This window comes from Sapajus apella, unplaced genomic scaffold, assembly GCF_009761245.1.
Source record: "Sapajus apella isolate SASKATOON/1434 unplaced genomic scaffold, GSC_monkey_1.0 scaffold52, whole genome shotgun sequence".
Classification (NCBI taxonomy): Eukaryota; Metazoa; Chordata; class Mammalia; order Primates; family Cebidae; genus Sapajus; species Sapajus apella.
Window position 1 is genome coordinate 15,684,426 of NW_022436992.1, and position 71,742 is coordinate 15,756,167.

The 71,742-nt window shown below is 46.7% G+C and overlaps 2 long non-coding RNA genes and 1 pseudogene across 2 annotated transcripts; 2 read left to right on the plus strand and 1 right to left on the minus strand.

Moving 5' to 3' along the window:
* Positions 1 to 7,206: 7,206 nt before the first annotated feature.
* Positions 7,207 to 9,950, minus strand: LOC116526998. Its single transcript, XR_004258337.1, has 3 exons — positions 9,814 to 9,950; positions 9,331 to 9,404; positions 7,207 to 7,519 (listed from the first exon to the last, which is right to left on the minus strand). It is a non-coding gene; the product is annotated as an uncharacterized LOC116526998 (long non-coding RNA).
* A 17,485-nt stretch (positions 9,951 to 27,435) lies between these two features.
* LOC116526968 lies at positions 27,436 to 31,057 on the plus strand (annotated as a pseudogene).
* A 30,839-nt stretch (positions 31,058 to 61,896) lies between these two features.
* On the plus strand, positions 61,897 to 64,112 carry LOC116527002. The gene is made up of 2 exons (XR_004258341.1): positions 61,897 to 62,444; positions 63,689 to 64,112. It is a non-coding gene; the product is annotated as an uncharacterized LOC116527002 (long non-coding RNA).
* Positions 64,113 to 71,742: the final 7,630 nt, after the last annotated feature.

Below are 71,742 nucleotides of genomic sequence, written 5' to 3' on the forward strand. Positions count from 1 at the left end.
AATATCCCAGCACCTGAAACTGTTCCTGTCATGAGGTAGGTGTTCAGTAGCCAACTGATGAATGAATGAATGAGTGAGTGAGCAGATGAATGGACAGGAAAGTTCCTCCTGTCACTCTCCACACTGACATGTGGGAGGTGTTGGAGGGGCACACATTAATGGATGCTGATCACTTAGTCCCAATAAAACAGAGTAGATGATTTTTTTAGTAAGAGTTTTTGAGGGCCATCTGCGAAACCTCCTGTGGAACCAGTGAAGTACCTGAAAGGCAGGAACTGGGCAAATCAATTCCTTCTGGTTGCGGATGAGCAGCTCTTCTAGGGCTGTTGGTAACGCTGCATTTTAATTAAAGTGACTTTTCAGGCTTCTAATTGGATGTCATCTGCTATATTTCTGCTTTTGCTTCTAGGATTTAGTGTGATTATTTTTTAAGAGACTAAGAAGAAAAAGAAGTTTTTAAGAGTCTCATAAGAATACTAGCAGTAATGACAATAGCTAATGTCTCCGTAGCACTTAGAAGGGACTGAGCCCCCTGCCAAGAGCTTTACATGTGCTATCTCATTGAATCCTTACAACTAACAGCCCCTTGTATAGATGAGAAAACTAAGGCCTGAGCCGGCTGGCCACTCTTCCCTCACAGCCTCCTTTCCTTTCCAGTACTGGGGGACAGCTCACAGTGGGCTATAGGATGCCACTGGGCATCTGTTTGGCAATGTGCCAAGTCATCTCATTTTTCTCTTTTCTGGAGGGTGAAGTTCTCCTGCAAAATAGGGGTCATGGAGCCTCCTGTCCTGGAATTTCTGCCTCGTCTCTGACACCTTGGACATTATCCCAGCCTGCTCTGGTCCAGTTCTGGTTTCATTTTCTCAACATATCAGATGCAAGAGAGGCCTGGCCTGCTAGCTCCTGTCTCCATGCTCTGCCGCATTCCCTCCCCATGCAGTTCAGGCACTGACTCATTCCCACATCCGTCAGATGGGCTGTCACCTACCTGGGAGTTATCAAGACATGTCCTGATCCTATGCCAGAGGCTCAGTGCCTGGCAGAGTGGACACTTAGTAAACTATAGTTGTCCTGAAATATTTTCCTGTTGCTGATTCATTTCCTCATCTGTGACACCTTATTCCAAACTTGCTGTGCCACTCTCTGAAGGGGCAATTTCCTTCCTAGAAGTAGACATCATGAGAGAGGAAGCCCGTGTGGTGGGGACCACCACAGAGGCCAGACTCAGGTTTCACTCCCTGCAGAGACAGCTTGCAGGCATCAGGCCTCCCAAGAGCTTACAGGCAGGACAGGATTATTTAGCCTCTTTTCTGAAGTATATGGACAGAACCCCACTGAGAAATGCATGCGTGAGACCCGGATTCTGTTCCTGTCTTGTCCTGAGGTTCCTTCCATTGGATGCCTGTCAGCGGAAATTCTCCTTTCAGTTGCTGATGTGGGGAAAATGGTCAACTAGTTCTAACCTCAAACTCATCCAAAACTTATTTTCTTCCCACTTACAATCAGGAGAGCTGAGTTCTCACCTTCCTTCTGCTCTTCCCTTGTATGTGAGCTCAGACAAATTGGTTAATCCCGCTGAGATTCAGTTTCCTCTCTTGCAGCTGCAGGATGATGGGATGGACTCTATTCTACATCAGTGAGATTCAGCCATGCCCTGTGGCATCAGTCGGGAACAGTTTTGCCGAGCAGGCTCCAATCCAGGCCAATACGTCACAATCTGTGGGAATGGGTCCCAGGTGATTCCCAAGCACTGGGAGAGTTGGAAATTCAGGCAGATGGTTTCTGCCTTAAATTCCATCTCTGAAAGCCGAAGCGCTGTCCCTACGACCACCGCCTCTCCTTCCCATCCTTGTCTTGTTTGCTGCTTTCTCTCTTGACTCAAGAACAAGTGTGTTTAAGCCCCAAGCCCCCGAAAATTGGAAGCTATTTCCCTTCCGTATCAGTTCCCGCATGTGTCTGGACATGGGCTCTGCCAGGGAAGTCCCCTCCCGTGGGGACTGTGGGCCTTCAGAGTTGTGTGGACAGGACTTGAGGCCATCCAAAGCCCCCACAAGAGATGGTGACAACAAAACTGTGTGTTAAAGAGTTTTCAAGACAGAGAACTCCTGCCTGTCAATTATCCTTCTTGGACACTTTTGTTTGTTTTCTGGTTAGAGACGATTATTCACACACAGGAATGACATACGGTCCCTCTGTTCTTCGTCTGCTGGTCCCGGGGGCCTCTTGCGTCAGTGGGAATGGAAAGCATCAACTTACTTATTTCTCCACTTTCCCTCTTGCCTTGCATCTTTCTTCCTGCTTTCATTTCTAATTTCTTAAACCCTTTGTCTTTCTCTTCATCTCCCTGTTCATTCTTCACACAATAATGTTTATTTAATTTTGGATGTTCTCTTCTGGCCAAAAGTTGACTTGGTCCAGACCAAATGGAAATAAATGTGATTAAATCTGTTCTCTGCTGAGAGGGACTGAAACAAAGATCAATGCCAGATAGTGTCGTGATGATGAACTGTCAGGGCAGAGGGCACCAGGAAGGAACAGACCAGATTCACAGAAACGTGACATTCATTCACGGCACGTGCAGCACAGATTAGGCAGAGGCATGGCGTTCCAACCTTCTTCAACCCAGTTTCTCAGTGTGTCCCCTGGATTGGTAGTATCAGCATCACCTGAGACTTGGAAATACAAATTCTCAGGTTCCATCCCAGACCAACTGAATCAGAAATGCTGGGGGTGGGATCCAGAAGTCTGTTTTAGCAAGCCCCAGAAATTCTGATGTATGCTGAAGTTTGCGCATCACTGCTTCTAGTGCATATTGCTTGACATCTTTGGAGAGGGACATGGGGGCCTGTAGATATCCATAAAGGCTGAGCAGGAGGATAAGGTGAGCTGAGGCAAGGGAAGGGAGCAATCGGGTATACACAGCAGGGGAGCCTGAGAGAGCCCCTTAAGGATTTGCATCGGTTAATAGGCAGTCTGGTACAAAAGACACTGAATTGAAGAGTTAGAAAACTGGGGGAATTCAATTCAAAGAATTCTTGTTCACAAGGACATTTTTTATACTATTTAAATAAAACAACTCTAGTATGTTCTATAGCAAATGCTAAGAAAAGTAACCACTGGTTTCTAAATTATTGATAATCTGAGAAAATTATTTCTAAGAGAAAATTATAGGACTTTCAAATATACAAAAACCCCTAGAGAGTGATATAACAATAGCACTTAATAGGGACATATTTAACACCCAATAGAGAACATTTTACTCTATTGGCTTCAGAGCTTGTTTTGGCTGCAGCTTGATTTCCACAGCCCCCATCCTCCCTCATCCCCACCTGTCCTGGGTCCTCAGCCTCATCTCACCACCCTGAGGTGGGTATAGAACTTCCTGTCCAGGTGTTTAGAATTCTATGCATTTATCTCAAAGCAACATACAGTGTTGTGTGCTGGGTTTTATATGCTGACATAAAAGGACTTGTTCTGCAATTTGCTTTCTTCTCTCCGTGTTATTGAGCTTTATCCTGTTGTTACCTGTAGACATGGCTCATTCTCATTGCTGAGTGGTGTCTATCTTACAGACCCTTTCTCTTCATGATGGGCATTTGAGTAAAGATCCTCTTTAGGATTTCCACGTGCTTATGTGGGTGAGTAAATCCTGAAAGTGGGGACATTACCTGTAAATATATTAAAGTACAACGTTTTCCAGTTAAAATGGAAAAATCTCCAGACTCAGCTGAAGCTACATTATCTGTTTCTTTAAGAATTTTTCTGTCCATAAACTCATTGTATTAGTCCATTCTTGCACTGCTGTGAAGAAATACCTGAGACTGGGCCATTTACAAAGAAAAGAGGTTTACTTGGCACATGGTTCTGCAGGCTGTACAGCAAGCATAGTGGTTTCTGCTTCTGAGCCTCAGGTAGCTTCCAGTCATGGCAGAAAGCAAAGGGGAACAGGTGTCTTACATAGCAGAGCAGAAGCAAGAGAGGGTGAGGGGGGAGGTGCTTCCCACTTTTTAACAACCAGATCTTGAGAGAACTCACTATCATGAGAACAACACCAAGAGGGTAGTGCTAAACTTTTCATGAGAAATCCACCCCCGTGATCCAACCACCTCCCACAGGCCCCACCGCCAACACTAGAGACTACAATTTGACAAGGGATTTGGTGGGGACACAAATCCAAACCCTGTAACTTGTCTTTTCTTCCTTCAGTCATTCAACCAACAATCTCTGAGAGGTAGGCATTGTGCTGGGGGCTAGCAACCAGTGGGAGTAAATCCTACAGGTCTCCACCTTTGTGGAGATTCCAGAGTAGGGCTGCCAAGATGTTCTTGCATTGTGCACAGTGCAGAGACAGGGGGCTCTGGGATATTCTGGCCCAGGCAACTCTATCCCTGAAAAATGAACATTCCCATCACATTCTATTCATGTATTTATAGTTTACCTGAAACCTCAGCTGCTCCACAGAATCACAACTCCCTGCAGCTCTCAAAAATGTCCCAGGGGTTAGCACTGACCAGCTTGCTGAGTTTGGAGGAACCACAGTGCACTCGGTATAGAACTCTTCCTGCTAGCTGCTCCGAAGTGAGCTCCTACTGATTCTATTTAGTTGGACTCTCGTATTCAGTGAGTCCAGGGGTTTTTCATGCACTGGGCATTTTTGAGAGTCTCCTATTTGCCCAGCTCTGTGAGGAGCACCCAGGATGTATCAGTGGTTCAGACTGACTTGGTTCCTGCTGAGGGGAATATCCATAAGACCAGTACCCACTGCAGAGATGGCATAGATGGCAGGGGAGGCTGGGAGGCCCTAACCCAGTCTTGAAGGGATGAGAGAAGGCTCCCAGGCTGGGATGGGAAGGATGAAAGGAGCAGACAGGCCAAGGGAGTGAGTCCTGGTTTGAGCAAAGGGCTGGAGCAAGAGAGAGCCTGGTCTCTGCAAGGATTCTGAAAGAACCTCAGGACAGGGGGCCAACGAGTAAGAGTGGGAGGGCAGAGGCTGTGCCCAATGAAGTAAGCCTTATCCTAAACTGTTCTTGATTTGGGGCGAAAGTGTTCCTGGAAAGGCAGATCAACAAGGGAAGGAGCATGGGCCAATTTTCAGCACATCCCTTGTGCTTCAAGTCCTCTCTTGGGTTGGGTGATGCCATGCAGGGACCCACACTTGCCTGGACTCCCCTTTCCACTTTTCAAACCTTTCCTGTCACTGAAGAGGGTACACCATTGGAGCCTGGTAAAGGTAGCCAGTATTCAGGGGATGTGCACAAACCTCATGCCCAAGTTTGTAAGGCTCGTCCAAATGCTGGCCCAGTTGGGGACCAGACACTAATGCTTGTCTTTCCATGGAGCCCACAGTGTGCTAGTTGGCAGGTGCATGGCAGATGCTCAGGGCTGTAGATAATGCAGGCTTTAATCCTATGAGTGGAGTCCGTGCCAACTCAGGAATTCAAGGATGTCTGTTCACCCAACTGACACTCTTACCCAACAAGCCAGTGAGAACAGCTTGAGGTCTGGAGGCCCCGTGCTTGGTATTTGCCCACTCTTGTATTTGAGTAACAGAACGGAGGTCACAGGCCCATGTCATAAACTTTGTACTTTATTTGAAACACTTTTCTGCCTCTGTTGGTGTCTCCAACACCATACTTAAGCTTACTTCAAAATGGCTTCTACATCTCTATTTTCCTTAAATATGCACACAGATAAGAAAAGATGGGGCGATTTATTTATTTATTTTTTTGAGATAGGATCTGGCTCTGTTATCTGGGCTGAAGTACAGTGGTGCGATCTTGGCTCAGTGCAAACTCCGTCTCCTGGGTTCAAGCAATTCTCTCACCTCAGCCTCCCAAGTAGCTGGGATTACAGGGGCACACCACCACACCCAGCTAATCTTTGCATTTTTAGTAGAGAAGGGGGTTTCACCATGTTGGCCAGGCTGGTCTCGAACACCTGACCTCAGGTGTCCACCTGCCTTGGCTTCCCAAAGTGCTGGGATTACAAGCGTGAGCCACTGTGCCTGGCCAAGATGGGGTGATTTTAATGTCCAGACACAAGTTGCCATTTAAGATGAAGCTTCAACTGTAATTTTGTGAAGTCCTGCCGAATATTTAAAGCTTACAGAAAGCATCTTTTCTCCCCAAGGCAAAAAGAGCCCTTTGATCATTGGTGGGACTTTGCAAAAAGCTGAGCTGCCGCTCAAAGAAATAGTTAACTATTAACTGCAAGTTTCTGTCTTGTTTATGGAGGGCCTGTTGAGAAGGCCCTTCAAACCCTTGGCACCAGGGTACGGTGAGGGGAATCTCATCATTCATTGGAAACTCCATCTCCGCCCACTGGGCTGAAGACTCTTCCAGAGATGGAACAAGAACCTCCTCTGGGGTAGCTGTGCTCATGGACACTGACTTGACAATTTCCAACCTCCCTCATTACCAAGTTCCTCTTCCCACCTGTGAAACCCAAATTCCATCTTTTTCTCCTTCCTCCTGTGTGGTAGAGTGAGGAAAGATGGGAACTGAGGGTAGAAACTCAGTCTTTTGAGAAGCGGGAGCTGATGGGAAGGAGGTAGAAACTTGGTCCTTTAGGCAGGAGGCTGCAGGCATTCAGGCCTGATCTGCCACATAAGGTAACTTCTTTCTCTTTTGAAAACTCGCCTTTCATGGGGCAGAGGGGTCCAAGGACTGCTCTGGACCACTTGGTGATCCCCCGGGCTGGAGTGGGGGTGTAGAACCCCAAATTCCATGTGTGGAGAAGACTCTGAAGCAGGTGTGAATGCCAGGAGAGGCGGGAGGAAGGACAAGGGCTCTATGTCAAGACCACAGACACAGGCCTGGCTAGCCTTCCCACACAGTTACTTGAACTGAGCTCTCCATAAGTACACATGGGTACACACCCAAGAATGAAATGGACAAATAGGAGGAGAAAGAGAAAGAATAGAAAAGAGAGCTGATGCATATATCCACAATCAGCACTGGTGCAGCCCTGAGCTTCCTGGTAAGAAAAGCAAAAAAAAAGAAAGCAGTGTGCTGTGCAGCTCTTATTATCTAATAAAAGAAAATATACCAGTTCTTAGGGGAATTTATTTTTTCTGGAAATAAATTATTGGAGGAATTTATACGACAGAACACCCCAGGGGAGCATCCTTGTGTTGGGAAGGAGGCCACCTCATCTGGCAGCCTCGGGCATTCCAGTGATGCAGGGGAGGGGCCCAGGCAGCTGTGCTGGTCCGAGGGGCTCCAGGGAGAAGGAGCTGTAACCTTGGCCAGAGGATGTTGTACAGAATGAGGCTGGTGGGGAGCTGGGGAGATGCCGGCAGGGATTACAAGTGGAGGTCGGGACTACCACCGTCAGTTCATCGTCGGCTATGTCTTGCCTCAGAGACAGGGCACAAGCTTCTCCTTAGGGACACACATGAAGAGGGGAGGCCGGAAGATTCAGGTGTGCTCTCTGGTCTGGACTGGCTGAAGGAGGGAGACTTTAACAGTCAGCATAGGTGGAGCAGTCCACCAAAGGCAGGAACACATCCCTTGGCCTGTGGGAGGAAGAAGCATAAGGACTGCAGCTCTGGCCTCTCTAGGCTCAGGGGCCTAGGGTGGAACAAGACTGGAAAAGTTGTGCTCGGAGGAAAGAAAGACGGGGTGGGAGAAGGACAGGGAGGGAGGAAGGGAAGGAGGGAAGGGGAAGAAGGAAGAAAGGCATGGAAAGCTGGGAGGACAGAGGGCAGGGCAAAAGGGAAAGGAGACACGGCCAAGGCTGTGAGGAGGAGTTCTGCTTTTATTCTGCTGTCTGGCTTCATGCCATTGCATGGGGTCTTGTAAAATAAAAAATGATACCCCGGGGGCTAATGGTTTTTATTTTAGAGGACCCCATGGGGAGATGTGGAAAGCTGTTCAAGTGGCCAGCCTTGGGAGCTGGCTTTCATGACGAAGGTTGTCTAGGGCTGTTCAAAGTTAACATGGCAGACTGGCAGAGTGCAGGAAGGTGAGAGTGTGGGGGAAGTTGTTCTACAGGGGACTGTGTAGGGTTTTGCTGGGAAGATAGACCTGGGTGGAGGTGAGACTGGTGGGAGCTACAAACGCTTCTCACTCCTGCGCCTTCCTTTGTCCTTCCAACAAAGCCACCACACATGTAGCATGGTCTTAAAAGCTTGTGGGGAGGAAAAAAGACAGACATTAACAGACCAAGGGTCTGACAGTTGCTGGAAGACAAAGGGTGGAGGGCCATGCTGTGGACAGGGAGGGGAGGAGGTCCTGAATCATGGCCGCTGCCCACAAGGCTTCTTGAGGCTCCCATGCTGAGGTGCCCTCCTGGCTGAGGGGCTGCTACTTCTCTGTTCCCCAACTTCTCCACCTGCTGGTGCAGCTTACCCTTGCTGTGCTAGGAGGGAACCTGCTAGGAGGGTCTTGGCATCCCTAAGCAGGGACCTCTTGCTCAGACATTGGGTAGCTGTGGAGGGAGCTCAGCCCCCATTCCTCCCCAAGCTCGTATCTCTAGAGCAGCAAGGCTCCCGGCTCCATTGGGGGAGAGCACAGGACAGCCAGGCAGCTGCCTCCACCAAGCCTTCATTCAACCACAGTCCTTCACTCCCAGCAGGACAGGACAACCCAGCCTCCTATGATCCAGGAGGACTCGACATGGCTCAGGACACCCAAGAAGAACGAATGGCCTATCCCTGAAAAGGCAAAGACACTTTAGGGCACAGAAAAGCATCTTAAAAGATATCAACTTTGACTCAGAGATTTCAAGAAGACGCTCTATCCAAAAACCAAAGAAGTGTCAAAGCTGTTGTAAATGTTTAAAAGAATAGCCCCCTTGATCACATTTTGAGTGAATTGTGAATTCCCTCTCCCTGGGTCTTCCTCATTCTTCTGTATCCTCCCCATTTTTGTACTGAATTTACAGCAGACTGAATTTCAAAGCTGATTTGAATGTTTAAATGTATGAGACACTCTTTGTTACTTTAGAATGAGGAAGGCATTAATTTTTTTACATTTTGATTTTTAAAAATTTTATAGAAAATTGCAAGTTTCATCAGGAAAAAACTTGTCTAGTTCTGCTTGAAATAACGTCTTATGGAAACTTTCAGAGTTTCAACAGACAAAATGCCCCAGGCTTTGGTTTTGCAGTTGGCGTCTACAGCTGAGCATAGTCCTTGAAGTAATCATGACTCAGCTTATTCAAAATAAACTCTTCAAGAATTGCAAACTCACCTCTCAGCGCATGACCTGTGACCTCCTGTCTCTCCATTACATCTGCTCAGAGTAAAGCCCAATGCCACTGACTCATGGGGGAACCACAGGCAGCAAATGGCCGGAGTTCACACACAGGAATGGGTGCACTCACCTGCAGTGTGACTCAGCAGACCGACGGAAGCCTTCAGGGCAGAGCACTAAGGGTGGCTCACTGCATCTCAGCATCTGTCCACGAGAAAAATGATGCCATGGTTATTTTGTGATTTTGGTGGTAGGCTGCTGGTCAGGTGTCTCCAAGCAAGATGGTCAAAATGGAAACAGTTGTTTCTTTGGGCAGGCAGGGGTCAAGGCTGGTCTGGAAAAGGCAGAGGCAGCTGCACCCTATTGAGCCATCAGCCAGCTTGAGCTACGTGTGCCCTGTCTGGGGGTTTCCTCTGCCCACAGGAGACCCTTTTCCATGCAGGTGCTAAGTGGCACCAGGCATGAGTCTGTTCCCACCCACTGAAGTTCCTTCTGCCACAAGCACCATGGTTTGTGCAAAAAAAGAAGTCTCTGCCCGAAAAACTAACCGAATGTTAGTGCCTGTTCTCAGGTCTTCCCATAACCCTGCTCTGCTCGGATTCCTTTCACCTACTTTGAAAACAGCCGAAGGGTTAAGTGACGGAGCCAGTCATCCCAGGCCACCTCAAAGCAGGGTTGCGAGCAGCAGGAGTTGGAGCTTTGTTGCAGTTGGAAGCTGAGTGTGAGACGGGACATTCAGGCACATTCAGGCACAGCTTATCTTTGAATACACACACAGGAGTTTCAGGAGCAGTTGGAGATAAACAACTGGCCAATAAGCACATGAAAAGACGCTCAACGTCATTGGTCATTAGAGACAGGCAAATCAAAACCACAGTGAGACTCCACTTGACTCCCACTAGGATGGCGACAATACAAACAAATAAAACGAAAGATCATTAGTGTGGATGAGGATGTGGAAAAACTGGAAACTCCAGACACTGCCGGTGAGAACGGAAAATGCTGCAGCTGTTTTGGAAACAGTTTAATGTTGCCTTAAAGAGCTAAACAGGGAATCGCACTATGACCCAGCAATTCCACTTTTATGTTTATACCCCAAAGAAAGCAAGGACTCCACCAGAGGCTAGTATGCCAATATTAATTGCAGCATTAGTCACAATAGCTAAAAAAAAGTGTAAACAACCCAAGTGTCTGTCGGCAGATAAATAAACAAAATGTGGTATGTACACACAATGGACTACTATTCGGTCATAAAAAGGAATCAGGTTCTTATATATGCTACAATATGGCGCATATAAAACATGCTAAGTGAAATAAGCCACGTACAAAAGGACAAATATTGTATAAAACCACTTATATGAGGTACCTAGATTAGTCAAATTGATTGAGATGGAAACTAGAATCGAGGTTGGCAGGCGGTGGGGAGAGGGGAGAACGGGGAGCTATTGATTACCGGGTACAGAGTTTCAGTTTGAGGTGATGAAAAATGTTTTGGAAATAGTGGCGCTGGTTGTACGACATTGTGAATGTACTCAATGCCACTGCAATGTACACTTAAAATAAATGGTTTAGGGACATTTATGGACTTTCGTCTCATTTGTAGGTCACTAAGAACATGGTGGGGGGGGGCACTGCCTTTGCAGGCCCCGACTGCCCCAGAGCTTCATTCCTCACCAGGATGAATGACAGGATTCTATACTAGAAAGCCCTTGCCTGAGCCACCAGGGCATCTGGGGGATCCCTGTGAGCAGGTCTAGGGTGAGCACCCAGGTTCCACAGGGCTCTGTACTGAGCAGGCCAGCAGATGCAGGGATTGCAGATCCTCCTCATACAAATGGAACAGCCATGCGCATTTGCGGCACACCCAGAGCTGCTGGCCACTAGTGTGCTTTGCAGAATCCATTGTCCCCCAGGCAGGGAAAGTCCCCCAGACTAAATACTCACCCCTTTAGAGGAATGACAACAGCAAAGGAAGCTATATCCTACCAATTTACTGGTAAGAGGGAAAAACTCTTTTATGCATACATAGAGGGAAGTTCTGCCAAAAGAGAGAGGCAGCAGATACAGATATCATCAAATGACTGCCCTCTCCAGAAGCAACACAGCAGCCGGGAACTGTACTCACACCTGTAATCCCAGCACTTTGGGAGGCCAGGCAGTAGGACGGCTTCAGACCAGGAGTTGGAGACCAGCCTGGGCAACATGGCAGACTTCGTCTCTACAAAAAATGAAAAAAAAATTAGCTTGGTGTGGTGGCACATACCTATAGTCCCAGATACCCCAGAGGCTAGGCAGGAGGATCTCTTGAGCCCAGGGGATGGAGGCTGCAGTGAGCTATGATCCCACCACTGCACTCCAGCCTGGGCAACAAAGCAAGATGCCCATCTCTTTTTTAAAAAAGGAAAGAAAAAAGAAACACCATTTCACCGGCTTTGCAAGCCAGTGCTTCTCTTTGTTGTCCCCCATGACACTACACCCAGGCCACTGTCAGGGACCCTGTGGGGCTTACGGTGGCTTCCTGAAGGCTGGACAGTGTCCTCTGGCAGTACCAGCTAGGATTCTATCATCATGTGAAAGAGGCTCCAGCTCCCTTAACGGAGCAAACTGGAAGGTAATGAGGGGCTCTGGGAATTTGTCCTGGGAAAGCAGCAGGCACAACCCTGTCTCGTGTCAGACACCATCTGTCCAGGGGCCCAGCTGTCCCTGCCTCACTCATTGCAGATAGCATCCTTTGGGTGAGGGCCTGTGAGTCAGGGTTAGATCATATACCGTGCCCTGTGTGACCACAGCCAGAGAGAGACAGGATTCCACTTCCTAGACTTCCACAGTGGAGGCCTAAGGCACCTAAGATTATTCTTCCACCCACACCAAACATTTTGGGGGAAGAGTCAACCCCAAAAGGAAACTGGGGGCTAATAAGCATGGGTGAATGTGGGGCAGCCCTAAAACCAACAGATAGCCATCGCATCAGCCATGATTTACATCCATGCCCCTCCTGGACAAACATGCAAATCCCACTGCACTGCGCATCAACAGGCAGGGCCCACACAGGCTTCATAGATGTCTCCTTTCCAGGAAGCAGAGGGTATGTTTGTGCATCTGGAGTAGCTGGTGCCTGGTAGACAATCAGTGCTGTTTTGGCTTTGGCAGAGCAGCCCATGCTCCCCCTGCATTCCCACAAATGGAGGCCGCTCTGCTGTGTTACTCTCACAGTCTTGACCGCAGATCCAACTCCTGAGGCTGGGAGACTGCTGGGGCATGGCCTATCAGTTGCTGGGGGCCATGCTTCCCTGGGGCAGATGCATGGAGGGGCCCTGGGGCACAGTGACAGTGACCGTGGAAGTTCGGTGATGTCACCCCTTCTCTTGCAGCTGATCGCTGGGTCAGAAAATGACTCTCCTGGCATGAGCCTGTTCCTGGTCTCAGCAACCTCACATTGTGCCGGTGCCAGGTCAAAGGCAGGCAGGAAGCCAAGGGACAGGGCAGGCCTGGCGGGCAGAGAAAGGCAGGTGGGTGGGGTGTCGGGGGGCAAGGGCTGGGCCAGGCTCACAACCAGGAGAGGGAGAGAAGAGGCTGACTCCAAGTCAAACCCTTCACCCAGGGAAATGGGCCAACACTCAGAGGGCTCTTGTTGAGCAGATGAGCAAGCGGCCAAGCATTGGCATCCACCAGGGCAGGGGCATAAGGCAGGTTAGCAGCTGAGCCAGGATTTGAACACCTCCCTTGGTGAGGCAGAACTAGATGAGAATATGAATGGGGATGGGTTAGGATGCTAAGGAAGGTTGGGCTTGCTGGCACTGGGGAGAGGCCTTACTGGGAATTAAGAATTGAGGGCTGGGGATTGCTCCCCCAGGTGGGGATGGTTTCAGCAACACAGAGTGGCCCAAGTCCACGCTCACGACACCCTCATTAATCCCTCGACTCAGGGAGCTTCCAGCCCCGCCCACAGCCTTCAATCCCTTCAGTGCATCTGAGTCCTCCACCCCCAAAAGCCACGGTGGTGGTGAGGAGGGGTCTCCGTGCAGGGCCACCTCTCTCCTAATACCCCTGGTCCCAGATGAGGAGGATGGAGATAAAGCCAGTGTGGGAATGAGGCGGCAGGTTTCTCAGGACGTGAGCTGCCTTGCTTTGCCCCCCTGGGCCTCATGGCCCCTGTTCTCCCGGCTGGAGTTGATGTTCTGGCAGACTGGGCTGCCTCTTGGCCCAGTTCCTGGAATACCAAGTAATTAGGTCACCATCGGAGAAGTGGAGGCCAGCCTCTGATGCCCTGTGCCGTCTTACTTGCTCCTGGGACCTCTGTCTAATGGGACCACATGGCCCTTTCTTTGCACAACTGGCTTTGTGCTTGCTACTAACCTTTTCAAAGCTGAACAATCCATTGTTTAGAGATCACACATAAATGGTAAATTATCAAGAAAAACAAGTGGATGGCCACCATAAAAATCAGGAGGGTTGCTAGCTCTGGTGAGGGAGGGAGGAAGACACCATGTGGGAGAGACACAGGAGCCTTTTGTAAGATGCTGTTTGTTTTTTTTATGATTGGATATGGATACTCAAATGTTCATCTTATGACTATTCTTTAAGCCATTCATGTGCATTTTATGCAGTCTTTTGTGTGTGTCATGCATTTCATAATTTAAGTGGAATATTTCACAATCAAAATCACTTTTAAGAAGCTCTTTTGCCATGGCTAACTAGTTTGCCATTTCCCCAGGGCCAGCCAGCCCAGGGGAGCACGGGGAGGGCCTGAATCTGCCCCTGCCACTGTCTCTCCTGCCCTCCACGACACGCTGCAGTCACATCCTATCCTGCTTTCCATTGCCTGTGGCCACTGTCACTTGGCAACATTCTGAACACCCCACTGTCTCCAACCCTCCCCACTTGTTCAGCACAATATGGAAACTGAAAGAAAATGAGTTGCAGAGAGCCCTCCTTCCAGGTTTGGAATCCAGCTCCATCGTGAGTCTGTTTGGAAAGGCACGAATGCTTTCTGATGCAGGGCACTTACTGCTTTAGCACAGAGGGCTGCGTGACGGGCCAGTAAGAGCCTGAGCTTTGGAGTCACAGAGCTTGAGCCTGCCCAGCTCCATCCCTTATGGGGAGCATAGATGCTTCTTCCCCCTCTGCTTCCCTTGTCTAGGCTTAACTTCCCCCAGAGCCCGGGACCCTTATTGCTCTTGTGCCCTAATCCCCGAAGCATCTTTCCACCACCTTCCATCTGCAGCTTTCTCAAGTCATCTGCTCCATGGAGGTCCCCTCCCAGTCTCACCTTGGCCTCACCTTTGCCCCTGCATGTGACCTTGGTGAACTTTTCACAAGAATCTACACAGTCTTCTTGTGAGCAGATTAATGCCAAGGAAAAGCCTTGGTGAATGCACGTCTCACCTACCACCTCCAACCTTGCACAACTGGCTGGGGCAGTGGGTGCCAAGGATACATCATGGCCCTTCAGACCCCGAACCTGCTGTGGGTCCCACCAGCCAGACATGTGCTTTCTCTTTGGAAGTGCTTGTCTTAAAGGTAAACACATTGAACCAAACCAATGTGTGGGCTATTGGAAGGGGTGCACAGACTCATTTGTTGGTTGCAGCAAATTTTTGCTTGGTTTGACAAATGCTTGAGGGCCTGGTGACTGGAATAACTCCCCAGCATGTCTGCAGATCTGTCATGAGGATCTCAGCTCAGGTGGGAGAGGATAGGGACTACTGGTCAAACTTTCCCAGGCCACCCCTTTCCCTTCCTCCACACAAGGCAGCACAGTATGAATGCTTCAGTTGGGCCTGGGTGCAAATCCTGCCCTCGCCGCTTTCTCCCTGTGTGATCTTGGGGAAGTTGCTCAGCCTGTCTCAGCCTCAGTTTCTTCAAGCATCAAATGAGGATGATAATCTCTGTTTCTCAGGGTCAGCAAGGGCTTAAATGAGAAAATTGAGGTAACCCACGGGCACAGCACAGGGCACTTTGTGAGCACCCAGTAGGTGTGGGCTCCTTTCTCCTCTCTGCCTTTTTCCCCTTCCTTACCCTTGTAAAGTAATGTCATCTCTCACAAGGCAGCAAAAATTGTCCAGTGTCTCCTTCATTCCCAAGACCTATACCAGCCCCTCACCCAGTGACCTGTCAGGGGACCCCCATGTCCTCAGAAGCCTCGTCCCAGCAGAGCTGGAAACCACATAGCTTGCCCTTCCTGCCACGCATCCCTGCCAGGACGACCCTTCCCCAGATACTTACAGTTTGTTTCTGGTTGTTTACCATGAGAAGGTCAATGAAGCGACACAGGCTTACTATGTGCTTCTGAATAAGCAAGGTAAATTTTAGAAGTTTGGTTTAAGAAAATGCACTGTGCACAAAAACCCGTGGAGTGGCCCTGCTGCTGAGGAAGCACAGGGACCCTGCTGCAGGGCTGGTGGAGGGCCCTTCTGCAGACCTCTGAGCTTGGAGCACAGACAAGCAGCACACAGGTGAAATGTCATCCTCTATGGGCCCATGTTTCCTTCCCCAGGACGAAAGAAGAGTCATCGGCTTAATTATTTGGTCATGGTTTTCTACAAAGCTTGAGAGGAGGAAAAAGGTTCCCTTTCTTGAATAACAGACAGGCATTACAGCCTGAAGGGAGCCTGTTCAGGGCCAGCAGGGCTGCAACTGTCCCGTCAGCATCAGAGAGGGGGCTGCTGTCCCGAAGGCTCTGCCCTACTCTGACTGGCTGCTGTCCTGGCTTCTGCAGTGCTGTGGCCTTTTGGCTCAGGTGCATCCCTCCTGGAGGCTGGAACTCACCCCCCATCCCCGGCATCACCTCCACAGCCAGGGGGCCACCCAGGCAATGCAAGCTTCCATCTGGGGAGGCCAGCCATCTCCAGGCAAGCTGGAGACCAAAAGAATCGTGACTTCAGACTCTCAGTAGATGCTGCCTGACCCTGGGCTCCTGGGGCACTGCATCCCTGGCACCTGGCACTGTGCCTGGCACATAGGGCTATTGTCTCTGAGTAGCTGGGTGAGTGTAGGTCAGAGCTGGGAGGCACTGTGGGCTTTCATAGTCAAGGTCACATGGCTCATTAGGGACAGTGCTTGAAATATTGCAATAGAGATTTGCCATTCAGTCAACAAATTTTGGTTAAGCTTGTATTATGTGCCAGTCATCATGTTAGGAGCTAAGAGTACAGTCAGGAACAAAAGAGCATTCCCTGTACTCCAGACAGATGTTAAACAAATACGTAGAAGTCTAATTATGTGCAGTGCTAAGAGGAATAGCCCCCAGGCCAGGGCAGGATTCTCTCAGGCAGTGGCATTCAGGATGACTAGCACTGGTCAAATGGAGAAGTGAGAGGAGGGTTTCAGGCGAGGGAGCAGCCTGTGCAAAGGTCCTGGGGAGGCCCTCACTGTAGGAGCTGAGGGAAGGGAAATGTGGGAAGAGGTGAAGAGGAGAAGGACCTGATGGTGGGGATAATACAGACTGATTTCCATTTTTTAAAGGACACTCTGGCCCCTGCAAAGGTGGGAGGGGAGGAGCGGGACATTGGTGGGTCCATGGGTGATGATTGCAGGGCGTGGTGGTGTGTGGTGCCTGCTCACTCACCAGATAAGTGACTGTGGGAAGCAACTCGCCTCCCCAGCCTCAGCTTCCTCCATGTGACTTGGGGACACGTGCTTCATAGCACTGCTGTGGGGAGTATGTTCTTTCAAGGGGCTAGGGCTGGAAGGGAGTCAGCACTGCCAGTCTTCCCATGCACACCATTCTATGCTTCTGGTGGGAATGGTGAACACCCCGCGAAACCCAGACTTACAGACTGGCTCTTCTTCTTGTTTTAAGATGGAGATAAATTCTTAATTGCAATGTCACATGTGTCAGCCTTTTGTCCCTTGGTTTGTGCTCTTTGAGTCTTCTTCAAGAAGTCCCTCCTTCTCACCTTGAGGTCATAAAGGTGTTCTCTCATGACTGGAAAGTTTCACTTTTCCATTAGGTCCTTGAGCCATCTGGAATGTGTGTCTGATTCTGTGAAGTCCAGCTCTCCTCCTGCCTGGCTGGGAGACTTGGAGAAAATCAGGCTCTCTGTGTCCCCAGCTAACAGATGAGAAGATTAATTAGGCCATCTCCGAGGCATCTTCCTCATCTACAGTTGCAAACATTCAGTCTTCCTTGCTTCAGCCTGTGACCAGGGTGATAGTCCAGTCATCGTGATAATAAAATAATCCTACCGACTTCCATGCTGCAAAAATGCAGCCATGCTGACACAGTATTGGCCCTCCTCCCCGGCTCTCTTCCAGAGACAAAACAAAGCACCTCAAAGCAGGTTTCCTAAGCCCCACTCATGGCCAGAACTTTGCTTTAAATCATTACCCTTGGACAGTTGAGTTTTAACTGTACTCCATGTACCCAGGCCAAGGACAGGAGGAGAAGCCTCAGTAACTAGAATTGTTATTAAAACCATATATTCTACTCCACTGGCATTTCTGGAAACCTCTACCTAAAGGATGTTTAACTCGTCTGTTAAAATGTTTCAGACTTGCCCTGAAGGAGGCTCCAAGAAGTACCACAACTTTGCAGGTTAGTGACCACACAGATAGAAATGTATCTCTGTAAGCAAGTGTCTGGTGTTAGAAACACACACACACACACACACACACACACACACACACACAGAGAGAGAGAGAGGGAGAGAGAGACACTCACACAAATAAAAATCCAGTCCTCAGTGTTCACTCTGATTATTGTAATAATCACTGAGGATGTGAGACTCTGTACTTGGTCAGTTCTCTGGGTATGACCCAGCCCAGCTTTAAGAGCACATGGGAGGGAACTGTGAAGACCCCACAGAGGAGTTAGAGCCTGACTGAGGGGAGCCGGCGTCCACAGGGGCCCCAGTGAGGCTGTAGGCAAGAAACTCAGCCCGAGCTCATCTAAGGGGAAGGTACACATCTGATCAAGATACAGGGGCAGGGAGGGGCGGTGTCCTATAGTTCTCAAGGGACTAAGGAAACCAGGAGCAAAGGTGTCTGCCCATCAAGTCCTCAGGTCATACCAAGGAAGAGACTAGCTGGTCTCTCTGTCCCAGTAGAAAATTCCTCTGGAGAGGGAATCTGATTTAATTTTATGTGTCAATTTAACTGGGCCACAAAGTCCTCAGATATTTGGTCAAACATTATTCTAAATGGGAGGCTGGGCATCTTGGCTCACACGTGTAATCCCAGCACTTTGGGAGGCCAAGGTGGGCAGATCACAAGGTCAAGAGTTAGACACCAGCCTGGCCAACATGGCGAAACTCCATCTCTACTAAAAATACAAAAATTATCTAGGCATGGTGGCGGGTGCCTGTAATCCCTGCTACTTGGGAGGCTGAAGCAGGAGAATTGCTTGAACCCGGGAGGCAGAGATTGCAGTGAATCGAGATCGTGCCACTGCACTCCAACCTGGGTGATGGAGCAAGATTCCATCTCAATAAATAAATAGGAGTTTTCTTAACATTTAAATCAATAGACTGGGTCAAGCAGATGGCTGCTGTGGTCCATAGGACCTTATCCAATCAGTAGAGGCTTGAGTTGAACAAAAAGGCTGATCTTCCTGAGGGTAAGAAGGAACTCGTCCCGCCTGACTGCCTTTGAACTGGGACATTGGTTCTTCCTTGTTCTCAGCATCACTTCTTCTGGGTCTCCAGCTCTCTGACTGCAGGTCTTGGAACTTGTCAGCTTCCGTAATCACATGAGCCAATTCGTGCACATCCTACTCTTCTCTCAGCTCCCTTTCTCTGGGGAACCCTGACTAATCCAAGGTTCCACAGAACACAGGTGACTCCTCGAGGCTCACCTCTGTGGATGGGAGAGGCAGTTCCCTGACAAGGGAGCATCACGAGCAGGGCAGACTTTGAACCCCAGGCTCTGCCCATTAGCCACCCCATGGCTGAGGAGTCACCCCCATAAACTCTTGAATGTTAGCACAAGGCAGTCTTGGAGACTTTGGGACTTGAACACACCCCCTCCTTCAGGGAAGTTTCTGGACTGGGATGTGTGCTTGGAACCACTGTGCCGGGCACATCTCCCTGAATTGACCATGGGCTCCACCATGCGCTCCTGTCTTGGAATCAGCCTCCTTCTCTGTAAGTGGAGATGGCCTTGGCAGTCCAGGTATGAGGGGCCCCAATAAATGACACCTTCTCCCATCCACCTCTGAGCTAGCGGAAAAATAAGACACAAAGTGAGGCAGGAAAAGACCAAAGCAGCAACAGCCAGGGCCCCTTCCCAGTCCCCAGGGAGCCCCTTGGCCCCTCCCAACTTTCAAGGCCAGGGATACAGTAATTTTGTTATTTTTTTTCCTAAAGATTTATTTCTTTCTGCTTAAATCTTTTTCAAAAAATTTGATTTTACTGTGCTAAGTACTTACCATGCAATCTCCCCTCTTAGCAGGTTTCTAGGGGCACAATATCGTCTTGTTAACTCTAGGCAGGTGCCATGCTGCATGGCCAGTCCCCAGGGCCTATTCATCTCACTGCACTGAAACATCAGGCCTTTGACCAGCAGCTCCTCACCTCTTCCCCCAGCCCCTGGCAGGCACCATTCTCCTGTCTATTTCTAAGGGTTTCACTATTTTATATACGGCATGTAAGTGGAACCAAACAGTATTTTGTGTCTGGCTTCTTCACTTAGCATCCTGTCCCCCAGGTTTATCCATGTTGTAGCATGTGTCAGAGTTTCCTTCCTTTTTGAGGCTGAATAATATTCTATTGCATGAATACAGCACATTTTCTTTATCCATTCATCTGTCAGTGGACATTTAGGTTGCTTCCACTTCCTGGCTATTGTGAATAGGCTTCTAGGAGCATAAGCATGCTAATTGTTTTGGATAAATACTCAGAAATGGGGTTGCTGAATCATATGGTAGTTCTCTTTTTAATTTGTTATACATTTCATCCCTCACTCTGGCAATGTCCAAGCTCCTCCCTTGATAGAGGTAGAAAGTTTCAGAGAGGCACAGGCAGAGTCAGCAGTGAGAAGGCCTGAGGCTCCTTACCAGGGTATTTCTCCCTGATGGGCTGCCTCTCACTAACTGCACAGCTCAATCATGTGTCCCTTCCCAGGGCTGCTGTGTGTCACATGCTCACACCCACATTCCCACTGTCTGTGCTGGGTCAAAGAGTGGCCCTGTATCCACATCCATCCAGAACCTCAGAATGTGACCCTACTTGGAAATAGGGTCTTTGCAAGTATAGATCGTTAAGATGAGGTCACATTCTTCATATTGCATGGTCATAGTACAGCAATGCCTAGTGTTCTTATGAAAGAAATAAACATCAGGGCCAGGTAGCTCACACCTGTAATCCCAGCAACTTGGGAGTCTAAGACAGGAGGCTTGCTTGAGGCCAGGAGTCCAAGACCAGCTTGGGCAACATGGCAAGACTCCATCTCTAAAACAATTTTAAAAATTAAAAAATTAGTTGATGGTACATGTATATAATCCCAGCTACTGGGGAGGTTGAGGCAGGAGGATTGCTGGAGCTCAACTGGAGTTGCAGTGAGTTGTGATCACACCACTGCCCTCCAGCCTGGGCCACAGAGCAAGACCATGTCTCTATAAATAAAGAAATGTTTTAAAAAGACAGCCAGGGTCTCACACACACTCTCTCTCACACACACGGGAGGGGATGTGGCATGGAGACAAAGGCAGAGATTGGAGTGACACAGCCATAAGCCAAAGAGTGCCAGGGATTGCAGGCAACCACCAGATTCAGGAAGAGGCAAAGAAGGACCTACCTTTGCAGGTTTCAGAGGGACCGTGACCCTGCCCCCACCTTGATCTTGCACTTGGACCCCCCACAGCTGAGACAGAGTAAATTTCTGTTGTTGTTAGCCACTCAGTTGGTGGGCATTTGTTACTGCAGTCCTGGGAAACTAATGAGCCATCCACTCACTCACACACAGTCTGCTTAATTTTACTGGTGCTTCCTGCTAACTCCTCTCCTTTCCATCTACATGTTTCCTCCCTCCAAATCTCCCTCATCTCCCTCAAGAGGGGCTCCGTAGCCAGGAAATTTTTAATGAGATCTGGAAAAAGTATTACTTGCACATTAAATCTATTATTTTATAAATACTATTGCTTAAGACAAAGTGAAGTTTAAAAATGAGTGATTTCAAGTTGATCAGAAGAAAAATATCAAGTGAATGTGGGGCGTGGTGACACATGAGTTGCTGAAATTTGGGAAACTTTGGAATGGAAGACACAGCACTGATTCAGGGTCTGCAATGCTGGGTCCAAATTCTGCTTTCCCTACACAGAAAAAAATGCCTCTGGGACACAGAGGCATTGTTGAAATGCTGGACCCCAGATTTGTCTTCTGTAAAATGGAATCACAAGGTCTACATTGGAGGCTTTCTCTGAAGGATGAGGACTAAGATAGAATGAGAATGTTCCTAGCATGGTGCCTGGCATGAGCAGATGCTCAGCAGATGGGCCTGTTGCAATCCTCTGAGGGCTCTCCTGCAATGCCAGCAGGGACCCTAGTCATTGTCCCCACCACTCCTGTATGTCTTCAGCCAGAACCTTGTCTGGATCTTGGGAGACAGAAAATGTCTCCTGGTGGGAATGTGAGGCCCTACCTCACAAGTTGCAGAAAAAGGCAGGTGGCCTTGCCCACTATGTGGGCACCTCATGATAAGTGACAGCTCTCATTAGCTCTAACTCCTTGGGCACATTCCCACCTGGCACTATTATGCTGGGACTGCCCTCTTACTCTGGAGGCTTGAGGATAAACCCATCTTGGTTCACCCTGGACGCCTGTCAGCTCTCGGCAGGGTGCAGGGCAGAGGGATACCTTTTGCATCACCAGATTGTGCAACTTGGGAGGCTGATGTGGGAGACTTCTGTCAAGTTCACGGAAAGTACTGGCAAGTAGGCAGGCAAGCCTCTTGCTTAGACAGTGCAAAAAGGATTCCTCTTCACCATCTGCCAGTAAGGCAAGTGGCCACCTTGTTCAGAGGATAGAGTATGGCATCCACACAGCTACCGAGTGGAGGCCACCTGCATCCCAGAGCTGCAGGGTCCCTGGAGGTATTGACTTCTTGCCTGGATGCTTCCAGCATTCCCAGTTTCTGGAAGCCCTGGTTGCCCCTTAGGTGACAGGCAGTGTGCCCTCGTGTGGCACCCAGCGGGTCTGAAAGGGCAGCCAGTGAGTGTGAGTCTTGGAGAGTGAACGTGTGCACACATGCTCACATGCAGGATCGTGGTATGTTGGCGGGGATGTAGTTCATGCCCATGGAGGAAATTGAAAACACTTGTTGCAGAGAAAGCCCAGTTGCTGACATACTGTTTCCATTACAGAAGAGGCAGAGCCTATGATTGGTGCCCCCACTGAATCACAGGATGTGTTTTATTTTATCCCTATGTTATCATGGAGGGCCATGGCTGCCGGCTATGTCAATTTCTTATGCACAATATAGACTACAAGACAGAATAAAACAACCTCAAAACTGCAATGTGGAAAAAAACTGCTAGTTAGAAAGGGGGAGAGAATATCTCCAGGAGCCAAGAAAATCTCTTCAAGAAAAAAAAAAAAAGTAACCCATTTTACCTTTTTCCCAAATTGACAAATTTGACTTGTCAGATGTAAGTTCAACTTGTGGACAATCCACTCAAGACTGATAATCGCCATAGTAACTTCTGTGTCACATGATCACACAGAAGCCTAGAGACAGGGAAAGCGGTTTTCCAGGCCACTTTGCTTCTGGTAAATTCTGCGATGTCAGCCTAATTAGCAGGAGTGGAATCAGGACCTTGGTTGAAGTAATTGGCAGCCATTCCTTAAAAAGAACAAAGGTATTTTAGCACCTTCTCTTCCTCGTTATGGGGCCTGTGTGTCTCCCTCACCCTTCTTCCTAATTGGCCAGTCTCCAAGCAGTGCCTCTAAGTGTGGCTCTTTGTAGAGTCATGTCTGGAGAAAAACTCAAATTCATCTCCTGAAGCTTTCAAAATATCAGAAACTGGTGATAGAGGGGGCCAGGAATGCATTTCAGAGCTATCTTAATTCTTCTTTTTAATTAGTATTGTAAATTTCAACTTCTTTCATTTCCAACTGCTTCTCCCTGCAAAATACAGGTATCATGTATTTAAAGCTCTCCGCCCATGACAACATTTTGTTCTTAGACTAGAAAATGCCATTCCCCTCCCAAGTCACATCTCTTTCAGTTGGATTTAATTTTAGATGACTCTTGCCTGTTAAAACATTGGCGATTCGCCCCGGCAGGGAGGTGACAGGGCCACTTGTCCACATTGGCCCCTCCAGTGGGGCTGAGTGGCCACCACCCCAAAGGCTGCCTTTCACAGCTAGAGAGCTACCTTCTCCGCTGCTGGGCATTGTCCTGTGGAAATCTGTGCCCAGACAGCTCAGGTGGCAGCCTGTCCAAGCTCCCAATACTCCGCTTTGTCTGCCCCGGGACAATTGGCCCATTGTCTTCAGGCTAATAAAGTTTCTGGTCAAAACACAATAATTTCAAACATCTCTTGAGCCTCTCTGCCCTCCACCTGGAATAGACAAGTACATCAGTCCCTTTGACACAGCCTCCTCCAAGTGAGTTCTGCAGTGTTAGTGCATGAGGGTGCATTTTAATCAACCACGTTGGCTATTGCTACCTACCTGGAGTGACTCCAACCAACCCTCACCTAAACCATGAGCTGTGGAAATGAACGAAAGCTAGCCAAATGAGGGGCAAAGGCTATTTATTCAGAGCCTGTGCTATTGAGGGAGTTGTCCACCATCCCTTGTGTTTTGGAAGAGACTCACAGGCAGGTAGGGGAATGGGAAAGCCTGAGAGGAAAGAAAGGAAGGCTGTGGGTGTTTCCTGATTGGAGGTTGTTGGCCTGGGGGAAATGTAAGTGGCTACAAGAAATGGAGCTTCCCGTGTGATTGGTTAGGGAGCATGTTTGGCTTTCTTGCATTGGTCCTAAGTTGGAAGTGGAGACAAAAACCTAGGGAATCAGGCTGAGCACAGTGGCTCGTGCCTGTACTCCCAGTACTTTGGAGGCCTAGGTGGGCAGATCACTTGAGGTCAGGAGTTCGAGACCAGCCTGGCCAACATGGTGAAACACCGTCTCACTAAAAATACAAAAAATTAGCTGGGCATGGTGATGTACACCTGTAATCCCAGCTACTTGGGAGACTGAGGTGGCAGAATCACTTGAACCCGGGCGGCAGAGGTTGCAGTGAGCTGAGATTGTGCCACTGTACTCCAGCCTGGGGGACAGGGCGAGACTCCATCTCAAAAAAAAAAAAAACATCTAGGGAGTCATGGCAGTTGCAGTAAACTGAGATGGCACCACTGCTCTCCAGCTTGGGGGACAGAGTGAGACTCCATCGCAAAAAAACAAAAACAGAAACAACCCAGGGAACCTGTCAGTTATTAATTGAGTCCTAGAATTTGGGGGCTGATTGTTATAGGGGCTGTTGTCTGGCTTCTGGGCTGACTGCTACAGATGGTGGGTCAGAGTTCTGTCTTTCTCTATGGCCTTGACGTTGTATATATTCACCCTCTGAGTGTGTACAGACTGTCTTCTCCCAGAACCTGCTTAAAATCAGAAGAGTCCGAACAGGCAAGTGTGCGGAGGGAACATCAGCATTTGTACAAATAGTCACAGATGGAATTTCTGCATGCCTTTGAGAGAACTGAGTTTGAGAGGCTCTACTTCAACAGCTTCCTCGGCCCAGCTAAAGCCTCCCTCCCTGAAGGCCCATTCACCTTTCTCAGGCATTGCTGGGAATTCAGGACTGTGTTGGAGGCCAACACTGGGTACCATGAGTATAAACCATGAACTGGGGCAAGTCCTCCCGGTACACGCACACCCAGCTTCTTTTTACTTCCTCTTCTGTCCCTTCCCAGGGAGTCCTCTCTGCACCATCCCACCCACTGGCCAAACTTCAGGGTCTTGTCTTCATACTTACTGCTTTTTTCTAAGCGAAAAGTCATTGAGAAGGCAGTCAAAGTTCATTTATTTTTAACGGAGACAATGCCCCCAAACAAGAACTGAGTCCCTAGTTATTAAATGTCAGACACCTTGTAGCAGGTGGTGGTTCTGAAACACCCTGATCCAGATGGCAGCCAGCTCCACCCACACGTCAGGCAGGAGACAGCATTTCCAGACATATTCCTGTTCAGATGAGGAGATTCTGCGCCCAGTAACATTCCTTTAAGCAGCAAAATGATTCTAGATCTTTCCAGAGGTCACAGACTGAAGGCTTGGGGGCTACAGTCTGGAATGTGTTTTGCTTGGCACATGTGAATTTTAAGTTGTTTAATGACGTATCAAGGTTTAAAGATCAGGAGCTGACCTTTTATGTTAAAAAGAAAATCTGTATTTTCCAACTTGTCTTGGAAAATGGGATGCTCTGGCAACACTTGGCCGTCTTCCCACCTGTAGATGCTCAGCAGAATGGCAGCTGCCCTGCTGAGAGGAAGCCCCTGTTCCCTTCCTTGCCACTCTCCCTGTCTGGCCTGCAGTTTTCTCCTGTGTGTCACAGTATGGACTGACTGCTTGTGTCCCGCCAAATGAGGCCTTTGGGAGGTGATGAGGTCGTGAGGGTGGAGCCCTCATGAATGGGATTAGCGCCCTTATGAAAGAGACCCCAGAGAGCTCTCTTTCCACCATGCAAGAAATGAGATGTTGAAGTCTGCAACCTGGAAGAGGGTCCCTGCCAGAACCCGGCCATGCTGGCACCTGATCTTGGACTTTCAGAGCTGTGAGAGGTAATTTTCAGTTGTTTACAAGTCATCCCATCTATGGTGTTCTGCTATGGCAGTCCAAACTGGCTAAGCCAGTCACACTCTTGGCCCAGTGGGCGTCTGATCCAAAATAACTCATTACTATCTGAGGAAAGCCCCATTATCCCTTTTCTCAGAACTTTTTATTTCTGGTGGCTTCATGGGGGTTCGCCAAGCAGTAGATACAGAGCGACTTTATAACTTTGACTTGGCCTCCTGTGGACTTAGATGGATGGGTGTATTTCTTGGGAGCTCTCTTTCCTCTCCCCACCCCTTTTCCCATGACAAATGCCTTCTCTTCTCTCAGAAACAAAGGAAAGGACCAGTGTCTGCCAATGTCTGCAGAGCCCAGAGCAAACGTCTGAGAGATTCAATGTGAGTGTGCTGGTTGCCTGCTACAGATTAGGCTTGGCAGGTGGTGATAGGTGGTTAAGGTTCCAGTTTCAGAGTCAAGTATGAGTTATTACTGGTCAGGGTCTCAGTTTTCTCATCTGTAAAATGGGAAGATTCCTAGCTCTCACATTTATAAGGTTCCACTGGGCATGTGTAAAATATGGTTATTAGGGAATATTGTTGGCTATTAACTCTATCCACCAGGACAAGCTGATTATGCTATGGTGAAAAATGTACCCAAAACTCAGTGTCTGCACCCAGTACACATTTATCTTTTGTGCATGCTACATGCCCATCTTGAATTGGCAAGGTTCTATTCTCTGTCACCTTCACTCAGGGGTACTGGATGGAAGAACCCCACCACCCCCCACCCCACCACAGTAGTGCCATCAGTCTCTATGGCAGGGGAAAGGGGACATGGTGTATCAAGCCTTGGGCTTGAAGGTCTATTCCCAAAGAGACATCATTACTGCAACTCAAAATTATTTGGCCAAAGTGAGTCACAAGCCAAATCTAACTTCAAGGAGTATGGCCCCAAGCATCTGATTCTAAGTGCCACTGTCTTAATGTGTTTCAGATCCTGTAACAAAATACCACAAGCCGGGTGACTTATAAACAACAGAAATTATTTCTCCCAGTTCTGGAGGCTAGAGAGTCTAAGACCAAGGAACTGGCAGATTTGGCGTCTAATGAGGACCCGTTTCCTGGTTCATAGAAGGCACCTTCTTGCTGTGTCATTACATGGTGGAAGGGGCAGGCAAGCTCTCTGGGGCCTCTTTTATAAGGCACTGATCCCATTAATGACAGCTCTGCCTTTAAGACCTAAGCACCTTCCAGAGCCCCCACCTCCTAGTGTCCTCACTGGGGGCTAGGTTTTTCCATGTGAATTCTGGGGGGACACAAGTGTTTAGACCATGGCAGCTCCCTCTTCCCTCACAGCATGGCTGGCTCTCCAACTACACCATCTCCATGACTCAGTTCCAAGGAGACCTTCTGGAAAGGTTTGTCCCAAGAGATAGAAGAATGTGTCTCGCCTCAAGTTTTAGTTCCATAGGTTCACCTAACAGTGAGGTAATAGTGACACATTCTCAAGGAAAAGACCCAAAAGCCCAATATGTCCTGTGCTTCAGCTTATAAAGTATATTCTTCAGACCTGGCCCAAGACGACTCTGGGATTTTTAAGTCAGAAGAGAGCCAGAACCTATTCAGTGTGCTGTTTGACTATGACCCCAGCAGTCAGTGCCCCGTGAACTGGATGAGCAGGACTTCCTTCAACTCAGGGTTCCTGTGAAATTAAAAAGAATTCTCACCTTAACTTGGGATTATTGAACACTATTGATACTTCTTCCAAGGTCCCACAAGAGTTTGCCTCCTCTCATTGCAATGTGAAGACCTCTGTGGGGAACAATGCATGGGTCCTTGGGGTGTAATAGGGGACTACAGGGAAGTGTCACCTCCACCTAACAGCCTGATTCAGTCTACTCCTCAGGAGGAACAGAAAGTGGTCTCTCCAGTGCCATGAAACCTCAAAAAGTGTCAACCAGTATCAAAGGCCTGCCTGATATACAACTCTCAAATGCAACACAGTGTCCTTCTGAGGCAACTCTAAAGAAAGCCAGGAAAGGTTTGCTAAGAAGGTTGTGCTGTTAAAAACAGAAGAAAAAGACCCTTACCCCATTGCTCTGTGCCTGGTAGCTATAGGGACAGCATTTGATAAAAAAGAAAGGGAAAAATAATTTTCAAAATGATTTCAGAAATGCTGTCAAAGATAGCAAAGAACACAGCCCTCAAAGAACAGGCCCCAGGACAGGATAAGCACTCAACAACATACAACACTGTGTAGTGTGGTTGAGTGCTAGCTGTTATTGAGTGCTAGCTGTCATTGAGTGTTTGTTGTTGAGTGCTAGCTGTCATTGAGTGCTTGTTGTTGAGTGCTAGCTGTCATTGAGTGCTTGCTGTTGAGTGCTAGCTGTCACTGAGTGCTTGTTGTTGAGTGCTAGCTATTGTTGAGTGCTTGTTGCGTTCTAGCTGTTGCTGAGTGCTTGTTGTTGAGTGCTAGCTGTTGCTGAGTGCTTGTTGTTGAGTGCTAGCTGTTGCTGAGTGCTTGTTGTTGAGTGCTAGCTGTTGCTGAGTGCTTGTTCTGTCTTGGGCCCTGTTCTTAGCCTTTGATGTACATTTCTCCATTTAACTTCCACAATAGCCCTATTAGGCAGCTTGTATTATTATTTCAGTTTTACAAATAAGGATTGGTTTTATCTCAGAGTGGTTCTGAATCTTACAAAAAGAAAAAAAAAAACTATCCCCTGGAGCTGAATTGGCTCCAAAATAGCCCCATCTTGGGCTAAATATGGGATGTGACAAAGCCACCATCAAGCTAGGCCCCCCTGTCCTGACAGCTTCCCACCCCTTCCCTGCCCCTCTCGTCCTGTTTTCGAGGGGTTAATGCACCTCCCCACTTCTCCTGGGAGGGGCAGGCATACTCCCAGTCCCATAATCTGTGCCAGGCCCTCATATGAGGACTTGGCAGGATTCAACAGAGATGGAGACCTCTGCTCCACTCATCTCTTTGTATATAGTAATTTAATGAGGACAGAAGCTACGTAGATCTCGTAATGGCAAAACCAAGCAGCCCAAGCTCCGAGCCGCTAGACCGTGCTGCCTCCTATTGTAATACGATTATACTATAACCCAAGTTCAAGAGACCACACACTGTTTTCTTTATTGGATCCTTCCAATAAAGCATCCATGCTGGTAGCACAATTCTCCACAGAAATAGAAAACGACTATTCTAAAATAAATCCGAGGACACACCCAGCCACCAAGTAGGAGGTGTATTATACAAATGCACCCAGGGCCTCTGGGTCTGGCAGTCAGACCCACAACAACAGCCTGTGTTTGCTCAGGGCTAAGAATGCACAGCTCAAACACTGAGAGTCTCTGAGCTGCTGCAAACTCATCCTTGCCTCCCTATTAAAGGCCATTCTGATCACCCTGGGTGTTGGGTTTCCCACAAAGAGGAGTTGGGAGCCAAGGTAGGGTGCGGAGCCAAGAGGAGGCAGGGAGAGCCGGAGATGGCAGCCGGCAACAGGACACAGAAAGAAAAGGGACTTCAAAGGCAGATCTAAGAATTCACAGCACTTTTGGTGCAGAGTCTGGAGATGATGTGCAGAACTGGCACCTTGAAAGGGGAAGGTAAAGAAGGAAGAACAGATCATCAGCCCCTGACCTCAGGTGGCTAAAGGAGAGAATGTATTTGGCGTCTACCATATCTTTACATCCTTCGATGACACACTTGTCCATGTCACTGATCCTTCGGCAAAAAAGAAAAACAAAAAACACGTGCTGTGTGACTGGTGGGATGAAGGTAAAGGTTGCCCAGGTGAATCCTTGCCACATGCTGCCACGCTGGCCACCAGGATGTGGCCTAAAGGTGCAAGGAGCCAGGCCTCACTGCCCTACATCAAACTCCAGACCACAGAAGGAGCTAGAACTGAGATCCCTGAACCTGGGGCCTGCTCGGGTATGAAGATCAGGTGCATTGAGGATGTCACCCCCAACCCCTCTAATAGCACCTGCAGGAAGTGGGGGGTCACCATGGTTGCCATCTGTAAACAGGACTCCTTAAAATATTTTCTTTTAATAAATTGCCTTCATGTAAACTAAAAAAAGAGAGAGAGAGAATTCAAACAAAATGATGCCCAGTCTTGGTCTCCGTGGTGAAGGACCCAGGACTAATGGGTGGGGCTTCATTTGCATAACACACCACCAGGGAGAGTACTGTCGCCTGCCCTCCTGGGGCCTGAAGAAAACCCTTCACTCCAATTCCTTGTGCACTGTTTCTAAAGGCAGGAAATGTGTACACTTCTAGAAGGACAGTCACATAAAATGCTAGAAGAATAACGTGCTTTATTTAAGTGCTAAGAGGTACCCTTGATGCTTGTGTTACCTGGAAGTTGGCCTCAGGGAAACACCTCATTGACCTTCTCTCAAGGATAAATGAGAGGCAGGGACAGGGAAGGGAGAAAGGTTATTTTAACATTTTATTCACAGTCTCTGGGATTCTTTGGAGATCACCTTAGGAATGTTCTTAACCTGAGTCCTCTTACTAAGTGTAATCACGTAGTCTGCCAGGCTGCATTATTAACCCTACTTTGCAGCTGACTCAACTACAAGAGATGACTTTTCCAGGCTGATGGAGTGGGATTGGCCATGTACTGCATGCAGCCATGTACTGCAGTGACCAATACAGGTGCAATTTCTTTGGTGGTGTCATTGATGGGTGGCAGGGGAGTGGCAAATGCAAGAGGAGAAACGGGATGAAGCCTAGTGCAGGGAAGGTTGGGCTGGGGCAGGATCAGGGAGCCAGGGTATGGGGCTGAAACCCTTGTTAACACTGGCTTTAGCAAAACAAATGGGCACCACAACCCCAGAGGACTTCCAGAAGCTTCCTCCCTCCCCCACAGCTGGGCACAGAGCCTTACCTCCCCTCCACCTTGGTCCCATCTCCCTGTTTGGCAAGACTCCCATGTCATCTGCTCCTCTTTACCTCGGGCCCCTCTTGGCACTGGAAATACTAAGTGAACCCAGCAGTTGCACAGGATTCTAGGAATTACTCCTTTCCAGCTTCCTGAACTGGTTTTCAAATTCACCTCAGAGGTACCTTTAAAAATCATACTCCACGGCTGGGCATGGTGGCTCATGCCTATAATCACAGCACTCTGGGAGGTCGAGGCAGGAGGACCACCTGAGCCCAGGAGTTCAAGAGCAGCCTGGGCAACATAGTAAGACCTGTCTCTACAAAACAATAAAAGAATTATCCCGGCGTGGTGGTATGTGCCACTGCACTCCAGCCTGGATGACAGTGAGACCCCCTGTTCCCACACAAAACCCACACTCCATACAATCAGGAGGTCTGCCATCCACAGACTCCAGACAGATGGTTCCAGTAGCCAGGCAGGAGCAGCATGGGCAATGTCAGTAGCCTGCACACCAGGCCAGCTTTTCTGAGGTCACAAAATCTGCCTGGAAGTGGAGAATCCATGAGGGCCACAGCAGGAGGCCTTCCCTCCCCAAGCACCACCCTCCCTGCCATGGTGCCAGCCTCTCAGCCCTGGCCTACATGCTTCTGCTAGGTAACCTGTCCCCACTCCATGTTAGAAAACCATACAACCCCCAAGAGACATTTCTACCAGTGATCTAAAGACTGAGTTTCACCTTATAAAATTTATAAAACTTAACATTTAGAAGAGCCCAGTTTTAATGCCTCCAACTTTTATTTTCCAAAGAACAGCTAGTAGACTTGGCCCTGGGGGGACCAGAGACCGGCTCTCAGACAAGGAGCCTCACCAGCAATTCCGTACCTTTGAGGTGGCAGAGGTTTTCTGTGAACTTGTGGCTTGTGTCATTTCTAAACACGGTGGTGTAGATGGGATCATCTTTATTTTGCAAATGAAAAAATGGAAGTGCCAGAGGGACAAAGGGACTCTCTCAAGGTGCCATGGTGAGAAGGAGGCAGAAGGAGGACTTCACCTTTGTCTTGATTCCACTGACTGCTGTTCATCGTGCCACAGGTGTCTTCAAAAAGCAGTCGTTCTCCCACTGGAATGTTTACGTGAGAAGAAAATGTGATGCTATAATGTAATTTCAGTGGAGCTGGTCATCCTTGCGAGGCTGAAATGACTCTCTCTGTTTTAACGTGAAAGGAAGCAGCAGCTTTTCTCCCACTCCCATAGGACGTGTGCAGCATCTTCGAATCTCTTCTTCGTGTTTCTAGATCTGTAGTAAGCTATCCATGATCAGGGAGTGGATCTTCCAGTTATGTGTTTTTCTGAAGCAACTAGAATTCTTTGCTTTTTGTAGCAGACAGGTTTTTAAAATTCTCTGGGAGAGAAGGAGGGTTGGCCAGAAAAGGCATGAAGAGTGGGAGAAGCGTGCATTATGGACCTGTCTGAGCATGGGAGTATGTCCCGATAATCAAGAGACTGAGGAGCAGCATCCCCTGTACCCCTCAATGTTCTAAATGGAGGAAACCAACAAGGTAATTGCAGGGGAATAACACATTGTGAATGTTGTGTGGGGTTTGAAATTGTCATCTCAAGAGTGATCAGGTGGAGAGAGGGAGGGTGAACTCTTTCAGACTAGGTTTAGACTAGGTTTGTTTTCTGCAGTGTATTTCCACTGTTAAAAGGGATTTTGTTCCCTACTTTTTCTGCTGGCGGACATTTCCCTTGGGAGATCCTGGCCAATGAAAGGCCATGCAGAGACCAGTCACTGTCAGGGATGCCAGAAGAGCCAAGCAGACACATGCCCTAGATTTCCTGGGAGCAGACTGAGTGAACCATAGGACGGTCTGTCTGATATTTATCTTGGCAGAATTCTCAAATGAGTTAGCAAATAGTGGCTGGAGATAAAGTGAGACTTTGAGCAACCTCTGGACTGACTCTGATTACCTTCCATGCCCCATTTGGACAAGGAGGAGAGACCAGAAAGCCAGCAGCAAACAGTAAACTTTTCCAAGAATCAGGAAGGAAGGAGTTCCTGATATCCTGAAGCAAAAACAGTCTCAAAATTCCCCTGAAGACAGATCCATGGGAGCTGGGGTCAAGGTGGCCTTGCACTTCACTGAGGGAGGTGTCATTACCAAACGTGCAGGACATTGGCTATCCATGGAAGGCAGATTAAGGACCAAAAGAAAATAGTGGAGAGCATGCTTATGACATAGGGCTAGGAAAAGGAAGGCCTTGAGTAAGACACAAATCACAAAAGCAAATAGAGAAAGAGTGATGTCTACTTTCAATGAAACGTGAAACTTCTGATTCAAAATCAGAAACCTCTAGAAGCTGAGATCAAAGATAAGCAACGGAGTTGGAGAAGATATTTCTAACATATTTGTGTGTGTGCATATGTATATGTATGTGTGTAATGTGTATACATATACACATGAATTCTAGATGGTTATCTAGGCTCTGTGAAAAACTCTTATCTATTAAAAGAAAAAAGGCCAAGATCAACAACTTCGTAGACGAAAAGATGAAGAAGATGACCAGCTAGTCCACAGAAAAGAAAATGCAAATGGAAGTGGGAGGGCCCAGAGGAACTCTTGCTTTATCCAAACTGTGTTGATTAAGAGAGCATATGCTTATATTAATTTTATAAGTAAAAACAGAGAAAAAGTACTTGAAGATTAAACCAAGCAATGTGATGTGTTAGTCTGCCAACACACAGGAAGGGAGCTCTCAGCCTGTAAAATATGAGCCCTTTTGTGTGAAGCTGAGCAGATGTGGAGAAGTTTTAGGAGTCCAAGAGAAGAAGACCACAGGGCATGGAGAGCCAGGGGACAGGGTAGAGAGGCTCTGGGAGGGCACCCAGCCAAGTGGCTCAGGGCAGCTGGTGCAGAGCTCAGCTATACCCTGGGGCTGGGCGCTCAGCACAGTGTGGTCAGATGAAGGCAGGCGAGTGGTGGCAGGGATTCTCCATTTGAGTCCCAGGGACAAGCAGGGCCTCAGTCTCTGGGAAGGATGGAATCCAAATTTAATTCCCTTCTGAACGCCGTTCTACAATCTATGCTTCATTTAGATACTAGTAAGACTAAAAGAGCTGAAAAATCATTTTATTTCCCCTTCCAACATACAATTTCTAAGACATTTGAATCATTGATGTTGAAGTTTCATTGAGAATGAGCTGAGTGTCCCGTTTTCAGCCTTAAAACAAAGCCTCAGCCACAATTTTCATCTCACCCCCTTTCTCTCTGTTTATTTTCTTTTAAAAAAAAATTCCTCCATCTCTTTGTTCTTTAACAAAATGTTGTGTGCATCTTCTAAGTTCCAAGAACTGCACTGGCTTCCAGGAGACAGTGGCAACCCTGGCTCTGACCGCGTGGCGTGACCGAAGGGAAGGTCTCGGCCGGGGATATGAGGGACATTGGAAAGAGGACATTGGTGAGCAATGAGGTCTTCCTTGGGTCGGGGAGGAGAGTTGTGCTATGCTTCCCTAGTAGCCCACAGCTGCTGGCAGGGACCACCCTCGGCAGACCAGTGGTCCAAATTTATATTGACAAAAAGCAAGTGCTGATGCCTTCCCAATCACAATTCCTTCAAAAACTTCAGGGTTTCTTGGGAAGGGAAGTGAACATTAGTTGAGCTTCTGAGATGTGCCAGGACTGTACTAGGAAGCTTCACAGATGCTAGTTCATTTAGATTGGATATGCCTCCTGGAGCGGTATGCTGTCCGTTATGGAAAATCAAAACAGCCATGGCACTTCTGTAGTGTTAACAAGGAGTCTCACTTCTGGGCTCGGGCAGGCTGAGAAGTTCTGGGTTAGAGGATCAGATTTGGTGACTGAGTAGGAACTGTTGTCCTTTTTTCTCTTTTGAAATATGAAATTTGCTCCACATCTCAGAAGAGTGTGTGCCTCCATCCCACACTTGGAACACGTGCTATTATTCTTTTTAAAAAACCTGTTGAGCATATTAAATGCTCTGCTTTCATCACAGGTTAGATTGTGCTGGGGCGTCAGGCTCATGGTGTAAGAGCGGTGCACTGTGTGTCCGCTAGGGCCCCCCTGTCATTTCAGTTGAACTCCTTGACACGCCCCAGTTCACTGCCCCCCAGGCTGTCTTGGAGAGACACATTTGTATTTTGTAATAGAGCATGCTATGCACTACTATATGGACATACTTTATAAACAAGCCCACATGACACAAGGAAACCAGGAGAAAACAATCCTAGAAATCCCCAGAGCTTGGAAGCAGGGACATGCAAGTGAGGTGTGGCGTGTGCTATCAAGTGACAATGTCCTTCCGGCAGGAAAGCCACTGTTGTCATGGGTTTAGGCAGGTGCTGGGATTAAGCACATCTACCACTCAGAACATAATACAAATAAGAACCATGGTCCAAATCCAACATGGGTCTCCCCCGTTCTCTAAAATGAGGAAGTGTGCAGATCTTAGCGTCTCTGTCCTTTCTCTGGCTTGGAGGAAGTTGGGCTCCTGGGTACTGTCTCATCAATCATGCCCAGTACCTGTGGACAGGTGCCTCCCCTGCTCTCTGGATCGTCGGGACTGGATGGATTGGGAACAGAAAGAAGTTTTGATTGATCCTCTTGTCCATACTTGTGACCTTCAACTCCCTGTGGTGGAGGGTGTCGGTTTAGTCTCCCTGTCTTCTCCTGGTGTCCCTCCAGCTCAAATCCTGCTCTTCCCCTACATGCTCGAGTGGCCTGCTCACTCTGGGCTCTCTCTCCTTGACCCCTGGAACACCACCTCTTTGGTTCTTAATAATCCGGAGCCTTCTCACCTGGTAGTAGCTCTGATATCATCCTCTTCGTTCACTGGAAGCTTCCAGATCCTGCCCCCCCCAACCCATTCTCTCCACACAAGGCTTCCTCAGAAACACAACAACGTGTACTGCTTACACCATCGTGTGCCAAATGACTGGCAAAGAGGATGAGTGAGTGAGGGCCAACGCAGGCTAGGGGACGGGTCAGAGGAGAAACGTTCCAAGAGAGTGGGAACCCAGGGAAGGCTCCTCAGAGGAGCTGGGACACACTGGGGCCTGAAAGAGGTGGACATTTAGATGAGCAAAAAGACTGCAGGGTGTCTAATCTTTTGGTTTCACTGTGCCACGTTGGAAGAAGAATTGTCTTGAGCCACATGTAAAATACACTAACAATAGCTGATGCACAGCAACAACAACAACAAAATCAGAAAAACGGCTCATAATGCTTTAAGAAAGTTTACATATTTATGTTGGGCCACATTCAAAACCATCCTAGGCCACATGCAGCCTGCGGGCTGTGGGTTGAACAGGCTTGTGCTAAAGCAGGTGTGTTCTGAGCTGGAGAGAAGGCCAGTCCCGTGCTTTATCGTTTGTGGTATCACCAACCAATGATACTTTAAACGGTTGGTGGGTACAAGCCTCGGGCAGGGAGATAGTAAGAAAAAGCTTACAAAAGAAAAGGAGGAGGAGAGGGGTTGCAGGTCATCTAGGGCCTTGAAAGCGAGACTGAGGGTTTGGGCCTTCCCCCATGGGCACTGAGCAGGGACTCCGTCACTGTAACTTCTGATGATTCTGTCTTCCATCTTCGGAAACAACAATGACATAGTCAACTAATCCTCTACAAAAAGAGTCTCTCTCTCTCACACACACACACACACACACACACACACACACATATACACACACACACACACACACACATACACACACACACACTCAGATATATGTGGAAGCTTCCAGATCCTGCCCCCCAACCCATTCTCTCCCCACAGGGCTTCCTCAGAAACACAACAAATGTATACTGCTTACACCATTGTGTGCCAAATGACTGGCCCAGAGGATGAGTGAGTGGGGGCCAACCTAGGCTAGGGGACGGGTCAGAGGAGAAACGTTCCAAGAGAGTGGGAACCATAGGAAGGTTTATTGCCTAAAGAAGTGTGATACATATATTTTCCTGGTCAGGATTACCCTCTGCCTTTTCTACTGAAGCTTCGTTTCTCAAGCTCACCGACATGCATTTGGGGTATCTTCTCTTGGCATCCACCCTAGTTCCGTTACAGCCAAAGCTGGAGGTGTTGGGGAATGTCACATGCTTCAGGGGTGTCTGTGTAGTGTGCATTTTACCCAGCTGAACTCACAACCTTAATGTGTGAAGGTGATCTTCCAGTTCAAGGGGACAGAGTTGGTGCCCCTGCCTGTACCAACCTAAGAGAGCTTTCTGCTTCCTGCTTCCCGCTCTGTGGGCTGCCCATATGCCCCTGTAGTATTTGCCTAATACTTTGGAACCAACAATAATAACTTGTGAAATCTTTATTTCAAACACAGTTTGAATTTCATCCATCTTCATCTTACCCAAAGGGATAGATTCTTTAGTCCTCAATCTGGATGGTCAGAGCTGAGAAATCCCCTTACCTCCAAACACGGGCACTTTTATTTTGTAACCACTGTCTGTCTCGTTTTCTGTTTTGGAGTCTCCCTGGGTGATGGTGCCGCCAGATAAAAGTTGTAATGAGAGAGGGAGGGGGGGAGGGAAGGTCCGGTGACAAGGCAAGCTGGAAGGTAATGGAGACCTTCTCCAATCAGAAGTCTAGAAGGCAGGGCACGCAGTAGGTCTGCAGAATGAGTCAGAACCTGCTTATGAATGCTGTCTATTCATGGGTCCAGGCTTTTGTTAAAGTCTGGGCCTACATTTTAAAGAGGGAGTGGGGGAACTGGCTGGACTGGTCTGACAAGTAAGGAGCAGTGAACACTTCCCCGAGGCTAATGCTCAGGTGGATGAAGTCATCAATATTTTCTGGGCAGTCCTAATCTGTGATTAACTTTTTTCTCTGCTGTGAAATAACAGCCTTCTTTTCAGCCCGCTAACAATAAGAAAACCTGGCTGCCCGGCTGGGGGATATTTTATGCTGGGCTTCAGTAGAGGCATATTTGAGAAGCCATTTGGGATTCCTGTCCCTGGGGAAAGCCCAGAGTACAGGGAGGGGTCTGAGTGGTGGAGGAGTCCTCCTAGCCCTGGTCCTGGTGATTCCGGTATACTTTGATGTCCTGACTTCAAACTCAGCTTACCCAAAGCAAATGTCCACTTTCGTCCTTACTCCCTTCTTGTTTAAGGCCTCAGCACTGACCAGGAAGCCTTGATAGAACCATCCAGTAACTCTTTAAAAAAAAATTATTTATTTTTTTTTATTGTACTTTAGGTTCTGGGGTACATGTGCAGATCATGCAGGATTGTTGCATAGTTACATACATGGCAAGTGGTTTGCTGCCTCCATCTCCCCGTCACCTATATCTGGCATTTCTCCACAGGTTATCCCTCCCTGACCTCCCACCCACCACTGTCTCTGCCATAGCCCCCCACCAACAGACCCCAGTGTGTGATGCTCCCCTCCCTCTGTCCATGTGTTTTCATTGTTCAACACCCACCTATGAGTAAGAACATGCAGTGTTTGATTTTCTGTTTTTGTGTCAGTTTGCTGAGAATAATGGTTTCCAGATTCATCCATGTCCCTACAAAGGACATAAACTCATTTTTTATAGATGCATAGTATTCCATGGTGTATATGTGACACATTTTCTTTATTCAGTCTATCATTGATGGACATTTGGGTTGTTTCTAGGTCGTTGCTATTGTAAACAGTGCCACAATGAACATACTTGCGCATGTGTCTTTATAATAGGATGATTTATAGTCCTTTGGGTATATATCCAGTAATGACATTGCTGGGTCAAGTGGAATCTCTAGTTCTAGGTCCTTGAGGAATCGCCACACTGTATTCCACAATGGTTGAACTAACTTACACTCCCACCAACAGTGTAGAAATGTTTCTCTTTTTCCACATCCTCTCCAGCATCTGTTTGTCTCCAGCTTTTTTAAAGACCGCCATTCTAATTGGCGTGAAATGGTATCTCAGCGTAATTTTCATTTGCATTTCTCTAATGACCAGTGACGATCAGCATTTTTTCATATGTTTCTGGGCCTCATAAATGTCTTCTTTTGAAAAGTGTCTGTTCATATCCTTTATCCACTTTCAAATGGGTTTGCTTTTTTCTTGTAAATCTGCTTTAGTTCTTCGTAGATTCTGGATATTAGCCCTTTGTCTGATGGGTAGATTGCAAAAATTTTTTTCCCATTCTGTTGGTTGCTGGTTCACTCTAATGACTGTTTCTTGTGCTGTGCAAAATCTCTGAAGTTTAATTAAATCCCACTTGTCTAATTTGGCTTTTGTTGCCATTGCTTTTGTATTTTAGTCATGAAATCCTTACCTATGCCTATGTCCTGAACGGTTTTGCCTAGGTTTTTTTCTAGGGTTTTTATGCTGTTAGGTCTTATGTTTAAGTCTTTAATCCATTTGGAGTTAATTTTAGTGTAAGGTGTGAGAAAGGGGTCCAGACTCAGCTTTCTGTACGTGGCTAGCCAGTTTTCCCAACACCATTTATTGAACAGGAATTCCTTTCCCCATTGCCTGTTTTTGTCAGGTTTGTCAAAGATCAGATGATTGTAGGTGTGTGGTGTCGCTTCCGAAGCCTCTGTTTTGTTCCATTGGTCTATATCTGTTTTGGTACCAGTACCATGCTGTTTTGGTTACTGCTGCCTTGTAGTATAGTTTGAAGTCAGGTAGCATGATGCCTCCTGCTTTGTTCTTTTTGCTTAGGATTGTTTTGGCTATGCGGCTCTCTTTTGGTTCCATATGAAGTTTAAGATGTTTTTTTCCAGTTATGTGAAGAAGTTCATTGGTAGCTTGATGAAGATAGCATTGAATCTATAAATTACTTTGGGCAGTATGGCCATTTTCATGATATTGATTCTTCGTAACCATGAGCATGGAATGTTTTTTCCATCTGTTTGTGTCATTTCTTATTTCCTTGAGCAGTGGTTTGTAGTTCTCCTTGAAGAGGTCCTTTACATCCTTTGTTAGTTGTATTCCTAGGTATTTTATTCTCTTTGTAGCAATTGTGAATGGGACCTCATGATTTGGCTCTCTGTTTGTCTGTTATTGGTCTATAGGAATGCTTGTGATTTCCACACATTGATTTTGTATCCTGAGACTTTGCTGAAGTTGCTTATCATCTTAAGGAGATTTTGGGCTGAGATGATGGGTACTTCTAAATATACAATCATGTCATCTGCAAATAGAGACAATTTGACTTCCTCTTTTCCTAATTGAATATGCTTTATTTTTTTTTCTTGCCTGATTGCTCTGGCTAGAACTTCCAATACTATATTGAATAGGAGTGGTGAGAGAGGGCATCCTTGTCTAGTGCTAGATTTCAAAGGAAATACTTCCAGTTTTTGTCTGTTTAGTACAATATTGGCTGTGGGTTTGTTATAAATAGCTTTTATTATTTTGAGATATGTTCCATCAATACCTGGTTTATTGAGGATTTTTAGCATAAAGAGCGGTTAAATTTTGTCAAAGGCCTTATCTGCATCTATTGAGATAATCATGTGGTTTTGTCTTTGGTTCTGTTTATGTGATGGATTAGATTTATAGATTTGTGTATGTTGAACCAGCCTTGAATCCCGAGGATGAAGCCTACTTGATCATGATGGATAAGCTTTTTGATGTGCTGTTGCAATCAGTTTGCTGATATTGTATTGAAGATTTTTGCATCTATGTTCATCATGAATATTGGCCTGAAGTTTTCTTTTTTTGTTGAGTCTCTGCCAAGTTTTGGTATCAGGGTGATGTTTGTCTCATAAAATGATTTGGGAAAGATTCCCTCTTTTTGTGTTGTTTGGAATAGTTTCAGAAGGAGTGTTTTCAGCTCCTCTTTGTATGTCTGGTAGAATTCAGCTGTGAACCCATCTGGGCCTGGACTTTTTTTGGTTGATAGGCTATTAATTGCTGCCTCAACTTCAGCCCTTGTTATTGGTCTATTCAGGGTTTCAACTTCTTCCTGGTTTAGGCTTGAGAGGGTGCACGTGTCCAGGAAGTTTCATCCATTTCTTCCAGGTTTACTGGTTTATTTGCATAGAGTTGTTTGTAGTAATCTCTGAGGGTAGTTTGTATTTCTGTGGAATTGGTGGTGATATCCCCTTGATCATTTTTTGTTGCATCTATTTGATTCTTCTGTCTTTTCTTTTTTATTAATCTGGCTAGTGGTCTATTTTGTTGATCTTTTCAAAAAACCAGCTCCTGGATTTATTGATTTTTTGAAGGTTTTTTTGTGTCTCTATCTCCTTCAGTTCTGCTCTGATCTTAGTTATTTCTTGTCTTCTGCTAGCTTTTAATTTTTTTTTTTTTGATCTTGCTCCTCTAGCTCTTTCAATTCTGATGATAGGTTGTCGATTTTAGATCTTTCCTCGCTTCTCATGTGGGCATTTATTACTATAAATTTCCCTCTAGACACTGCTTTAAATGTGTCCCAGAGATTCTGGTACGTTGTATCTTCGTTCTCATTAGTTTTGAAGAACATCTTTATTTCTGCTTTCATTTCATTGTTTATTCAGTCAACATTCAGAAACCAGTCGTTCAGCTTCTGTGAAGTTGTGTGGTTCTGAGTTAGTTTCTTAATCCTGAGTTCTAATTTCATTGCACTGTGTCCTGAGAGACTGTTTATTATGATTTCTGTTCTTTGCATTTCCTGAGGAGTGACTTACTTCCAATTATGTGGTCAATTTTAGAGTAGGTGTGATGTGGTGCTGAGAAGAATGTATATTCTGTGGATTTGAGATGGAGAGTCCTATAGATGTCTATTAGGTCTGCTTGGTCCAGATCTGAGTTCAAGTCCTGGATATCCTTGTTGATTTTCTCTCTCATTGATCTGTCTAATATTGACAGTGGAGTGTTAAAGTTTCCTACTACTATTGTGTGGGAGTCTAAATCTCTTTGTAGGTCATTAAGAACTTGCTTTTTGTATCTGGGTGTTCCTGTATTGGGTGCATATGTATTTAGGATCCTTAGCTCTTCTTGTTGCATTGATCCTTGTACCCTTATGTAATGCCCTTCTTTGTCTCTTTTGATCTTTGTTGGTTTAAAGTCCATTTTATCAGAGACTAGGATTGCAACTCCTGCTTTTTTTTGTTCTCCATTTGCTTGGTAAATCTTCCTCCATCCCTTTATTTTGAGCCTGTGTGTGTCCTTGCATGTGAGATGGGTTTCCTGAATACAGCACACCAATGGGTCTTGACTTTGTATCCAATTTGCCAGTCTGTCTTTTGATCGGGGCATTTACCCCATTTACATTTAAGGTTAATATTGTTATGTGTGAATTTGATCCTGCCATTTTGATGCTAGCTGGCTGTTCTGCTCATTAGTTGATACAGTTTCTTCATTGTGTCGATGGTCTTTACCATTTGGTACATTTTTGGAGTGCCTGGTACTGGTTGTTCCTTTCCATGTTTAGTGCTTCTTTCAGGAGCTCTTGTAAGGCAGCACTGGTGGTGACAAAAATCTATCAGCAATTGCTTGTCCTTAAAGGATTTTATTTCTCCTTTGCTTATGAAGTGTAGTTTGTCTGGATATGAAATTCTAGGTTGAAAGTTCTTTTCTTTAAGGATGTTGAAAATTGGCCACCACTTTCTTCTGGCTTGTAGGGTTTCTGCCGAGAAGTCCACTGTAAGTCTGATAGGCTTCCCTTTGAGGGTAACCCGACCTTTCTCTCTAGCTGCCCTTAGCATTTTTTCCTCATTTCAACCCTGGTGAATCTGATGATTATGTGCCTTGGGGTTGCTCTTCTTGAGGAATATCTTTGTGGTGTTTTCCAAATTTCCTGAATTTGAATGTTGGCCTTTCTTGCTAGGTTGGTGAAGTTCTCTGAATAATATGCTGAAGAGTGTTTTCCAGCTTGGATTCATTCTCTCCATCACTTTCAGGTACACCTAAAAAACATAGATTAGGTCTTTTCACATAATCCCATATTTCTTGGAGACTTTGTTCATTTCTTTTCACTCTTTTTCTCTAATATTACCTTTTCATTTTATTTTATTGAGTTGATCTTCAATCTCTGATATCCTTTATTCTGCTTGGTCAATTCAGCTATTGAAATTTGTGTATGCCTCGTGAGGTTCTTGTGCTGTGTTTTTCAGCTCCATCAAGTCATTTATATTCTTCTCTAAGAATTTATTCTCATTAGCATTTTGTCTAACCTTTTTTCAAGGTTCTTAGTTTCTTTGCATTGGGTTAGAACATGTTCCTTTAGCTCAGAGAAGTTTTTTATTACCCACCTTCTGAAGCCTGTTTCTGTCAATTCATCAGACTCATTCTCCATCCAGCTTTGTTCCCTTGCTGGTGAGGAGTTGTAATCCCTTGGAGGAGGAGAGGAGTTCTGGTTTTTGGTGTTTTCATCCTTTTTGCACTGGTTTCTTCCCATCTTTATAGATTTATCTACCTTTGGTCTTTGTAGTTGGTGACTTTCAGATGGGGTCTCTGAGTAGATGTCATTTTTGTTGATGCTGAAGCTGTTTCTTTCTGTTTTTTAGTTTTTCTTCCAACAGTCAGGCCCCTTTGCTGCAGGACTGCTGGAGGTCCACCCCAGACCCTGCTTGCCTGGGGATCACCCCCACGGGCTGCAGAACAGTAAGGGTTGCTTCCAGTTTCTTGTTCTGTTTTCTTCATCCCAGAAGGGTACTTGTCAGATGTCGGCCTGAGCTCTCCTTTATGAGTTGTCTCTTTGGATATACAGGGGTTGGGGAGCTTCTTGAGGAGACAGTCTGTCCCTTATAGAAGCTCAAGTGCTGTTCTGGGAGCTCCATTGTTCTGTTCAGAGCTGCTGGGCAGGTACCTTTAAGTCTGTTGCAGTGGAACTCATAACTGCCTCTTTTCCCAGGAGCTCTGAACTGGGAAGGTGGGACTTTATTTATAAATTCCTGAGATGCTATTGATTATTTTCAGAGATTCCCTGCCCAGCAAGGAGGTAGTCTAGTCACAGTCTGCCAGCAGAGGTGTTGCTGAGCTGCTGCAGGATCTGCCCAGCTGCTCTGTAAAGTTCCTTGTGGTTTTGTTTACAGAGGTACTGTTAGAACTGCCTCAGTGATGGTGGACTGCCTTGGTGATGGCAGACTGCCTCAGTAATTGTGGACTGCCTTGGTAGTGGTGGACTGCCTCAGTAATGGTGGACGCCCTTCCCCGCACCGAGCTGGACCGTTTGGGTCCAGCTGCACTTGCTGCAAAACTCTCAATCCAGAGCATTTCAGATTGCTGGTCTTTGTGGGGGTGGGACCCGCTGAACCATATCACCTGGCTCCCTGTTTTGGCCCCCTCTTTTTCAGTTGAATGGGTGGCCCTGTCTCCCCAGTTTGTGTGAGTTTTTGTGCGGAAGCCTGTGGTGCCGGCTGAAACAGCCAAGCTGGAAACTCATGGTGCTTTTCGGCCCGGGAAACTCCCGGTCTGTAGGGAGTAAAAGCTCCTTTGGAAATGTAGTGAACACTCACCCTCTGCATTGTTCTCCCTGGGAACTGCACTCCAGAGCTGTTCCTATTCAGCCATCTTGGATCTCCCCCATCTAGTAATTCTTAAGTCCTACCTCAACCTTATCTTGACTCTTACAGTGAGCACAGCTGCCCTCACCCTCCCCTCTCAGTGCCCTCACCTTTGCTGGAACCTCTTAATTTCTCAGTCCACATCAGCTCTCAGACCACCAAAGCCAGAGTTATTTTTCTAAAAGACATTTGTTCCCATGTCTCCTCTGACTAAAGTTCCCACTATGGACACTGGCCCTTGGCCCTCAAGGACCTTGCAGTCAGGCTGAGAACCTGGGGTTCTCAAACTCAAAAGAGCTGGGAATATAATAGGTGAATCAGGCAAGTGAAGCCCAGGACACTTTTTGGTCTATATTTTGTTCACTCAGTTTTGATTGAGACATGCATACCAGAAAGTTCACATTCCTCTTAACTCTAGCAGAACAACAGAGCACACAGGGTGTGACCATTTTTACATGGCCTCACTGTTGGGCAGGTAGTGGGAGTGGTGGGGACTAGGGTCAGGACTAGGGCTAGGACAAGGCTAGGAAGGTGCCCAGGATGCATGTTTTAAGGAAACACTCACTCTTGAGGCTTTGCAAGTACAGGACTGGCACTGGGAAGTGAGTGCCTCCTTAAAGTTTGCTTCTTGGGCCTTGTTTGCCTAACCTAGTCTGGCCTTGGTGAGACAGTGGAGAAATGGAGCATGGACCTACCCAAAGGGATGGCTGCTGATGAGCTTCAAGCCCTTTCAAATATTCTATGGGTGCTTCCATCATAGCTCTTATCACCTGGCAATGGAGTTGTCTCCACAGCTAACCTTCTCACTAAGTGGGTTTTTCTGGGGCCAGGGAGCTCTGCTCATTCCCCTGTGTGATCCCAGCAATGAGCACAGAACAGATGCCATGTAATCTCAAGAAAAAAAGAAAGGACTTTGGAAATAGAATTATGGAGGCAGGTTGGGTTTTGAGTTAGCCTCACTCTTTTTTCAAGGAATGGTTGTTCAGGGCCAGCAGCTCAGCCCCAGGAGCACTGACTGCTTCAAGACAGCAGTCTCCCCTGGGACGCCAGGCATAGTCCCCTCCCGATGGTAGGCTCCACTCTTCATGGGGCTCACTCCATTACTCATTAGGTCACAGAGTAATAGAAAAAGACAAGAAAGATGAAAAAAAGTGATCGTTTAAAATCAAAATGTGGCCAAGCATGGTGGCTCACCTGTGTAATCCAAGTACTTTGGGAGGCCAAGGCAGGCGGATCACCTGAGGTAAGGAGTTCGAGACCAGCCTGGCCAATATGGTGAAACCCATCTCTATTAAAAAAAAAACAACAAAAATTAGCTGGGTGTGGTGGCGGGCATCTGTAATCCTGCCAGGTACTCAGGAGTTTGAGGCAGGAGAATCACTTGAACCCGGGAGGTGGAGGTTGCAGTGAGCCCAGATTGTGCCACTGCACTCCAGCCTCGGTGACAGAGCAAAACGTCTCTCAAAAAAAACAAAAACACATAGTAGCAAAATAATAACAATTGAAGTATGTTGGTAATGACAGCAGATGGGAACTCACTTACTCCAAGACAGAAAATGATCAGATTACATTTCTAAAAAGTTCACGTATGTCTTGCTGCCAAGATACCATCTAAGATGAAATTATACAAAAAGGCTGAAAATAAAGGAATGGAAAAATATACACTATTTAAATGCTAGCAATAGCAGACAGATTATAATGGAAGAGAGACTACATAATAATCAAGGCACCAACTCACTCAGAAGCTGTCATAGGCCTAAATGTTTATGCATCTAACACACACACACCCTTCAAAATATAGTAAGCAAATCAACAGAAGTACAAATATAAGATTTCAACCCATTTAACTTTATCAAAAGTTGATAAGCAATTTAAAAAGTACTAGGTTATAAAATATTTGAAAAACAAAAGTAACAAGCATTATCTAATAGGTGTGTGTGTAAAACTTTGCACCCAAAGATAAATGGTCATCATAGATCATTTTAAAACAGATGGTAATATATAGATCATTTAACAATTTGACCACATACTAGGTCACAAAGAAGAACTCAACAAATGTCTAGAATCATCAAAGTAACACAGATCATATTCTCTAAACACAATCCAATTAAATTAGAAGTCAATACTGAAATATAGTCTCAAATTCATGTATTTAGAAACTCAAACATTCACTCCCAAATAACTAATAGGCTGAAGAGGAAATGACAACAGAAATTTATTTGAAATAGACTGAATAATAAAGTATTATGAATCAAAGATGTGAATTGACTAAAAGGATATCTAGAGGGGTCGAGTCGTTTGCTTCTCCCTGCACTTGGGAGGCAGAGGCAGGCAGATTGCTTGAGCCCAGGACTTTGAGACCAGTCTGGGCAACATGGCAAAACCCTGTTTCTACAAAAAATTAGCTGGGTGTGGTGGTGAGTGCCTGTGATCCCAGCTACTTGGGAGGCTGAGGTGAGAGGATTACTTGATCCCAGGAGATAGAGGTTGCAATGAGTTACTAACATGCCACTGCACTCCAGCTTGGGCAACAAAGTGACAGAATAAGACCTTGCTTCAAAAACAAAAATGAAACAATATCTAGAGGTAAATTTGTAGTCTGACATGAATTTATTTTAAAATCATTAGAGGTTTAAATTAGCTGAGTGCTCAAAATAGGAATTGTAAGGAACTTCCTTAATGTGATAAAAGTTATCTATCAAAAATGTACGGCAAACATTGTAATTAATGGTGAAACATTGGAAGCATGCCCATCAATATCCATAACAAGACAAGGATGTCCATTGTCAACATGTCTATTCATCAGTATTCTGGAAGACATACTGAGGGCAATAAAACAAGCAAAAAGAATAGGAGAACAAGAATTCAGAATGAAGTGGGAATGTTTTCATCGCAGGAAACATGACAATCTACATAGAAAATTCAAATTTTCTAATAAACTATTCAAATGAAACTAGAGTCCAATAAATATATACACATGAAATTAGGTACAATTTATATATATATTAATTACAACCAATTAGAAAATGTAACAGGAGAATGGGTCTCATACTTCAACTAAAGCTATAAGATCTTTCTGCCTACATTTAACAAAATATGTGCACATTGCTTTGGTTTTGATTTTTCTTGGTTCATTTGGTTGGTTTTAGAAGAAACTTGGAAATACAGCTGAGGGACATGAAAGAAAATATTAGTGAGTGAGTGATTCACCATGTTCTTAAATGGAAAAACTAGTATTGATTTAAGAAAGATGTCAATATTATTTCCTAATTATTCTTTAAATTCAATACAATTCTATCTATCCAAAATCTTGAATGAGACTTTTGTGTATGTGTGAAATTTGACAAGCTGATAATCATCAAGATTAATTATACATTTATAATAATATAGCAGAATATCAATACACAGATAGTGAATAGATCAATAGAAAATTAGAGAACTCAGAAACCGACGTATATATCTGTGGAAATTTCATGTAAAACAGAAGAGTAATTGTAAATCAGTAAAAAGAAGGGGTGGGCTCGTTCAAGAAATAACTTAGAACAAATAGGTTATCCATATAAGAGTAATAAAACTAGATCCTTATATCAACACATAGTGAAAACAAATCCTTGGTTGATTATGTACCTAAGTGTAAAAAGCAATAACTTCAAATAATTTAGAAGAAGATAGAGAAGACTATCTTTGTGAACTCAGAGTAAGAAATTATGTTCTTAAACTATATACAAAAAGAAGAACCTTAATGTAAAAATTAATAGACTATTAAGTAGACTGTATTTTAAAAATTTTAAATTATTCATAAAAAATGTAAAGTGTTAAGCCAGAAACCAATATTTGCAATGCAGTCATATAATTGACAAAAGTCAGAATCCAGAATACATGAACAATGGCAAGTCAATGAGAAAAAACAAACAGCCCAATGGAACAATCGACAAAAAGACATGAACAAGTTATGGATGAAGGCAGCCCAAACGGCAAATGAATGTTTGACTAGATGATTACCTCTTAGTAATCAGAGAAATACTCAAACAAAAGTATATCACCTGTGTATTAGGGTTCTCCAGTGAAATAAAACCAATAGGATTTATATGTATATAGAAAGACATTTATTTTAAGGAATTGACTTCCATGATTATGGAAGTCAATATTTCATGATTATGAAAGTCATGATTATTTCTTCTGAGATCATGGAAGCTGGTAAGTCCAAAATTTGCATGTTGAGCTGGCATGTTGGAGACCTAGAGAAAAGCCAATGCCATAGCTCAGTCGAAAGGCCATTGGGCTGAAGACCCCAGGAAGAGCTGATATTGCAGATGAAGTCCCAAGAACAGTTTGCTGGAGAATTCCCTCTTGTTCAGGGAGCTCAGTCTTTTATTCTATTCAGGCCTTCAACTAACTGGATGAAGCCTGCCCAGCTTCTGGAGGGCAATCTGCTTTACTCAAAGGCCACCAATTTCAATATAAATCCCCATCAGAAACACCCTCACAGAAAAATCTCAGCCAAGTTGAGACTCAAATTCAACTACAGAACCTCCAATACATCAGACTGGTCAAAATGTTTGTCTGCCACTACCAAGTGTTCGCACAAAAGGCAAGCATAAGAAACTCATACTGGGCTGATGAGGATGTAGAGCATGGATCCAGACTGGAGAACCTCTCACACATGTGCACAAATATTCACTGCATTATTGTAGTAGTGAAAAATAGAAAAGGAACTAAAAAAAATCATAGACAAATTAATTCTGTTAAGTTTCATATGGCAGAGTATTATACAGTAGTTAAAATAAAGAAGTTAGAGCAACATGTATCTCCATGGATAAATCTAAAAAACAATTGTGAGTTTCTGGAGGATAGATACAACAGGATAGATTTCCATAAAATTGAAAACTTATAAACCAATACTTTATATTACTTAGGAATGAATATTATAGGAAAATCTAAAAAATGGGCTTGAGATTAATACACAGTAAATTTAAGGCCATGACATCTGTGAGGAGTAGGGAAGGGGAATGAGATCAAGGAGGCCTTCAGCTGTGTCTGTAACATTTTATGTATTTTTTTCTAAACGCTTGAAACAAATATGGCAAAATATTAAGAGCTGATAAAGCCACATGAGTGTATGACATTTGTTATAATCCTCTCTATCCTTATTCGTGTACTTAAATATTTTTCCAAAAGTAGTTTACTAAGAGTTCAGCGTGTCTCCTGAGACATTCTCAGAAGTTATGTGCAGGAGTGGAGAATATGATTCACTGGAAGCATTAAGTGCACCAAATGCCAGCCAGGCTATGACGCCAGGACAGAAGGAAGGTGGGAGAGCCTTCTTACTTGCTAGTGACAACCTGCACCAACCAGCACCACAGGAGCCCCAGAATGACAAGGAAGGACAAAACGTAGGGGGTGACGGATGCAATGAACCCCTATGTGGTACGTTGAGTGGTGGAGGCTGGGTATAAAGCACATGATCAGTGCAGGAGAACCAGCTACCGAGGCTTTGGGGACCATGATAATGATGAATGACCATCCAGTGTGGCTGTACTTTTCTCTGGAAGAGGGTTGACCCACATCCACTTCAATGGATCCACATTCCCTCCCAAGAGACCAATAGAGAGTGAAAGATTTCAGTCACCTGTGTGGGTGGTCATCAAGACCCCAGCACTGAAAACCCAAAGGGGTATCACAGTGTTTTCTAGCAAGAATTGACCACTGCCTAACTTTCTTTGTCTGATTTTTCCTAGCAACTGTATCTTTGACCTCGCCTGCATCCTGTGTGGTCATGAGCCACAGAGATGGAAAAGGCAACATGGCAGAGACAGGAGGCAGGAGGTGGAAAAGAAGGGTTATCAGGATGAGTTTGGCCATCTCTTGCCCTGAGTTTAGTTGTGCTTTGTTTATAAAAAGTACTTCTAAAAAAAGTATTTGACAGTACAAAATATTATCAACATGGTTCTTAGATGGATTTAAGAAGTAAGAAAAGGATTATGGTAGTAGAAAACATAATATGGAAATTTTCCATAGGGGCTGCAGGTCTGAAGGCACTGGCAGGTACTGCAGCATGCTTCAAGCAGGGGTCACTTGACAGGGTCAGAAATCAGTAATGTCTATGTTCATCACCAACCTCTGCAGATGGAAGAGGAAATGTTTTGAAGTATTTCGATGCATTTTCTTAGATGTGTTGATTTTGTTGAGTTATGACATTAAGCCAGCCACAGCCAGCTGTCTCTACCTTTCCGGTGAGAAGAGGACCATGTGAAGCACCCAAGATGTGCACCAGAACTCAGTTCACATTTGGGGAACCTGATAGCCTCCTCAGATGCTCCAGCAGAAACCCAGATTGACCCCTGAGGCTGAGGTTTACCCTCTGCTGGGACAACGTCCATCCAGCCTGGGATGGGCCAGGGAAACCGCTGCTCACCCAGAGTGAATTTAAGGGCTCCTAACAGCAACCTGTCAACACTTTTCATTGTAAAGCACACAGGGAGCGGCGAATTCTGTTCATTTTGTGAGCAGCACATCTGGATAAGGCGGATGCCCCACTGCATTCAGAGCAGTTCTGGGGACGAGGGAGGAAGAGACAACATAAGGAACAAGAACCTTCAGAGGAGCCCAGACAAGAACCTTCTGAGCCTTGTCCCTGTCATAGCCTAATCATCATTGATCCAAGGGTAGACATCAGATAAACCCGAGAAGGACAGCCCCGCCAATGTCCAGCGCATAAGGGCCTCACTCTGCCCACATCTCCACCAGCGTCAGTTCTGGGGAATTTCTAAAACACCATGAATGTAGAGGTGTGACTCAGCAGAAATCACAGGAATGTCCAAGGACAAAGCAGTTGGTATTAATAAATTGCTTTGAGTCTGGAAACAAAAAAGTGGCCTTTTGGCTGTTAATAAAGGACAAGTGAGTCTCTGGGTCCTTCCCAACAAATGGAGTGAGCCAGAGAAGTGATAGAAAGCCAGCTAATGAGACATTTGTCACGTGCCATGGGGCCAGAGGGATGCTAAGCTTAAGTAAGAGAAATGTGTGAAGCACCCAGGATGCATGCCGGAGCTCATTTCACTTTTGGAGAAGCCACTCCATAGCCTCCTCAAATGTCCCAGCAGGAACCCAGATGGGAATTCCCCAGAGCTTCCCCTGGGGTTCCAGAGCCTTCTACTGAAGTGGGAGTAGACGGAGGGAGCTCCTCTCTTCCCACCACACTCCCTCTTGCCTTGGTCCTAAGCTCATTTTCATCAATAGCTAGAGGCTACCATTCCCTAGAAGTCAGGGGGAGCTGGCACTTTCAATGGTAGTATCTCCATGTGCCATTAGTTCAATCTATAGGTTGACATCATTTTATAGATGAGATGTCAAAAATATTTTAATCAAAAGACCACTGTAACAACCATACCTGCTCTGCATCAAAAGTCTCTCTTGGGCCAGGCACAGGGCTATGGGCTCCAGTATATGTTAATTCATGGAATGGTCTTTTAGGTAGGTATCATCACCACCATTTTTACAGATGATGAAACTGAGGCTCAGACATGAAGACGTGGCAACTTTTAATCCAAATCACACAGCAAAGTAAGTGCAAAGCCAAATTTTAGTCCAAAGCTGTACCGTATAACAATAGAAGTGAATATCAACTTTAAGTGTGAAAATACTGAGATTACATATAAGATATTTAAACAGAATCATACATTTGCATGAAAATGGAAATTGTGTTTCATATCCTTTTATATGCCTTGAAAGTGCCTCACTAAAAAAAAAAAACCAACTTAGGAAAATGAGCAAGTGGATATTAAGTGCAGTCCCCAGCAGAGGGGCTAAGAGGTCCTGTATTGGCTCTGAAAAGTTTTAAGGGAACACAGTTCAGGGAGTGGACCGTCTTTTTCACCTGAAATGCTCTAAATTTGTCCTCTGTTCACCAAGACCCGAGAGCTTTGCAAGTACTCTTCATTTGGCCAGGAACCGTGTCACATTTTCATGTATCTGGCCATCTTCTCTCTGATTGATCCACGCTTTATTTACTATGCTCAAGGAATCCTCAACCTGCTTTCTACTTTGGGAACTTACTTACATTTCTTTTTTTTCATGTCATCGGAGGGTTAGTCAACTCATTGTTCTTCAACATCTTGAGACATGAAAAGCAGCTCACCCCCAGCTCTAGTCTCTTGTCCTTTCTCTGTCACTAGATTTTGGCTGTGTGAATACATGGACACAGCCGAATTCTTTGCCTGATACTTAATACAATAACAGAGGCTGCGATATCTCCTGCCCTTTGCCTCGTTTTGATCAACAGAAATGAAAGACTACAGAAAGGTGTGGAAGAAATGTGCACAATCAAAACTGTAAGGTTACTCAAGAAAATCTATGGGTTTTGAAGCCGGAAAGAACTGATTCAAATTACAGTTTCATTCCTCTGTACTTAGAAACTTTGAGGTTGTTACCAGCCCCCCTAAGCCTGTTCCCTCCTCTGCAAATGGCAACAATAATACCTGTGCAGCAGGGTTCCTGGGGCCCCGTGCACGGTGGCCACATGCTGCTTTACAAAGGCCTGCCACCCGACTCACAGCCATCACAGCTGTGCTCATGCCCTTTCCCTCTGGTGGCCCTCCGGAATGATACATTTTTTAAAAAGAAAAAGAAATTTAAAAATGGTATTTGGACAAGAAAAACAAACAATCCACAAATACCCACACACCACTGCCTGAGATTCTGATCTTATCTGGGTGGACAGCAGTAGATTTAGAAGTTTTCTGGGTGATGCTATGGTGCTGCTGGGTGGAAGACGTTGCTAGCCAAAGCCAGAGCAGGAGGCTAGAGCAAGCTGAGCTGCTCAGCACTAGGGTCACCCCATGCTCCTGGTGCAAACATATAACTCCATTTGGCCTTCCCTCCCTTCCTCCTTTCCTCTCTTCCTTCCTATTGAAGACAGGGTCTCACTCTGTCCCACAGGCTGGAGTAGAGTGGCATGATTACAGCTCACTGAAGCCTCCACCTCTTAAGCACTACCATCGCATGCCATGAGGCCCAGCTAATTTTTGTAGTTTTAGTAGAGACAGGATTTTGCCATGTTGCCCAGGCTGGTCTTGAAATCCTGGGCTCAAGTGATCCTCCCACCTCAGCCTCCTGAGTGGCTGGAACTATAGGCACCCATCAACATGGCCAGCTAATTTTTGTATTTTTTGTAGAGGTGGGGTTTCACCATGTTGCCCAGGCTGGTCTTGAACTCCTGAACTCAAGGGATCTGCTGCCTCAGCCTCCCTAAGTCCTGGGATTACAGACATCAGCCACTGCACCTGGCCCAGTTTCTTCCTTTTTCAAAAAAAAAAAAAAAAAAAATTCCTTTGAGAGAGTCCCGCTCTGTTGTCCAGGCTGAAGTTGTGGTGTGCTCGTAGCTCACTGTAACCTCGACCTCCTGGCCTAAAAGGATCCTCCTACCTCAGCCTCCCAAAGCACTGGGACTATAGGAATGAGCCACCATGCCTGGCCTGGCCTTCAGTTTCTCTGCTCTAACTCTGGATTGCCCTAGAAATCCTTTTCCGAGTATTAGAAACTCATTCATGACATCTGCGCCTTTCGCATCTTCACCAGAATCACTCTGTCTTAATTCCTTAATTCTTCCTGCTTTTTGCCAGGCTAAGAAGCTGTATTAGTTATCTGTTGCTGTGTAAAACATCACCCTAAAACTTGGCAGCTCAAAGCAACAAATGTGTGCTATCTCACACTTTGTGTGAGTCAGGAATATGGGCATAGCTTAGCTGAGTGCTTGTAGCTCAAGACTGCTCATGAGGCTGCTGCGGTCAAGCTGTCACCTGGGGCTCTGGTCTTACCTAAAGGTTTACTGGTGTGGGGAGATCTGTTTCCAAGCTCACTCATGCCGTTCTGTACTTCCCCACCTGGGCCTTTCCACAGGCTGCCTTGTGACGTGTGGCTGACTACCCCCAGGTCATATGATTCTAGAGGGAGCAAGACACAGCACCGAAAATGGAAGCCACTGTTTTTTATATAACCTGTGAAGATGTGACATCTCATTTCTTCTGCCCTATTCTAGTCACAGAAGCAAGTTACTTAGACTGGTCCACACTCACAGGGAAAGGATGACAGGAGGGTGAGGGTACCGGGAGGGTTGGGGTCATTGGGCCCATCTTAGAGGCTGCCTACCACAGAATCCTTAATTATTTCTCTGAAAATAAGGGGAGGAGAAAGACAGAGACAGTATATTCTACATTTCTGCTTCCCTCTGAGTCCCCGTGGTGGGGCTTAAAAGCACACTCCATTTAATTGGGGGTTTCCCAAATGGTCATGTGAAGAGAGGAATTCCTCCCCAAGACTGCTGGGGCACCTTGTCTGCTTGACGCTTTTTCTTCCTCTTCATGGAGATGCTCTGGCTAGAGGGAATGAAGCCTTCAGGGTGGACTCTAGGGCTCTCCCAGAGGCTTCTGTCGGAACCAGTGAGCTTAAAAATGAGCAGGGAAAACCTTCATGAAAAACACTGTCACACACTGCCTCAGTTTGCTCAGGCTGCTGTAACAGAATACCACATACTTGGTGGCTTGTGAGCAATAGAAATTAATTTCTTGCAGTTCTGGAGTCTGGGAAGTCCATATTGAGGTGCCGACAGATTCTGTGTCTGGTGAGGGCCCACTTCTTGGTTCATAGACATCCGACTCCTCACTGTGGCCTCACATGAAGGAAGGGGCAAAGCAGCTCTTTAGCATCTCTGTTATGATGGTACTAATCTTATTTGTGAGGGCTCCATTGTCATGATTCAAGCAACTCCCAAAGGTCCCACCTCCAGGTATCATCCCACTAGGGATTAGGCTTCAACACATAAACTTGGCAGGGAACACAAACATTTGGTCTATAGCAAACGCCTCCCATATACCAAGCCCCATGCTTCTCTGGGTTTGGAGGTGCTAGGATACCAAGGTAAATTGGGCCTGGGCTCCATGGCAAGCTGGCGTGATGGTTGAAAGAAGGTCTCAGGGGTCAATTGGGGGTTCTCATCCTAGTGCTATTCTCAGCTGAGTGACTTTGAGAGAGTGACTTGACCTTCATGAGCTTCAATGTTCAAAGGATCTTTATGATTATGCCTGTGAAGCCCTCCGAGTCACCTCTGAGTCTGAGCATCCATGTAGGTGCTCCATCAGCAGTAGGTATTCCCAGTGCTATTGCAGAGAAACCCTCTAAACCCACGCTATCTGGCTGGGCCAGCCTGGAGACTGGACCCAGTGGGTCTGGGTGCTGACTTGAGCACACATGTACCCCGACTCCTCAGGAGACTCTCACGCACCCCAGTGACTGGGAATCACTGGTCTAGAGAGTGAGCCACATCAAGGAACGGTGGCGCTTGGGAATGTGAGCAGGTACAAGTGGACGCTGTATTCAGGGCCATGTCTGGACCCAGGGCCTGGTTGGCCAACTCTCCTAGGACCTAAGAAGGAAGAGGAGCCTAGATAGAGGGGCCAGTTTTTCTTTTTCTTTCCAACTTTTATTTTAGGTTCAAGGGGTATGTGTGCAGGTTTGTTACATGGGTAAATTGCATATCACAGGGTTTTTGTGCACAAATAATTTTGTCACCCAGGAAATCAGCATAATACCCAATAGGTAGTTTTTCAGTCCTCACTCTCCTCCCACTCTCCCCCAGCCAGCAGTCTGCAGTGTCCACTGCTCCCATCTTTATGTCCATGTCTAGTCAATGTTGAGCCCCCACTCATAAGTGAGAACATGCAATATTTGGTTTTCCGCTCCTGCATTAATTTGTTTAGGAAGATGGCCTCCAGCTCCAACCATGTTGCTGTAATGGACATGATTTCATTCCTTTTTATGGCTACACAGTATTCCATGGTATATATATACCACATTTTCTTTATCCAGTCCACCATTGATTGGCATCTAGGTTGACGCCATGATGAACATATTGCACGTGTGTGTCTTTGTGGTAGAACACTTTGTATTCCTTTGGGCACATACCCGGTAAATGGGATAGCTAGGTCAAATGCTAGTTTTAGTTTAAGTTATTTGCAAAATCTCCAGACAGCTTTCCTCAGTGGCTGAACTAACTTACATTCCCACCAGTAGTGTAGAAGCATTGAGGGGCCAGTTTTAAATCCTAGTCCCTTCCTGATGCTTTGTTCCTGCCTCCTTTTAAGGAAAAACCTTTTAAGGAAAAGGCATTAATCTGGGCACATCTAGACTTAGCTTCGGCTGTGGAAAGTCTCCTGCTTTTCACAGCCATTTGCTACCCACCCTCCAGCTCCCCCAACCTCCCCCCACCCTCAGACTTCACCCTGGAGTCCTGTTTACCAAACGATGGGATCCTGTTGTGTCACCTCAGTCCCCTCTGAGGGGCAGTCGGCTGGCTGGAGCAGGAGGCTGCTCAATTCCATGCTGCGGGCTCCTGCACAAAGTCAGATGTGCAGGCCATCGTGAAGTGGGCATCAAGAGTGGCATCGTCCTGAAGCTTAGCGCTGTGGGGGAAAGCGTGGGGTTGCATGCCCCTCTCCCTCCTAGTGCAATAACTATCCTGGGTAATTCTTTTATCTTCTTGTAGACAATTTTTACATCCACACATCAGGAAAGGATTGAGAACTAAAGTGATAAATGTGGAAGAACTCAGAAAACAGTGTCATTCTATAACAACAATAAACATGGATCCTCTGCTAAGTGTCAGGCCACATTCTGAGCACAGCAGAGACAGGAGTGAGCGAAGCCACCACAGAGCGCATGTTACAAAAATGAAGCAAACGAGCAACAAGTGCCACACGGGGTAACCAGCATGATAGGGGAGATAGAATGAGGAGAGCACATTTCATAGTAAGAGATTCAGGAAGGAAGCCGGCCCAGACCTGAATGAAATGAGCTATGAGCCAAGCGCGTGCCTGGGGGAAGCAGGTGCCAGGAGGAACAGCGAGCCCAGCCTCCTGAGGCGGGGGGTGTGGGGCATGGCAATGGCTGCACAGGAGCTCTGCCCTGGAGCACATGATCCGGGCACAACCAAGAGCACTGGTGGCACCGCTTGAACACTTGGAATCAGCTCATGATAGCACTTAAAGTGCCTTTGCTGATTTGTTGAAAACAAGGTGTAAAAATCACTCAGTGAAAAGGTGGTATCGACCATCAGCCTAGCTCTAATCCTCCCGGGGCTTCACCTCCCATTTCAAGCTCACATACCCTCTCAGCAAACTTCTCACTGCTCCTCAATTTATCTCCAGCCCCAGGTCCTCAGCTGAACACCTCCTGCCCCATCGTCGCACCTGGGGTTCACCCAGGAAACTCCACGCGGTCCTTCTCACACCCTAGGAACATTCCTCCATCGCAATCCTCACTGCCCTGGGCCCCTGGGATGCACTCGAGGACCTGCCTACCATCTTTGTAGTGTGACAACATATATGTGTTATTTCCTTGCCATGTCTGGGCAAGGAAGTAGGAGGTGGGATTCCTTGGATAAAAAAGAGGTGAGTGAGTCCCTATGACGTGAGCCATCATCATATGATGTGTTGTCATTAGCTCAGAGTCACTCCTAAATACTCCTAATACATTTCTGTTTTTATTGTATCTGTGACTTAGTGATGATGTTTATGCCATTGCAGAAAAATAATAAAGAATGATGCTCTGTTTCATAGCTTACAGAGCTGGTTTCACATACACTTGAATGGTCCGGCTATTCCTGACAGCTACCAAACAGGCGCACACATCACCTTGCCTTCTGGGAAGCTGTAGGAGACACGTTACCTCTCAATAGGATAAACAGCCACACACTAGAGGGTAAAGGCAGGGCGTGCTTCACCCCAGCACCTCCTAACCTGGCACAGGCTGGATCACATGCTACTTCAATGACTTCTTTTTGAGATCAAACACCTGCCCAGCACCCCCGTCTCCTGCCTTCTTGCTTGGAGCCTGCATCTCAGCTTCCTCAGCAGCAGTGAAAAAGGAAGCCAACCCCGACCTGTAGAAATAGTGTATTTCCTCAATTCCAAGGCACACAATTGTTCAAATTTTAATTATTCTGAAATCAGGATGTGTCTTACAATTAGTCAGTACACTACATGTGGTGTTCCTTTTTTCTTTCGTTTTTGTTCACCCCCTACAAGCTGTTCTTAAAACAATGGTGTGTCGTACAATTGATGACATCTTAGAATCAAAGAAAATAGTAGTTAAAATCATGGGGTGGCAATTTAAGGTCCACCCATGTCAGACTTCTTGAAGTCATTGTGAAACCGTGTTATGTTCTGCTTTGAATGTCTGGTGGTGTGAACCCAGAGAGACTGGATTCCTAGATCCCTGCGGCCTCTGGTCCATGCCAGGAGCATGGGGCAGACAAAGGGCAAAGCATGGTCCCTGCTGACTTGTCAGCTCTGCCAGCACTGCCACTAGCTTTGTGCTTTTCATTCCTCAATTCATAGAAATGGCCGCCAGCAACGAGAGGTAATCTCAGGACACACAGGCTTGGGCTAGGCCTTGGAATATTCCGGAAGCCAGTGGCCAGAGTTGTATCAAGCCAGACGGGACACATATGGGAATACAATTACAGCAAAGCCGCCAAGGCTTAGTGAGGGGCAGAGGGCCCGGCCACATGAGGAGCCAGCGCGGTAAGCAGGCCCAGGTTTGGGGGCCGGCTGCATGTCCTGCACAACCACATCTCCCAGAGTGCATTCGCCACCATCCACTCCCTCCAGATGCCCCTTGAACAAATGAATTTCACAGTCATAAAAGGCTGAAAAATGCTCTGTGACCTGACACCCCCTTGGAGAACCACAGTGCATTAAAGGCTCTGAGAAGTCCTGCAGTAAAGAAACCTGATGAACTTTTGTTTAATTTAATGTTTCCCAAACTTATTTGATCACAGAATCCTTTTATCAGTAACATCTTTTATAATTTTAAGATGTGGATTTTCTGCAGAGCAGCCACTGGGACACAGGCCTCTCATGTGCAGAAACATGAGGGCCTGGGAGCCGATTTCATCACAGTAGATCATGGAAAGACAAAAACTGAGAGTGGAGAAATGAAGGGTGAGACCAGGAAAGAGATTCTCTCTGGGGTCCCAAACGTGGCCCTGGCTATGAAAATACTTGAGGCGCGGGGTCCACTTGCCTGGTGGCCTTTTTTGGGCGGTTGGTGTTGGTTGCTGGGGTATCCCCAGGGCAGTAGCTGCAGCACTGGCCTGATGCGTGTGCACGCCAGCTGATGTATCCAGCACGGTCTTGGCACACCTAGTTGTTTTGGAAAGGTCTTTTCTTGAACAGGAACTTGCATACTCAAAAACGACAGCAAAAGACAAGGCCACACTCATCCCCGAGGGTAAGTCCTTGGCTCCTTTTGCACACCCAGGAAAGATGCTGTGGAAACAGAGCACCAGAGGATATGGGGTACAGAGACAACAGAGGAGGGGTGCTTTCTATCTATCTCTAGATACTTGAAAGAAAAAAATGATGAAAAACACTAGCTAAGAATTAAGTTCTTGGTGACCGCCTGCTGTACGCAGGACAAGAAGTACTATAAAGAGTGCAAATCTGTCTGCTGCACCCAGCAACTTCCAGCTGATGAAAGGCTATGTCCCTGGAAAGGTAACAACTGCCTACTGCAAGAAATTCCTAGGGTCCAATCCTGAATCCTTCTCTCAGCAGCAGAATTCTGGGAGAGAGAAGCCAGGTTGTTCATGGACACTCAATGGAAGAATTAAGGCAAGTAAATTGTAAGTTTTTCAGGACTGGTTGACAGGAGAAGGGAATCATAGCAATGAGCACAGCTAAGATGAAGGCACAGAAGCAAGATAGTCAGGCTGTGCTCAGAGAATAACTTCAGTGAGAGCAGTGAGCGGGTGCTTCAGGTTCCTGGGAGACAGTGGGTCACAGACCGCAGGCTGAGGAGTTTGGATTTGCTCATAGAGAAATATCTTAAGCTAACAGATCCCATGTCAGGCAAGGTCTCTTGGCTTCAAGAGGCTGGCAGTCAGGAGGGAGTAATCGAATGCTGGCTGGGGGTTGAGAGAATCGGGGGAAAGAGGGAGGATGTGGGCAAAGCATGTTTCAATGGGTGGTGTGGTTGTCAGAGAGGAGGCCATGAGCAGAGAGAACTGAGGCAGCGAGAGAGAAGTCCACATGTCAGGCCTTGGGGTTTGGGTCAGAAGAGGCGGTGGAGGATGGAAGGGAAGGAGAGAAGGCAAGGAGAAAGAAGGAGAAGAGGGACATGCTTCCCCTCTCACCGGTGTCAGGGTTCTGATTGTGACTGAGCTTTGCATAGGGCAGGTGGGCAGCTGTGACCCACACATGATATTCCACCTGAGGATGTGTTTTTCTGATGTGCACAGTAATTTTCAAAACCAGGAAAACTTTACATAGCTCTCTAGATTTCTGTAGATAAGTGGAAAGGCCTGGCCTTCCTGGACCTTCACCCGGCAGTGTGACCTGGAGCTGGTCACAGCTGCTCCTGCAACTCCTGGATTGGGCGCTTCAGATGACTGTGGTCCCCACCCTTCCTATTGCCTCACACCCAGGAGGCTTCACTCACGTCCATTGACACCCTCTGTCTGGCCACAAGGACACTGAAGTTTGCGACCTAGATGCAGATTATGTGCACACAGGGCTACCATTCGCAGGGGGCGGATGGTCAGTGGGGGAGCAGGGTGCTGAAATCCAGCTTGCATGCATGCCCATGCTCTCTGTATGTCCCTTCTGTATTTGCACAAAGGCATCTTACAGGCTGAAAATGGCCCTGCCTGCAAATTCTCCCAAAGGTGTATATTCTCCATTGGCCATAATGTGCTATATAGCGCACAAGAAGGAGACCAGTTCAGGGAGCTGAGAGTGAGAGGAGACTGCATTCTCAGACACAATTGTCCAGACACTTCCTTTAAAAACTTTGTGCCAATGCCCAGGAATGCTCAGTCTTGGAAAACAGTGAGTGTCTAATCAAGCCATTTAAAGCAGGGAGAAGATTTTAATTGGCTGCAACTGTAGGTGTAATTATTTACAGCATGCAGAGGTTTTCCTTTTGAACCTCGTAGCAGTCATATACAGCAGCAATTCTTATTTCCCTATTTTGCAGATGAGGAAATGGAAGCTTACAGAGGTTAAGTGATTGGCCTCAGGCCACTGCATTTACTACTACTAATAATGTTAACACCCATAGTCTGTCCTGGGCAGGCCTGAGCATCTCACACACTTTCATTCATTTACTCCTCACTCCTCGGGAGCACTGATGCTACTTTTTCTCCTCTCCCAGAAGAAGACAGAGGCCTAGGAGAGTCTGGGTGGACTCCAAAACCCACATTTCTAGTCGCAACATGAGACACCCCCATTAATAAGACCAAAGGGCCCACACTAAAGGCAAATCAGTCAACACAAATGTGGGATTAAAATCCAGGTCTTCAGTCTAGAATCTGTCACTCATTCCTGCATATTTTTTAACACTGGACTCATGGTGCCTTGAGCTCAACTGGTTCATGCAGGATATATCATTAGGAAACTCCAAAACTTGAGCATTAATCAGAGTGTTTGCAATGAAAAAAAATCAGTGCCTTTTCTATGAGACAAAGCAGCTCCGTATTTGACTCTGGTCAGTGTAGGCATTAACTTCTAAACTGAATCAGCAAGACCTGCGTTCCAGCCTGGCCCCACAACCCACCCGTGGTGTGGCCTTGGACCCAAGGCCTCATCTTCCTCCTCTGGGAGAAGGGCACAGCCACAGCCCCAGTGTCATGGCAACACATGGGCCAGGCTCAGGTCTGGCACATGGCAATCAGCCGATGATGGCAGGGAGGCTTTGCTTCCTGTCCCAGGCAGAGGGGAAGGCACGGCCTGTGAGTAATGCAAGTTTGAGAGTTGAGCCAGTTCAGAGCAAGGCTGGGAGGACCCGTGGGCACAGTCAGTCTCCAGAGATAAGCAAGGGCTGGCTCCCTCAAATTGTCTCCAGTGTAGCCACACATGCCACCAGTGTGGGAGGGAGCCCCTGATAACTTTCTGCTGGGTAGCAGAATTGTTGATGAAGGGCCCAGAGCCAATGGGGAAGAGGCCTCCCCCACAACCCTGGGCCTCCTGCCCACTAAAGCCACTTAAAACTCCAGACCGTGCCCTCAAGCTTTCCAGTCTCCATGTCTCAGGAAAGTCCAAGACAGCAGGGAGGAAGTGGGCACATGACTGGGTTTTCTCATTGCCTCCAAACAATCCCATGTGCTGGACCATATTTTCTGCTCTTCTAGAAGCTTCTGTGTCCCAGGTCAGGTAGGTGCTGATTGTGTTCCCTCTGTCTCTGGGATCTCTTCCCCTCAACTCAGGATTTAGGGGGATTGGAAGCCCTGTGCCCACCTGCCAGCTCCCATTTACTCACACGGCCCTGCAGGTTGCAGGCTTAGCCACTTCCCAGGGGGAGCCTAGAAAGGATGTTGGTCACTCAGTTGCTAAACCTGCTCCAGCATTCTTGAAAGTCTTGAAAATGTATTTTAGGCCAGGCACAATGGTTCACACCTATAATCCCAGCAATTTGGGAGGCCAAGGCAGGTGGATCACCTGAGGTCAGGAGTTTGGGACCAGCCTGGCCAACATGGTGAAACCCTATCTCTACTAAACATACAAAACTAGCCAGGCATGGTGGCACATGCCTATAATCCCAGCTACTCAGGAGGCTGAGGCAGGAGAATCACTTGAACCCAGGAGGCAGATGTTACAGCAGTGAGCTGAGATCACACCATTGCACTCCAGCCTGGGCTACAGAGCAAGACTCCATATCAAAAAAAAAAAAAAAAAAAAAAAAAAAAAGAAAAGAAAAAAAAGAAAATCTTAAGAAAGAATGCTGCTGTCATGAAGAAACACCTCTGACAAACACGAGGCCAGCTAAGCTAGGGTGGGGGCTGGGTGCTAGGCTCTGAGGAGGCCTCTGCAGTCCTGGGTGGTTGGCCCAGGTACAGCCTGTGAATATAGGAAGCTCTTGGCTGCTGCCCATGGCTCAGTTCCTGTCATCATGCATCAGACACTGGAAGGCAATGACAGTAGCTGGAGCTGATGGACGGGGCTGTTTTTTCTCAACCAGACAGTGTCCAGGTTCCTGTCTCTTGGCAGAGGAAGAAGTGCCACCATTGGCTACCATGATAAGGAGCCAGCTCAGAGCAGCTTTGTGGGGGTACTGAAGAGATGAGGAGGGACGGGGATAGGATTGAGGAGGGACAGGGATAGGATTAAGGAGGACACGGCTGGAACAGGGAGAAGGACAAGAATAACTCCCCACTGGGACTGAAGGAGAGGAAGGCACATGGGGGCCCTTGGCAGGGTGGAGTAGGGCCATAGGTAAAAGGAAAGAGGAGGAAAGGACAGATATGGGGGAGAGTGAGAAGGAGGGGAGGGAAGGGAGGAAAAGGGAGGAGAGGACACCTCCAGATCTGGCTTGGCAGAAGTCTCCTCAGAAAAGACAAGTGCAGGATGTGGGAGGAAGGAAAGGACTGAGGGTCTCCAAAGTCTGCTCAAATTTTCAGGTGCAAATGACCTCCCAACAAAATAGCCCGTCTGAGTTCTGCAGAGGCTGAGAGCCAACTCAAGAGCATGGAGTTTCCAAAGCCAGAAGGGACCTTGGGTAAACAAGAAAGCTCGAGGCCTGAGGAAGTTAAAGGGATTTGCTCCAAATTACCCAGCCGAAAGGGGGCACAGCATGGATCCACAAACTTGATGGTGCTTTACTCACTACGCTATAAAAGGAGAGTCCAAACATGGTGAAGATGGATGGCAGATTGGCAGCCAGTGCTCCCTCCATGGCAGTACTGTCCCCGCCCTCTTCCTGTATTAACTAAAACCCACACATGATGCTGGCATTTGATAATCTCTTATCTCCAACCAATGTTAATTTTACAACCTGGCATGCTTTAGATGGTAGAGTAATAAAGCAGAATTTATGCATCCAAACAAAAACCTCCAGTACCTTGAAAAACTGCACACCTGTGCTTAGCAATTGCATTCACATTTAGTAATTGTTTTCTGAGTAATCCATCCATCATTCAGTTATTCCTATGTCAGCCAGACTCTGGTATAGGCAATTTAAAAATAAACACAACAGGGCTCCCACTGTATAATTGCTAAACACAATGACAGCTATAATTGAGGCATTGAAGGAAGGTCAGGGGAGCCCACGAGGGTGGAGCTGCTGCTGCCTGCTGAGCTGGGAGGGTTGGTGGCACCCCTTGCCCTGGGTTGCCATAGCAGATATCATAATCAATTATGGCAGCCTTTCGTGAGGAACCTGGACCTTTCCCAGAGAATCAGTGAGAAGTTTCAGCTCACATACCATCTCTGATTTGCCATCCCTGGGATGCAAGCTGAATCCCCTCGTTTTACAGTGTGGATACAGAGGGCCAGAGAGTTCAATGCAAGCCCTGGGTTAGACTCCAGATCAGCTGCCAGGAGAGATGAGGGGCTGGTAGGGACCAGCCAGCAAACGGTCATGCTGCCTGCTACAGACCCTACTTCACACTCCCATGCCACTCGCTTGGTTCACTGATAAAATTATACTCACAAGAACAGTCCTCTGATTTCCATAAGATACTGTAATATTTTGTAATATTTTGTATTGTATAATACATATCCATTTCAGAAACTCTAGAAAATACAGCTAAATTGGAAGGGAAAATTAAAGTCACTCATAATCTAATCACTGCTATTAACATTTATTCCTTGTTGGATATCTTTTCAATATCTTTCTAGGCATCTTTCTCTCTGCTTATGTGCCTGTGGTGTTATGATATATATGCATAGGCTTTCATTCATGAGTCCTTGCTTGTCACTCCCATTCTCCTTGTTATAATGTTGGGAGCATTAGGCCTCAGGAGACAACATCCATCCCTCTCTCTGACCTTTTCCTGTTCTCCTTTCTCCTGCCCAAGGCAGGAGTCTAATCGATTGTGGGTCAAAAGACCCTCATTTCAGAGCAGGTCCTGCCCCAGGCCCTAGAGGAAGAAATGCCGCACAGAGAGGCCGGGAAAGTCTGAACAGATAGGCCTTGCTGGGTTTAGATTATGTTGTTTTTGTCCAACCACATTTCTACATGATTGTCAGTCATGCCACGTAATGAAGCCTCCATAAAAACCCAAGAGGGGCCAGATGCGTTGGCTCACACCAGTAATCCTGGCACTTTGGGAGGCCAAGGTGGGTGGATCACTTGAGCCTAGGAGTTCAAGACCAACCTGGGCAATATGGCAAAATTCCATCTCTACCAAAGGAAATACAAAAATTAGCTGGGCATGATGGCTTGCTTGCACCTGTGGTCCCAGTTACTCAGGAGGCTGTGGTGGGAGGAGGGTTGCTTGAGCCCGGGAGAAAGGGGTTGCAGTGAGCCAAGATGGTGCCACTACGCTCTAGCCTAGGTGACAGAGAAAGATCTTGTCTCAGAAGGAAGGAAGGAAAGAAGGAAGGAAGGAAGGAGGGAGGGAGGGAAGGAAGGAAGGAAGGGAGAGAGAGAGGGAGGGAGGGAGGGAGGGAAAGACAAGAAAACCCAAGAGAACAGCGTTCAGTGAGCTGAGCACGTGGAGACTGACAGGAAAGTAGAGAAGTCATCCATGTGCCGAGTGGGTGCTCTTTTAGTTTTACGGGGACTGGACTCTTCCAGGCCTTGCCCTATGTATCTCTTCATCTGGCTATTTGTTCCTTTAAAATATCCTTCCTAACGATTCTGTAAATGTTAAGTGTTTCCCTGCGTTCCGTGAGCCACTCTGGCAAATTAATGAAACCCAAAGAGGGGGCTGTGGGAACCCCAACTTGAAGCAGGTCAGTCAGAACTTCCAAAGACCTCTTCTTGAAACTTGGGGGAAAGTGGAGGGCAGTCTTTCGGGACTGAGTCCTTAAGCTGTGGGATCTGATGCTATCTTCCGGTAGGCCGTGATGGAACTGAACTGGAAGGACACTCCGCTGGTGTCCGCTGCTTGGTGTGTGGGGAAATCTTCCACAGATTTTGTCACGAAGTCTTCCTCTGCTGATGATTGCTGTTGTGGTGTGACAGCAGAGGAAAAACATGATTTGAGAGGTTTTTTCCAAAAGAGACCCCGAGTGGTAATCGGAGTAATCCGCCCACCCTGGTGTGTGTATGTGCGTGAGCTTATGCACGTGTACGTGGCATCACATACACATGGCTCACATGTGTATGATCTTATTTGCACACTGGTTTATACACTTTCTTTTCCACTTACTTATATATCAAAATTTCCCTCGTAATGTCTTCTCTGTGCCACTATGTACCCTCCCCTGTCCCCCATTCCCGGCACTAAGAGTATTATGAGTGTTGAATTCCATATGGGCAGGTTCCTCAGGCAATGAGGGACGGGGCCTGGCAAATGCAGGCCATGCAGAATGCTGCGGGGCAGGGGACGGGTGAACCAAGGGAGCCGAGAGTTCCAGATAACAGAGTGCACAGCAATGCCATGGCCCGTGTCCAGCAACCAGGAGAAACAGAACTGCCGAGCTCAGAGTAGGCCAAGGCCGCATCTGCTAACAGGGAGCAAGGGCACAGCCTGCTGTCTGGCCTCTTTTGCCCCATCCCTCCACAGGGACATGGCCCAGCTGAGAAAGGGCTGCCAGAAGGCCAGTCAAGCATAGGGCGGGTGAGGACAATGTTTTATGCAAGAGTGGATACTCGGAGCCTCTGCACTCTCCATCAGGGCTGCTGGCCTGGAAAACAGAGAAACCATCACCTAGGACTTAATTGAACTATTGGACTTACCAGAGGAGCCCAATTTAAAGCAAAGAGGTCCAGAGAAAAAAGCATTCTAGTGACATTTTTATATATTTAAAAATTGAAAAAAAAAAAAAACTATAATTAGAGCACTGAGATCCCACTGTCTATGAAAATTGGGCCTAGCCCTGCTGAGCAATGTTGCAGGTGCCCAGTGCTAATGACCGACGCGCCTCACCTCCCCCTTCCCCTCCACCTTCGTTCTGGCCATGAGCCCTGAGCCAGCCATGCACACCTTACCACCTGGTGAACCTCAAACTCTTCTCTCTCCCACCTCCACCAAACCCCACGTTCAAAAGGCTTGCCTGAGAGACCTGCCCACCTCCTTGGCAGCTCTGGCCTCCAGTGCCGTGCCAGGTGAGTGACTTATTTGTGCTGTATAGCATTTGGTACAGGCATGTACTGGATTTATAACACTTACTATACCAGCTTGGGGTTGTGACGCATCTTCAAGGGAGTCCCAGAGAGCAGAAAGCTTGTCCTATTCATGTTTTGCCCACCTTGTTCCTGAAGAATACCTGGCCCATTGCAAGGGATCAGCAAATATTACCAACCAAACCAGAAACCTCTCCATCTCCCCTTGACGTCTTCTCGATAACTTTTCCAGAAACCCCCAGAAACAACAATGGCTGCCACTCACTGAAACCCTCCTATGCATTAGGCCCTGGGCCAAGCCTTGGCGTTCATGTGTCACTTAAATTTCAGGTAGATTGTCAGATTTAGCAAAAATAATAATAAATAATAATTTAGAATGTCCAGTTAGATTTGAATCTCAGATAAGCAACAAATAATATTTTAGTATAAGTATGTTCCATACAATTTTTATAGCAGGCATCCTATATTTTATCTGGCCATCCCGGCCCCAGGTAACCCTATGTGAGGAACTCATAGGTCTATTTTACAAGGGAAGGAACTGAGGCTTAAAGAGGTTAAATGACTTTCCCACAGTAACACCTGAGATGGAATGGTAGGCACCTGACTCCAAAGTCCCCACATGGTCTTTGCTTGTCTAGGAGATGGAGTTCCAAGTGAAACAGGTTAAGGGGGTGAATGCATTGGCAGGAGATGTGATGAGTTTGAGACTTTATTGGGAGCATCTGGCAAGTGGTGGTCATCAACCAATTTTTAGTCTCTCTCTCCCTTCTTTCCCCTGCAACAAATTGGAAATTTCCTTCAGACTCTCACACAGGGAGTCCTCTACGAACACGTTGAACCTGCTGCTCTTGTGGGAAAGCAGAAGGAAGAAGGATGATGGAGAAGATCCCTGCCATGTGATCTATTACAACGGTCTGAGGTCTCAGGCAGCTTAGCACAAAGAGACCCTGGAATGCAGCCACAGATCCCTGGAAGAGACTTTACAGGTGCCATGTTGGAGAGTGGAACATGAGAGGGATGGTCTCAAAGAACAGGAGCAGAAACCATCAGGGACAACGCAAACTTGAAAAGTCAGCATGAGTAGGGCCTGGGAAGAAAAAAAAATCTTCCCTTTACAATAGCTTCAAGGACCACAAATTTAAGGGCTCTCCACAGGCTTAGGACAGAGAGTCAAGGAAGTTACTGCTGCAGGCAGCGATGGTGGTGTCAATGTATGCTCTTCTCGGGCTCCCTCCACGCCCCTGAAAACACAGAAGTGCTGTCCACCTGCTTCTTCACTTGTCTTTTCTTCTGGATCCACATCCTCACCTCACATCGGAAAGGCCCAGTGCTCACTTTTACCCATCATCTGCCTCCTCCCAGTAGGGTCGGCAACCCTGGCTACGGCACCGAGACCCTCCCCTGTGCCAGACACTCTGCTGGCTGCAGGGCAGCCCAGCCTGCAGGGCGGCCAGGACAGACAGAATCTTTGCTCTTCCTCTTCATCTGATCAGAGGCTTCTGTCTGATCAGAATTAGGTGTATGGATGTCTCAGGCGATGCACAGCTGCCACCGGGTTCTCCTTTCAAGGATTATCCTTTCCAGATGGCCACAATGGTGGTGGCAGCCAAACGCCCACCTCCACATAAGTCTTTCCTCTTCTGTCCAAAGCAAATCCGCTGTCAGGGAAGGATCTGGAACTACATGGAACTGAGGTATAATAACTGGAAACAGTTCCCTAAGATCCTGTGTGGAGCAGGAAATCAAAGCTGGGGACTGCATTATACTGCCGCAATTCCTATTAAACATTTGTGGTTCAAAGTTCTTTCTCAATGGCCCGCTGGAATTTTTTATCATTATTCCTCTCCAGCCTGTCTTCCAGCAGCAGTACCAGCCTCCCTAGCTTCTCCCATCTCCTCCTGGACTTCCTCATAGCTGTAGGCTTCCATGTTCCCAACCTCTATTATTCAGAGGAGTTCAGCCCAGTCACGTCTGCGCCACAGCTTTGATGCCCCACCTATCAGCCACACAAAGGGACCTGCCATGAACAAGGCCTCTCTCACTGAGGATCCTGTCACGCTTCTGCCATAAAGTCTGTGTCCTGGCTGCCAGCCACCAGTTAGGACCTACTAGACTTTTCTAAAATAGATACAGGGCCTCCTTCTTCAACCATGGTCAAGGCCTAAGGTTCCTTCTCAAAGGCAGGCAGTCCTGGGTTTTATGGCAAGAAGTGCTTCCTATGTGCAAGGTGCTCTGGGGGAGGGCTGAGTGTGGAGGGCCATGTGTGCAGGTCTCTAGGATTTCAGGTGAGCTGCCTTTTCTTGCAGTTTAAGAAGAAAACAGCCAGCCGTTCCCTCCTTGTAATAAATGCTTTGCATATTTGAAGACAGTAGTTAGGTCATTCTTGGAGCTTTTTCATCTTCAAACTAAACAACAGTGGCCCCTGTAACCTTTCCTTGGCAAATTGTAAGGCCCATATGCAGAGGAAAAGCAAAACAAAACCATTTGATGGGGAAGGCCTCCTATCTCTAACCAAGTGTCTGTTTTGAAATGTGGTCTGAACTGGGGTCTTTAATTACATGTAAATTCAGTAGCTTCAAATCCCTGAGCCAGTGGGAGATTATTCATCAGGTGCTATTCATCAGGCCCCTTGGATGTGCTCGTACTGCAAGGCTGGGTGTTAAGGCTTGGCAGAGGCTAGAGTTTCTTCTCTTTGGATTCATTTTGGGGCATGAAAAGGGGCATCCATGAATGACCCATGAGCACAGTCAGCTGATACTTCCTGCCCAGGTCCCCTGAGGGTAGGATGGGACCCAGAAGCCTCCAGAGAGCCAGTGGCCTGCTGGGAAGACTGCCCTCTGCCCCGACAGAAGCCAGCAAGACCGGCTCCCAGGTATCCCAGTGGAGGCTGGCAGGCTTACCCTGCAGCCAGCATCTCCCAGAGGAGGCTTCCTGCTGCTGCTAACTCAGAGAGAGGGGCTCTGCTGAGCACCTGCCCTCAGTGGGGCTGTTCTGTTCACATCAGCTTCTTTCCCATGGTTCTTTCCAGGTTCCTTTCCCACATTTGCAGTGTGTTATCTTGGGACACCCAATGTGTTAGTCTGTTTGTGTTGGTGGGAATACCTGAGTCTGGGTATTCATAAAGTAAAGAGGTTTACTTGGCTCGTGGTACTGAACGCTGTCTAAGAAGCATGGCGCCAGCATCTGCTTCTGGTAAGGACTCAGGAAGCTTTTAGTCATGGCCAAAGGGGAGCAGGCATGTCACATGTGAGAGGGAGTGGGAGAGAAAAGGATGGAGGTGCCAGATTAAATATCCAATTTTGCAGGAACAAGTAGAACAAGGCTTAGTACTGTAGGGAGGGCACTCGGTCCTTCATGAGGGATCCTCCCCTGTGACCCAAACACCTCCCACCAGGACCCACCTCCAACATTGGGGATCCCATTTCAATATGAGATTTGGAGGGGACAAAATCCAAACTGTATTATCCAAGGCTAGTGTGTTTCTCTCTCCTCCAGTTTTACTTGCTATGAGCAGCTTTCCCGTGAGCCAGTTGTCCTTTGGTCTCCAGGGTCACTTTTTTCCTTTAGTGCCCAGCTTGGGGACTTTAGGCTGAGCTTCAGGATTGTGGTCACAGAGAAAGCTCATAATAAGTGAGCAAAGGCAGCACATTTTTTTAAATAAAGAAAAAGTCATTTAGACAGTGTGAGTCCTTCTGTGCATGATCCTAGCTCTAGCCCAGGATGGATGCGGAGTGGAGGGTAGAGGACTGCATGCCCCGCTCTATCTGTGCCTGTCCTTCCTACAGGCTGCTTAGCCTGGGATCACCTGGATTTGCCCCAGTGGGACTCACCTTTGAGGAGACACAGTTTGGGCCAAAATAGCTCTTTAAGTACAAGTTTTCAACTGGTGCCCATCCAAAGGGAAAGCAACCTTTTTCAACAGTGAAGAAGAAATTGGTTGCATCTGCTTTTCAACAGCAAGAGGGTGAGTCTCAAACATGATGCCTCCATTAATGTGTTCAAGAATTTCAATTACATGGAAAATATGCCTTGGGAATTACTTCAGAGCTTAATGCCCCAGGGAGAGATGCCTTTACAGCGTGGCTCCTGGCCTGGTCTCAGGCTGGATCATAAGCTCCCTCATTTTTGTATCCCCATGCCCAAAACTGTGCTTGGCACTTGGGGGCCCGTAATACTTATTTTTGGCTTTGTTGAAAAGTTTAGCTCATTAGTAATGCAAAGTCCCAACTGCATACTTACAGATTATTTATGTGTGCACTACATTATGGTGGTATGGGTGAGAAATAGGAATTCAAAGAGACAAAATCATTCTTTTCTTTCCCCAAATGCTTATAAAGCTACCAAGAAGACAAGACATGACACATATAAATAAAATATGAAAGGACGTACCCTGATGTGCCAAATATGTGTTCACAGAAACAAAGTCCCTCTTGCCAAATT